The sequence below is a fragment of the Cetorhinus maximus genome, chromosome 14, assembly GCF_964194155.1.
Source record: "Cetorhinus maximus chromosome 14, sCetMax3.hap1.1, whole genome shotgun sequence".
Taxonomy (NCBI): Eukaryota; Metazoa; Chordata; class Chondrichthyes; order Lamniformes; family Cetorhinidae; genus Cetorhinus; species Cetorhinus maximus.
In genome coordinates, this window is record NC_135892.1 from 13,865,694 (window position 1) to 13,926,641 (window position 60,948).

The 60,948-nt window shown below is 41.2% G+C and overlaps 1 protein-coding gene across 8 annotated transcripts; it reads left to right on the forward strand.

The window, feature by feature from the left end:
• Window positions 1-11,245: 11,245 nt before the first annotated feature.
• Window positions 11,246-49,485, forward strand: peli1b (pellino E3 ubiquitin protein ligase 1b). 8 transcript variants are annotated; one of them, XM_078556536.1, is made up of 9 exons: window positions 15,204-15,312; window positions 23,437-23,588; window positions 25,295-25,438; window positions 30,288-30,454; window positions 34,365-34,494; window positions 38,653-38,754; window positions 43,370-43,567; window positions 43,665-43,853; window positions 47,200-49,485. In XM_078556536.1, exons 4-9 carry the CDS (start codon window positions 30,378-30,380, stop codon window positions 47,761-47,763), a joined length of 1,260 nt encoding a protein of 419 aa, XP_078412662.1. In that variant the 5' UTR covers window positions 15,204-15,312; window positions 23,437-23,588; window positions 25,295-25,438; window positions 30,288-30,377; the 3' UTR covers window positions 47,764-49,485. The 8 variants fall into 8 exon arrangements, with proteins under 8 accessions (XP_078412663.1, XP_078412664.1, XP_078412660.1 ...); XM_078556534.1 differs by lacking the exons at window positions 15,204-15,312; window positions 25,295-25,438 and adding an exon at window positions 11,719-11,780; XM_078556531.1 differs by lacking the exon at window positions 25,295-25,438.
• Window positions 49,486-60,948: the final 11,463 nt, after the last annotated feature.

Below are 60,948 nucleotides of genomic sequence, written 5' to 3' on the forward strand. Positions count from 1 at the left end.
CCCCTTCCATCAGTTTGCTGGTGATTTAGAGTAGACTGATAAGGTGGTAATTGGCCAGATAGGATTTGTTCTGCTTTTTGTGGACAGGACATACCTGGGCAATTATCCATTGTCAGTGTTACAACTGTACTGGAAGTAAATCAACTATCCAAACTATCACCCCCCTGGCTAGAGTATAGTGCTTGAGGACAAGGTGTACCTATAACGAAGAATAGATAAAAGAGGGACAACTTTTCTCTTAAAGGTAACTCTAATCAAACTGTGGAGCTAGCTGGTGTTAAAGTCGGGAAACAGAATTTATTTACAAAACCTTTGGAGTTACAGTTGCAAAGAAATTAAGATGATCATGTTTAGTACTTCTTTGTTTAAAAAAACTAATTTCAATAGATTGACATTTTTGATGATTATACTAAAAGTAGCTGAATCATATCTTGAAGATAATTCAATTGCTTTAACCGATAGATTGGAGCAAACTGGATTTACATAAAATTATACCGTTCTTGCACCATCTGTTGTGAAAATATTTAACTGTTTGCAGCAGAAATGGAGAGCTGTACAGTATGCTTTGTAATCTCACACCATCCTCCCACAGATAATGTGACTGAGATTTGCAAACTCCCAGGGGAAACAACTGCTAATCTCATTTGAGGCTGTAATTAGAACACCAGTCTGAGTGGGATTGCCAAGTACCAGTGTTTTCACTGCTAGGACACATCAGTCAGTCTGTTTTAAAAAGTACCTGATCAGTGAAAGCAAAAGGAGCAACACTGTTTTCAGAGAAATGAGGTGTATAGGGAATTATTGTGTTTTATTTTGAAGTATTTTCATTGTGACGTAGGTCTGCCTCTAATGAGGACACATCGGTTGGATTTATATTTTGCCTGTTTAACTATTCAGCAGTAGGAAACATTGATTTAAATTATTAAAACTCTACTTTGTCAAACGTTCAGGATAAAAATTACCATTAAACCAAATTGGAACGCCTTGGGTCTGTCCTCAAGCATGACCCAGACCTTCCTGTCGCTTGCCATTTCAACACCCCATCCTGCTCTCATGCCCACATGTCCATCTTTGGCCTGCTGCAACGTTCCAGTGAAACCTAACACAAACTGGAGGAATAGCACCTCATCTTCTGATTAGGCGCGTTACAGCCTTCTGGATTTAACATTGAGTTCAGCAACTTCAGACCATGAAGCCTCTTCTCCATTTTGATTCTGCTTTTTGCCACATGCTGGTCTGAATCTTGTTTTCTTATGTTTTTGCTTTCCAACAGAGCTGTTTATAGGAGACAGCTTTGTCTCACCGCACAATTTAATAATTATCAACTTGATCCCTTTCTTGGGAATACTGGGAACATTTTGTGCAGGATGTTGACCTAACATCCTTTGTTTATGATGTGACCCTAGAATCCCAGCCTATAATGTTAATCAATTAACCCTATAAACTCTGTCATGTAACGTGGGTTCTGTAAAAAGAAATTGGAATCTTGCTTGCAACAAAACGAACATAGGACATGAAACATTCAACCTAATGATATTGTTGCTGAGCATTGACTATGCTCATCACCAACTACATGGGAATGTGACTATATTTCAGAGAATAGATTACACAATCGGACAGCACAGAAGGAGGCCATTCAACACATCAAGTTCTGCCAGCTCGTTCTAAAAGCAATCTATTTAGTCTCGTTCCCCTGATCTTTCTGCATATCCTTACAATTTTTCTTCTTTATGTATTTATCCAGAATCACATAATTGCTACAGCACAGTAGACGGCCATTCAGCCCATCGTGTCTGCAGCAGCCCTCCAAATGAACAATTCATCTAATGCCATTCCCCTGCCTTCCTCCCACAGCCCTGCACATCCTTCCTTTTCAGATAACTGTCTCGTTCCCTTTTGAGTGCCTCGGTTGAACCTGCCTCAGCAGTGCCTTCCAAACCTAACCACTCCCTCCATGAAAAAGCTTTTTCTAATATTGCTTTTGCTTCTTCTTCCAATTATTTTAAACCTGTGCCCTCTTGTTCTCGATCCTTTCATGAGTGGGAACAGTTTATCCCTATTGACCCTGACCAGACCCCTCAAGATTTTGAATACCTCTATCAAATCCCTTTTCAAACTTCTTTCTCCAAGGTAAACAGTCCCAACCTCTCCAATCTATCCTCATAACTGAAGTTCCTCATCCCTGGAACCATTCTCGTGAATCTTTTCTGCACCCTCTCTAATGCATTCACATTCTGAAGTGCTGCGCCCAGAACTAGACACAATACTCCAGCTGAGGCTGGAATAAGTGTCCTGTACAAGTTCAACATAACCTCCTTGCTTTTGTACCCTATGCCCCTATTAATACAGCCCAGGATACTGTATGCTTTATTAACTGCCCTCTCAACCTGTCCTGCCACCTTCAATGACTTATGCACATATACTACATCCAAGTCCCTCTGTGTTTGCACCTTTAGAATTGTACCCTTTATTTTATATTGCTTCTCCATGTTCTTCCTACAAAATGAATCACTACTTCACATTTCTCTGCATTGAACTCCATCTGCCAACTGTTTGCCCATTCCATCCACCTGTCTGTGTCCTTTTAAACTTCCACACTGTCCTCCTCACAGTTCATATTGCTTCCAAGTTCTGTATCATCCACAAATTTTGGAATTGTGCCCTGTACAATGTCTAAGTCATTAATATGTATCAAGAAGAGCAAGGGTCCCAACACTGACCCCTGGGGAACTCTACTACAAACCTTTCTCCAGTCTGAAAATCATCCATTAACCACTACTCGCTGTTTCCTGTCACTCAGCTAATTTTGTATCCATGTTGCTACCGCCCATTTTATTCCATGAACTATAACTTTGCTCACATGTCTGTTGTGCAGCAACATCTAATTCCCTCTTGAAAGCTACTACTGAAGCTGTTTCCACTGCCCATTCAGGCGGCACTTTCCAGATCACAACCACTTGTTGCACAACAGGTTTTTCCTCATGTTGCATCTGGTTCTTTAATCAATAAATCTGTGCCCTCTGGTTATCAACCCACCAGCCATTGGAAACAGTTTCTTTTTATTTACTCTATCTAAACCACTCATGATTTGAAGTATCTCTAGCAAACCCTCCTCCAAGCCTCCTCTGCTCGAAGGACAACTCCAGCTTCTCCACATAACTGGAATAATCTCATCCCTTGAACCATTCTAGGAAATTTCTTCTGCGCTTTCTCAAAGATCTTCATGTCCTTCCTGGTGTGTGCTGCCCAGAATTACTCCAACTAGGGCTGAACTAATGGCTTGTACAGGTTTAACAAAATTCCTGGGCTTTGTACTCTGTGTCTCTATTTATAAACCCCAGGATCCCAAACACTTTCTTAACTGCTTTATTAACCTGTCCTGCCACCTTTAGAGATTTCTGCTCAAACTCTCCTCAGGTCTCTGTTCTTGAACCCTATTAAAACTGTACTCGTTAGCATGTATTGTCTTATTATTCCTATAACAATGTATCAGACTTTTCTGCATTGAATTTCACCTCCCATGTGTCTGCCCATTCCACTGTTCTGATCCCCAGCTGAGGTTACACCTGGACAATCCTGATCCCAGGGTGCAACCCAGCTTGATAAATCCTAACTTTTATTTGTTTGTTTTGATATGTGGAGGGGGGCTACTGAATAGAGACACTGGAGTCAGCTGATAAACTTTTAACAAAAGCATGAAACATTTATTGAACAAGAAAAAAGGGACTATATTACAATACCTCTTCGCCCACAACTATACCTTTACAGATATATACAGATTTATAAGGGTAACACAAGCTACAAAAGCTATCTTATACTCTAATGTTCACAGTAAGTTAACAGTCCATGTACCCATAGCACACTGTGGTCAGACACACCACACTCTGAAACCAAGTGACAGGTGCTACCTCAACCAGATGTCATGGACCTCTCCGCAACTCCCCTGAGACTCTTGTCACACCATGAGCCAACCAATCTCACTGCACTCCATCTTTCACATGGGGATTTCCAATCTCCACTCTCCAAGACCTCACCTTGGAATCTTCTCCCAAACTGGCGCTTTCTCTCAGATGCCTTCCACAAGAGTTCACCTCCAGGGTTTTGAACTCTCCTTCCAATGTTTATTTTCCCTGGGTCCCCACATACGTTCAGGCTGTCTTCCACACACTGTCTCTGACTCAGCCAACAACAGTACACCACTGCTTCATGTGCTCATAGCAAAGAGCTACAGACCTTCAGTTGTCTCTTTGGAATTTTCTGACTCTTGCAAGCTGTTCTCGCTTTAAATCTTCAGCTTTTGTCTCTTTAAATCAGAAGCTTGGAAATTTGTCTCTGGCCCTCACTCTTAACTTCATTAACAAGACCTTTTCCAGGTTCCTGTCCTACCTTTTACAAGAAGGTCTGCTTGGGACTTTCCCTTGTTCCACTCCCCTGGATGTTGGGGTGTTTTCTTTAGCTTGAGACTGGCTATCTGTCCCATTTGCTCCAGTCTCTCCTAGAGGTACTCTCAAAACCAACTGAACTCAAACAGCTTCCAAAATCAAACTGCTGTTTCTCTTCTTCTGTTTGTGTGTGGGAGGGACCTGCTGCTCTGGACCCCTGTTGATGGGCAACAGCACTGTTTTTTCTACTCTTGTTTGCTTAACTTAGCTTACAGTCGTAAAACTCTCATTAGAAATGCAAGCACCTTTTAAAGTGAAACTAAAACTCAATTTGATCTTTCTTAACATACAAATACAGAAATACAAATCAAACTTAAAGTTTAAAGTTAAAACTCATTCCTAACACCTACAAAATACAAATATATTTTACTTACACTGTCTCTATTTCCTAACACCTTCCCCTTTGAAGGAAAGAAAGCTTCACAACAGTAAAAGTTTCTTTACAATGGCTTTACACGCACCTCACACAAACTCAACATCATAAACCTCTAACAATAGCTTATTACATACTATACAAAATAAATGTTCTATTTTGTTTCACAACTACACATCATATTGTACAATTACAAAGATTTAAGCAAAACAAATTCAATCAATGTCATAAGATTAGTAGAATTTGCACATCATAGTATTATTATAACTCAACCCTTATGTTTCTTTTCCCTCTTATTCCCAGTCTTTAATTGAGCAAAGAATGTTTCATTTAAGTCTACAGCCCAATCATCCTTTTCATTTGTTGTTGGCTTAATTCCATCTTCAAGCTCACTTTCCAAACCCAAGTGTGGTAAATTCTCATTTCAATTTAGCAAAGACAAAATGTCATTTTTGTGCATTAATATCTCATTTCTTCTTTGGCCAAAGTCTCTTTTTGCCGTTTCAAGGATATTATTGAGAGCTTCTTATGTTCATACAAAAGCATTTCATACTCCTGCTTGGTTTGATCTTTAAACTTTTTATGACATTGTTGTTTTTCCAGATCTCATTTCGAACAGGTCTTTTCCATGTTTTGAGCAGTGTCAGTTACGTTCTCCCTGTGGAGTTTCATAGTTCGTTCCAATCCTTAAATTCTTTTGCATAATCCACAAACTATATCATTTCACTCTTTTCTAGGTTTTGGATGGTCTTTTGCAAACTGTCTACTTGCCTGGATTCCAACTGCTATATTTTGTATATTATCACTGGCAATCACTTGTAAATCAGTGTCTCTGGTCATTGTCCTTTCCAGGCCCTTTTGCTCTTTCAGTCCTTTTTGTTGGCAATTCTTGATTTCCAATTCTGCAGGCACTTTGATTGTTTTCATATTGTCCATTACTGAGGTTGATATATCAATAATTTTACTTGGGTCAGTTCCTTGCTTAACTGGACCACAATTCAGCAACGAGTTTTTATTCACAGGAACAACTTTCGAACCATGACACCCCATATCACACATCTTCCCCTTCATCTTCTCCAGTTTGCATTGAAGTTTGAGAATCTCATTGCATTTTCCACGATGAAATTCTAACAGTTCGTTAGCTCTGGTTTTTAATTCTGCATTCAACCAATTATTCTGATTTACCAACCATTCCTTTTCTTATTTAAGGCATTTTCCACAATGTTGCATAGCAGCTTCTGATGCTTGAAGTTTATCAAGTTTCAACTGAAGATTGACCTTTGTGAAGATTGCTTCTGCAAGTTTATCATTTAGACATTTCAAGCCCTCAGTCAAGTGTTCTACTTTCCATAATAAGGTAAAAGCAAAATATTGCAGATGCTGGAAATCTGCAACAAAAACAGAAAATGCTGGAAAAACTCAGCAGGCCTGACAGCATCTGTGAAGAGAAAAAAAACAGAGTTAACGTTTTGAGTCCTTATGACTCCTCTTCAGAGCTAAAGAGAAGTAAAAATGTAGTGAAATTTATACTGTTTAAGGGGGAGGTGGAGCAGGTGAAGCTGGATAGAAGGCCAGGTGGAGGCAAATGAGAGATTGCCAGAGATGCCATGGACAAAAGGACAAAGGAGTGTTAATGATAGTGGTACTGACTAAAGGAAGTGCTGATGGTGGCAATAAGGTAAGAAAGCAGAATGTGATAATAGCAGGACAAGGGTAAGCAATCTGGAAAGAACAACATGAACAAGTGCCCTTGTTGGGGTGGGGTGAGGGGAGGTGGGGAAAAATATTGAAAATAGGTTAAAAGGTGGGGATAAAACAATGAATAAAAATGAAAATAAATTTAAAATATAAAAAAGTGGATAAAAAATAAAAATTAAAAAATTAAAATGAATGTTAAAAAAAGGATAAAAAAGGGGTGAGGATGGAGGAGAGAGTTCATGATCTGAAGTTGTTGAACTCAATGTTAAATCCAGAAGGCTGTAACATGCCTAATCAGAAGATGAGGTGCTGTTCCTCCAGTTTGCGTTGGGCTTCACTGGAACATTGCAGCAGGCCAAGGATGGACATGTGGGCATGAGAGCACATGAAATCATCCTATTTTCAATCTTTTTTCTCACCACTGTCCCCTCCCCTCACCCCACTCCCACAAGGGCCATCTGTTCTTTCCAGAGTGCTTACCCTTGTCCTGCTACTATCACATTCTGCTTTCCGACCTTAATGCCACCATCAGCACCTCCTTTAGCCAGTACCACTATCATTAACACCTCCTTTTGTCCACAATATCTCTGGCAATCTCTCCTTTGCTCCACCTATCACTGGCCTTCTATCCAGCTTTACCTGCTCCACCCCCTTTAAACAGTATAAATTTCATTCCATTTTCATTTCTCCTTATCTCTGAAGGAGAGTCATAAGGACTCGAAACGTTAACTCTGTTTTTTTTCTCTCCACAGATGCTGTTAAACCTGCTGAGTTTTTCCATCATTTTCTGATTCTACTTTCCATGACTAATTCTCAATTGTTCTCACAAATTTTCTTCTTTAATTAGCGAACTCTTCTTTCATATATGAAAGTTGATTTTCTATGTTAATCAGGTTTTCCTTCAATTGTTTGTTGTCGGCAGTAAGCATCTCATTTTTGGTCACAGTAGTTTTCTGAAGTTGGTGAAGATCAGCATGATGAGCCACCTGCTGCAGTACAGTCATTGCCACATTACTGTCTCCACTAGCCAAATCATTACCCAGAATAAAATCCACCCCTTCAATAGGTGATTTAGGAATAATTCCCACCACAACAATTCCATTTACAAAGTGACTTTGTAAATTAACTTCGCACAAAGAAACAGGTTCATAAATTCTATTAATACCTCTTATCAATAATTTTTCCTTCATAAGACTACCTGGAACACAAATTGCATCATCAGCCACTATCAATGATTGACCTGCCCCTGTATCTCTCAAAACTTTAATCTGTTTACTTATTTCGTTGGAGGAGTAAGGGAACACTTCTCCTTTTGACACAAAACATCCAGAACCTCTGTTAGCCTGACATCCTTCCCCAGTAATCAAAGAAGAATTCTCTGGACTATCCTGAACCATATCCCCTTTTCCTGTATGTTCTGAGGGAACACGTTTCACCTGTACTACTGCTACAGTTTTAACAACCATTTCCTTTTCTGATGGTACCTTTCCTGAGGATTCCTTTGGCGTCCCCAGTACTGGATTAGGTCTACCACTTAACCTACAGCAATCTGCCCTAACATGTCCCAACTTGTTACAATGAAAGCACTTAGGCATTCGAATGTCCCTTCCACCTTCAGTTCCTTCCTTTCTGGTCTGAGGAGACATTTCCTGAGAATTCCCAACTGCCCCTTCTCTTCCCTGACTACTTGCCTTCCTTTCACCTTCCCATCTTCTATCCTTCTCAGGTTTATGGGGATGACAGAAAAAGGATTTAGATTTATGGACTGGTTCATAATCATCAGCCATTTCTGCTGCCTGTCTAGCTGTTTTACCCTACTGGTCTTCAACATGGGTTCTAACTACAAGATGAAGTGAATCTTTAAATTCTTCCGAGAGAATTATTTCCCTGAGAGCTTCATACATCATCATTGTGTAAAGCAGGAAGGATCACTAAGGTGGGAATCCCATGTGAATCTGCTAAATTCCTTTGGGACCTAAAGTTGACTTCAATCCTAGATTATCCCTGGGTCTCCAGGAATGAAAGATTAATCTCTGGGACACTGCTGCAAGCAACACCGAGAGTAAACCACAGAGGTATCAAACAGATTTTGTGGGAGAGAAGCCTGTTTGACTGAGACAAGAATCTCCCTGACTGGCAATCAGAGTCTGTTCACTGTCCAATGAGTGAGAGGATGACCATGTTGGGTGACCAATGGTGGGGTCATGGAGTTGGGTAGTTTGAGTGTGATCATGTGATAAAATCTTCTGCAATATGTCTAACCAGAGTTGACAACCAAGAGAGAGAGAGAGACATTTCAACAATATAAATGTAGTTTATAGGGAAAAAGAGAGACAGAGAAATAGAAAGAGGAAATGCTGGAAAAGCTTAGTAGGTCTGGCAGCATCTGTGGGGAGAGAAGCAGTTAACGTTTCAAATTTGTATGACTCTTCTTCAGAGCTTATGCTTTTATTATGAGAGAGAGGGATAGATTGGCTCACTGACAAACCCTAATGAACTGTTGGATGTGTTAAGGGTTTGTAGAAGATTTGAAGGTGAAGTTTGCACCTCACTTATTGTTCCAGGCACATGTGTTCTGCATATGAACTCCACCAACTCCAACATGTGGTTTAGAATAACCAACCCCCATTGCAATCTCCAGCCCCCTGAACTGGGACCAACCACATTGCAGCCTTGATCTCAAAGCACCTGGTACAGTTTAGAAGCTGAAGCATCGAATCGCTGTTCATGTCAGGAAACTATTAAAGATGAAAATTGTATGATCACAAGTGTGGGACTTGACAAACATCTTCATATATGGAGCACTGTTTATCCTCTGGAATGAGATACATTATAGATGCGGTTTTCTAATAAATTACCTTTTCACACAAAGTATTTGAAACTCACTCTAAATAAGTAAAACTGAACAGGTATGTTAAACAGATGTTTGGATTCCATTCTCTAAACGTTTCGTTACCATGGCTCCCTGCTCCCATTCATTTTGTTCTGCATCATTTCATTGGATTCCTTAGGAGAACAGAACCTCTCTCTAAATCACAATGAGAGAGTCATAAATCAAAGAGGGAGGCTATTTGGCCAGTGTGCCTTGTTGGCTCTTTGAAGGAGCTGTCTAATTAATCTATTCTACTGCTCTATCCCCTATAGCCCTACCTATTCCTCCTTTTCAAGAATCAATCCAATTTCAGAGTGCATAGCAAGGTGGAATAGGGCAGGATAAAAACATGGACCATCAATGAGATGGAATTTTGGACAGTTTTTGAACTAGGAAGGCAAAGTGGTTTGGGACCAGAATTCCAGAAGATAGGATGTAGTGAGTCAAGGTAGAAGAAACATTTCTGTTTTGGAAAATCTAAAACTAGGGAACATCAATATAAGATAGTCACTAATAAATCCAGTAGGGAATTCAAGAGAAACTTCTTTACCCAGAGAGTGGGGAGATGTTTTTATTCATTTATGGGATGGGGGCGTCGCTGTCTAGGCCAGCATTTATTGCCCATCCCTAATTGCCCTTGAGAAGGCGGTGGTGAGCTGCCTTCTTGAACCGCTGCAGTCCATATGGTGTAAGTACAATCACAGTGCTGTTAGGGAGGGAGTTCCAGGATTTTGATCCAGCGACAGCGAAGAAACAGTGATGTATTTCCAAATCAGGATGGTGAGTGACTTGGAGGGGAACTTCCAGGTGGTAGTGTTCCCATCTATCTGCTGCCCTTGTCCTTCTAACTAGTAGTAGTCGTGGGTTTGGAAGGTGCTGTCTAAGGAGCCTTGGTGAATTCCTACAGTGCATCTTGTAGATGGTACACACTGCTGCAACCGTGTGTCAGTGGTGGAGGGAGTGAATGTTTGTGGATGGGGAATGATTACCACAGGGACTGGTTGAAGTAAAGGAAAAACTAGATAACCACATGAAGGAGAAAGGAATAGATAAGCTGAGATGAAGAAGGGGTGGGAAGAGGCTTCTGTGGATCCCAAACCAGCATGGACCTGTTGGGCCGAATGGCCTGCGTTCTGGACTGTAAGTTTTATTTAATTATTTTTGAATGTTGCTATTGAATCGGCTTCCGCTGCTCTTTCAAAACAGCGCACTCCCAGATCATGTCTCTACTCATAAAACCAGGAATCCTGTGTGCTTTCTCTGAACCCTTTTTCTCTGTTATATTTGCTGTTGCGAGTCAGTGCTTCTCTGAACTTCCCTCTTGTAATCTCCTCAGCTGCAAATTCATTGTCCCGGCTATCCTTCTGTCCTCCTGACATTGAAATGCACACCGCAATGGCCCTCATTCTATCCCGTTCTTTAGGGTGAGAGAGCCACTGTGATTTTTGTGGAGGATGTTAATAATGAACAGCAGGTCTCCAGAGAGCAACCGCGAGTTGCTGCTGTTCATCCTTTTGTGTCTGGAGGCTGACCCCAGTGTTGGTGTTTGGAAGGGATTTAGGTAATGGGATGGAGAGGCTGACAATGTAAGAGTCCCATTCTCCTAGTGAAGAGTGTTGGGAGCTGGTGTGTGAACTACACCTCCCAGAATACCGCCTGGAACTGGCTCTGGGGCTGCATAGGGAGGAGTTAGAGAGAGAGTGTGTGTGTGTGTGTGAGAGAGAGAGAGAGGGGGTAGAGAGGACAGAGGTTCCCCTCCCAGTGGACGCGGCTTTAGTTGGCGAGTGGGAGAGCAGCGGATAAGCTGTAGGTTCTGCTGTGAAGGTTGGTCCGGATTTGTCTAACCACCACCCCCCACCAACACAGGGACAGAAAGCTAACCGGGTGAGTGAGAGCTGCGTTATATCTTGTGAAGAATAAGGGAAATAGAAGATTGCAGAAGAGACTGGGTGGGTTTTTAGCGATTGTTAATGATTGTATTTGAATTAATCCTTGCAGCTGGCGCATGCATTCCCCCCCCACCCCCAAACCCCCGGGTTTGAGTCTAAAGGTTGCGAGCGAAGCGGTCCTTTATTCCCCAGATTTATTGTTCAGGGGTTTATCTGCATCGTGCATGTTTATTTGGTTTTGGAGTGATTGATTGAATGCAGCCACTCGGTGGGGAGGCAGCTCCGGCTGATGTTCTGTACGCGAGGGAGTAGATTACAGCTGAACAAAGAATCTCACTCCGGGCAGTGACAGGCTGGAATTAGAAACACGATTGATTTTGTCTGTGATCCGAGGGCGCCTCGGCTGCACACCGAGACTGGTGTTGGGTGAATCACTGAGAATCTGTGGGGCAAATTTAAAAATACCAAGTCGATACCAAGAGTGATTGAAATGCTGATGATTCACGGTGAGAAGCAGAAATCAAAAGACTTACATTTACATAGCACCTTACACGAGCACAGGACGTGTCTCAGTTTTACAGCCATTGAAGAATTTTGAATGCAGTCACTGGTGTAACCGTCAATTTGCGAACAGCAAGCCCCCCCACACAAACAGCAATGTGATAACGACCAGATAATTTGTCTTGGTAATGTTGAGATAAATATTGGCAGAGATAACTCTCTGCTCTTCTTTGAATAGTGCCATTAATATTCACCTGAACAGGCAGATGGGGCCTCAATTTACCTGAAAGAAGGCACCTCCAACAGTGCAGCACCTCCTCAGTACTGTGCTAGAGTCAGGCTGGATTTAACTCAACTCCCGCCTGGAGTGGAACTTGAACCAGGAAGCTTGTGACTCAGAGACAAGCATGTTGCCACAACCAACAGACTAAATTGTTTTCATTCCTGTGCTTGAGTCATTGGACTGGGGTCACAAGGCTTGGCCCTCCTGCCTCAGAATCATGGCCTGGGAAATGTAAATAAGAACAGACGGAGACTAATTGAGTTTTGCTGCTAACTCAAGCTTTGTGTAACTAACACCATCTTTCAGAACAAGCCATGCCACGAGGTGTCCTGGAGACATCCAAGACCAGAGTATTGGCACCAACTGGATCTGATCATCACCAGACCTGAATCCTAACACATGCAACTACCACAGCCCTGACAGTGATACAGGTCACTCCCTGGTGTGCGCTAGGGTGAGGATGAAACCCTTGAAGTTTTTTTCATTCAAAGCACAAATGTCATCCTCATCAACATCAGCCATACTGTCTATCCAGATAAAAACCAACAGTTCCTTCACGCGACAGGACAGGTGTTCTCCAGCATTCCCACAGAGTGCAGAAAAGAAATGGAATATATTTTGAGACACCATCTACAATACCACACTCTCAACACATGGGAAGCAAGAGGGGGAAAATGCTGACTGGTTTGAGGCTAACATCACTGCAACAGTACCTGTCTTTGAAGCCAAGCAGTCCACTCTCATTAATTGCATTGGAGATCTGAGCGATAGGATACTGGATACACTAAGAGTTGCTCGAAATAAAATCTACCTTGAGTTGTACTCTAGGGAGAACAGGGTCACCGAGGAAGCTGTAGACACCATAGAGAGCCTGTCTGTCATGGGAGAGCTGGATATCAAACCCACAGTGAAGGAGCTTAGCAAAGCTATTGGCTCATTTGCCATCGGCAAAGCTCCAGGTAATGCTGCTGTACCACTTGAACTTACCAAGCATGGAAAACAGGTACTGCAGCGTCTGCACAAAGATCTGTCTCTGCGGAGGTCAATGCCCCAGGGTATGTATGATACAAAGGTTGTGACCCTGTATGAGAACACGGCCGAAGGCAACGATTGCAACAACTATCGATGTAGCTCCCTGCTGTGGATCATGGGAAAAGTATTGGCCTGTGTTGCCCTTGTCAGACTGCAGATCCTGGCTGAACACGTCCATCCTGAATCCCTGTGTGGTTCCAGAACTGGAAAATCTACAACTCACATGATCTTCCCAGTTCGGCAGCTGGAAGAGAAATGCCATGGACAAAGGGACCACCGTGTATTCCCTTCATCGATCTCACCAAGGCGTTTGACCATGTGAACAGAGGTGATCCATTTAATCTGCTGGAGAAAATTGGCTGAGCAGCTTCGATGGGCAATGTGATCTCCTGTTTCCATGCCAACATGATGGGTAAGGTCAGCTATGATGAGACAACATCAGAGCCCTTTAAGATCTGCAGTGGGTTCAAACAGGGTTGTGTTCTGGCGCCAAAACTCTTTGGCATATACACAGGAACATAAGAAATAAGAGTAGGGGGAGGCCATTTGCCCTTCAAGCCTTCTCCACCATTCGATAAAATCATGGCTGACCTGTTTGTGGCCTCAACTCCACTTTCCTGTCTGCCCCTCATAACCCTGCACGCCTTGCTGATCAAAAATCTATTCTTCTCTTTGCTGCTGTCATATGCCTTCAGGTGTTCTGCAGAGGATGTCTATTTGCATACCAGAACTGACAGAAAATTGTTCAACCTTGCGCCTGAGATTCAGGACAAGGGTAGTCCCAAGTCCTCATCAGAGAGTTATTCAACGCTGACAATGCCACACTAGTACTGACAATGGCGCATTAATATTCCATTCTGAGGAACACCTCTAGGGGCAAATGGACAGATTCTCTCACACCTGTAAAGAGGTTGGTTTGACCATCAGTGTCAGGAAGACAAATGTCATGGTCCAGGATGTTGCCATACCATCACCTATCAGTATGATTTGGGATGAAAGACAATGAGCCAAGGACTTGCCTTTGGGCGGAGCACACATCACACACTTACTCATACATTACAGTTAGCTGGATGGTCAACTATGCTGTCAATCTCAATAGTGCTATTGTATTGTGGGATCCTATTTTAGCTGAGATGCTGCTAGCTGTCCTACATTTACTGCTGTGGAAACTCTATGCCCAGAGGTTTTAAAGCTGCTTTCACATTTCTGGAAATTATTTGCTATTGATCATTTTACTTTGCTTTAATATTGACACTTCAAGGAGCTCTGTGGGAGAACCAGCTCCCTAATCATAAAGAGAAAGTACTGCAGATGCTTGAGGGGCCTGGCAAAGTGTCATTGACCTGAAACTTTAACTCTGTCTCTCTCTCCACAGATGCTTCCAGAGCTGCTGAGTATTTCCGGCATTTTCTTTTTATTCCTAGTGTTAAAACCTGCCTGGTTAAATCCTGTAGACTGATGCAGAATTGTAGACCCAAATAACATTTCTGTCGACTTTCCCCATTCGACTGTTAGTGATGTGATAGGATTTCTTATTTCAAAAAGTGCAGTTGTATTATTTAATTGGTGAACACATGCCCATTCCTGTTTATTTAAGGGAAATACAAGTGCAGTATATACATTGCATGTTTGTAATATTTCCTCCAATGTGGATCTGGGGTTATCTCGCTGTGCCTGCGAATTGTATTTGGATGAATTTATTACAATACATACTATAAAAACAGCTGAGTTATATTATATATTAGTAAATGATATATTAGTTATTTATTTTGCAGCCAAAAGTAATTTAGTTAAAAAGCGGTGTGCAGTTTGGAGATGCACTGAAGGGCTGGTTACAATTGGAGGGGGAAAGGGGCGGGGCCTCTGTCCTGACGTCATACGCCGCCCTGTCAGCCAGCATCAGGGAGAAGTGGGCGGGAGAAACGTCCTGACGCCATAAGCCGCCCTGTCAGCCAGCGTCAGGGAGAAGTGGGCGGGAGAGACGTCCTGACGCCATAAGCCGCCCTGTCAGCCAGCGTCAGGGAGAATTGGGCGGGATCGACGTCCTGACGCCATAGGCCGCCCCGCCAGCCAGCGTCAGGGAGAAGTGGGCGGGGCCCGCGCGTTGACGTCACTCGCCCGCCGTCTTCGAGTCGCTTTAAACAAAATGGCGGATCGGGCTGGGGTCCTCGCCGAGTGGCTTTAAATTTAACTTTAAAATTGAAGCACCAGGTGAGGAAACTGTGAGTAAGGCCCTTTCATTTCGATTGTTCTGCTTAGAGTGCGCGTGTTGAAACATAAGCCTCACGTAAAATAATTGCCGATCAATCGATGCTGAGGCTCCGCTTTGTCTGAGGAGGGGAATCCGCCGCCGATGCCGATCCCGCTCCCGCCGGCCCCCCACGGCCCGCCACCCCGGGGCTGGCTCCCCACACTCTTCCCCCGAGAGCTGTGCCTGGCTGTCCGCGCCCCTGAACTCAGCCTCCTGTGGCTGGAGGGAAATATTCCAGCCTCCCGAGAAGCCGGCTTTACCGTCCTCCCGTCTCACTTAACAGTTGTTCCAAGAATCCTTTCCGCTGACCGCTTTACTTCCCCATGTAAAACGCTGAATTCATAGCTCATGGAGTCTGATGTCCAGTTCTCTGCGATGATCTCGGATAAGGTGGAGCGTTGTGCAGTGGTGGTACTGAACTGAGGATCTTTGTAAGGGAAAGAAAGGAAAACAGGAGAAAGTATCTCCGATTAAACACCACCGCCCAATCAATCTGCCCCTTTTTATCTTTGGAGCTGCAATATCAGCTCCTCAAATCTAAAATTTCCAGCCAGCGCCGTATGAAATCGGAAAAATGCTAGGAATGTCTTGGATTGGATATATGGACAGAGCCTGCCCGTGTTCACTTGGGTTCTTCCCACTGGCAGAACATGTCTGCAATTCTCGTATTTATGTAATGAATCTAAATACAGTTAGGTAGTTGGGGGATTAATAAAACACTAAAAATGAGAAGCAAAAAGCAGTATTTCGGAACGTAGAAATCATGATTTAATTACCAGGATCTGTGTGGAAAGATGTGAATAATCTGGATTGTTGTTATAAACTAACGACCTTTCTTGTAGCAGTTATTAATCATGGAACGTTATAGCACAGAAACCAGCAATGAGGCACACCAAATTTTTAATAATCTTCCTGTACTTAAGGCAGCTCATCTGCTCAGTCCTCGTACCCTTTCATTTTTTTTTCCAGGAATTATCTAATTCCCCAGCAAAGTAATTTATTAATTGTATTTCCACAGCAGCTTATGGCAAAACATTCCACCATCAAACCACCCTCCATGAAAATAAATCTTTTTCTAACTTCTTTATTTTTGGGAGCTTTATCTTAAATATTTGCCGCCTTGTCTGCATCTCTAAGATCCAGTACAAACTTTTCACAGCCCTTCACAATCTTGAATGCCTCAATCAAACTTCTCATCTCCAGCGTAAAAACCCTAATTTTAATTAATTATAATTAATAACTAACTCCTCAAGCCTGGTAACATCCTAGTGATTCTATGATAAATCTTTTCCCACCAACATAGCCCAAAATTACACTAACTACCCCCAACTCAGGTCTTTGAATTCAAATTTACTCCTTGCTTTTGTACTCTGTGTCTCTAGATACTCAGCCAAGGATTTTAGTCTATCTTTTTATGGCCAACTGCCTACTTATTGCCTAACGTATCCACAAACCAAGGTTTCTCTGCTCCATTTTAACATCTTATAATTTAAGGTATATTTACTTTTCTCCCTGATTTAGTTTACGAAGGATTCCAACCTCAGACTTCTTGCTAGCATGAGTTCATTGAATTTTATTATGCCCAGTCAAAGAATTGAATAATTCTGTGATTATTATCTGTTGGAGGTGTTGTCTTGTGTAGTGTAACTCCTATGGTATACATGTTGCTGTTTCCATCGTTTCTGATAATCTGCCATAATGCCAAATATGAAGAAACTTTAAAATGTTGTAGCCAGCAAAATGGCCAGGTCTAGGAGCAATTTTGCTTTTGCCCCCATTTCTGCTTTAAAATGATGATTGAAGACACTGAAGCATGTTTAGTTCTGATGCAGATGATTTATTCTGTACTATTTTAAATGGAACAAAACTTATGGAACTAACAACCTGATGGAAATTTATTCCAAATGATTTTTGAACTCTGCAACTGTAAATTATTGTTTCTGGATTAAATGATTACTGAAGTCTACACATTTGAGTAATTCACACGCTTAACTGATCATAAATCTCAATTAAACTTGATGGCATAGACTCTACTGAATATTCTGTGCTGCTAACTAGAAAATAAAATCCCTACAAATCTTGAATTGAAGCAGTAGGTAGGTGTGTAATATGTGATGCCGAATTGGAGTGATCTTCGTAGGTTATATCTCAGAATCTCACAGTGCAGAAGAGGCCCTTTGGCCCATCGAGTCTGCACCAACACGTGAGAAACACTTGACCGACCTACCTAATTCCATTTACCAGCATTTGGCCCATAGCCTTGAATGTTATGACATGCCAAGTGCTCATCCAGGTACTTTTTAAAGGATGTGAGGCAACCCGCCTCCACCACCCTCCCAGGCAGCGCATTCCAGACCGTCACCATCCTCTGGATAAAAAAGTTTTTCCTCACATCCCCACTAAACCTCCTGCCCCTCACCTTGAACTTATGTCCCCTTGTGACTGACCCTTCAACTAAGGGGAACAACTGCTCCCTATCCACCCTGTCCATGCCCCTCATAATCTTGTACACCTCGATCAGGTCGCCCCCCCCCCAGTCTTCTCTGCTCCAACGAAAACAACCCAAGTCTATCCAACCTCTCTTCATAACTTAAATGTTTCATCCCAGGCAACATCCTGGTGAATCTCCTCTGCACCCCCTCCAGTGCAATCACATCCTTCCTATAATGTGGCGACCAGAACTGCACACAGTACTCCAGCTGTGGCCTCACCAAGGTTCTATACAACTCCAACATGATCTCCCTACTTTTGTAATCTATGCCTCGATTGATAAAGGCGAGTGTCCCATATGCCTTTTTCACCACCCCTCTAACATGCCCCTCCGCCTTCAGAGATCTATGGACACGCACGCCAAGGTCCCTTTGTTCCTCAGAACTTCCTAGTGTCATGCCGTTCATTGAATACTTCCTTGTCAAATTACTCCTTCCAAAGTGTATCACCTCACACTTTTCAGGGTTAAATTCCATCTGCCACTTATCTGCCCATTTGACCATCCCATCTATATCTTCCCGTAGTCCAAGACACTCAACCTCACTGTTAACCATCCATCCAATCTTTGTGTCATCCGCATACTTACTAATCCTACCCTCCGCATAGTCATCTATGTCGTTTATATAAATGACGAATAATAGGGGACCCAGCACAGATCCCTGTGGTACGCCACTGGACACTGGCTTCCAATCACTAAAGCATCCTTCTGTCACCACCCTCTGTCTCCTACAACTAAGCCAATTTTGAATCCACCTTATCAAATTACCCTGTATCCCATGTGCATTTGCCTTCTTTATAAGTCTCCCATGTGGGACCTTGTCAAAGGCTTTGCTGAAATCCATATAAACTATATCAACTGCACTACCCTCATCTACACACCTGGTCACCTCCTCAAAAAATTCAATTAAATGTATGCCTTATTTGCTTTATTCGGCTAGTGTGAAATATGGGATGCAAATTCCCTTAAATGTAAAAACATGAAATTGGACCATTTTTCTAACCATGACCTTGTACTCCCAAGATCAGAGCTTTTGAAAAATATGACACCCCTTTTCATGGTAGCAAGACCCAAATATGTGGGTTTATAAATAGAAATTAATTTTTCCAGCATTATTTCAGGTAGCTGAGATTATTCCCAAAAATCACTTCAGACCTCTGGCAATGACTCAGGGTTGACAGCTTGTTTTGCTTCCATCCAAAAACAATTAAGTTTTCTTTACCGTCAGTCAGTGTTTAGCAGTACTATTCTCAGGTTTTGTATTTGTTTTCTAAAATTTTTGAAGGGATGCAATATCTTTATACCAAAATGTTTTAGTGAAAATATTGGACTCCTTTTCAACATTTAAATTATTTGATGGATAAACATGTTTAAGTGTGAATTGTACAAAATACATAAGTTTGCAAATTGAAACATTTAATATCATAATGCAGTAGTTTAGAGCTACCGGCTAGCAGTTATCCCGTGTTGTCAAGTCTCTTATACTTATATAAAACCACTTGTTGAACGCAGGCTTGTTAGGGATACCTTACCAAAAGTCTGGGAGCTCTTTTTGATGAAATAATGGTGCATCACTGACAAATATAATAGAGTGGTGTGTTTCTAGAAAGTCAAAAATGGAGGTCTACACCATATCATTTTTACAGAAGTTCCTGTATCAGGCCAGGAGTAATGTAATAAATCTATAGTCGATACTGCTCACCAGTTGGTTTAATCAGGAAAGGTTTTCAGTGTCTCTCAATAATTGCTTCAGTAGGCATTACCTTATATTGTGACTTGCTGGAGGAATATTTACTTAACTAACCTGAATTATTTCCACAAATGTGCAATTACCTTTGAGGTTCACTTTGAAAATTTAAATAAAATGGTCTTATAGTTTTGTCAATAATGGAAAAAAATTTTTCTCTCTTTACAAAGTTAGCTAAGTCCCCACATAGTGTATATCCAAGGCTGCTGACCATGACTGGAGCGTTACAATTAGCCTCCATGCTGCTAACCAGCTTGGAAGGGGAGTCGGAGCTGTGGAGGGTGGGTTGCAGGGTTTGATATGAGGAATCAGCCAGAATTCTGTAGCTGAAAGCTATCCTTTCATCCCAGTTGTAGGAAAATTGCTGAAGTTTAGTGTCTGAGCTTCCACAAAATGAAGAATCTCCTTGTACGATGTTAGCCCAATCATCCACTTGTGCAGTTATAATCTGTCTCGGAATCTATTTAACCCCAAATGTTAGCATTCATTGTGAAGATGTGTGTGACGTGGATTAAAATATGTCTTGCTCGGGTGGTTTTTACTTCCTGTGAGCCCAGAGACTGGAGGGTTGTTTGCATTCGAGCCCACCAAGGAAGATGTTGATAAAAGCAAAATACTGCGGATGCTGGAAATCCAAAACAAAAATACCTGGAAAAACTCAGCAGGTCTGGCAGCATCTGCGGAGAGGAACACAGTTAACGTTTCGAGTCCACTTGACTCTTCAACAGAACTAAGGGAAAATAGAAAAGATGTGAAATATAAGCTGGTTTAGGTTGGGGGGGGGACACACACAAGAAGAGTTGGATAGAGGGCCAGTGATAGATGGAGATAACCAAAAGATGTCACAGACAAAAGGACAAAGAGGTGTTGAAGGTAGTGATATTATCTAAAGGAATGTGCTAATTAAGGGTAGAAAACAGGACGAGCAAGGTACAGATAGCCCTAGTGGGGGTGGGGTGGGGTGAAGGAATCAAAAAAGGCTAAAAGGTAGAGATAAAACAATGGATGGAAATACATTTAAAAATAATGGAAATAGGTGGGAAAAGAAAAATCTATATAAATTATTGGAAAAAACAAAAAGGAGGGGGATAATCGGAAAGGGGGTGGGGATGGAGGAGAGAGCTCATGATCTAAAATTGTTGAACTCAATATTCAGTCCGGAAGGCTGTAAAGTGCCAAGTCAGAAGATGAGGTGCTGTTCCTCCAGTTTGCGTTGAGCTTCACTGGAACAATGTAGCAAGCCAAGGACGGACATGTGGGCATGAGAGCTGGGTGGAGTGTTGAAATGGCTAGCGACAGGGAGGTCTGGGTAATGCTTGCGGACAGACTGGTTTTGATCCTGTCCTTTTGGTGTCTACACTTGCACTTAAAGTAGACATTATTGATAGTAAATGGGGACAGGATACCTTCCTTTCTCCTATCTTCTCATCCCTCTCAATTCACAATTATAATAACTTTATAGAATGATACAATAATGCCGTATGGGTGACCTTCCAGTCCTTTTGAGTAAGTGCCAGCTCCCTCAAAGAGCTATTCCCATTTCCCCACTCCGTCCCGATATCCTTGTAATTCTCTCTTCCTCTAAGCATTAATCCAATTCCCTCCCAAACAGTATCACTAAATCTGTATCTACTACCCTATCAAGCAGTGCACTCCAAATCCCAACTACTCATTGTGCTAAAAAGCTATTTCTCATGTAGCCACTGGTTCTCTTGCCAATCACCTCAAATCTATGCCCTATGTTTCTCCATCCTTCAGCTCTTTGAACCAGCCTCTCCATATCAACTTTATCTGAACCTCTCAAACAGCATTGTTAAATCTCTTCCCAGCCCTCTCTCTAGGGAGAAAAAATCTTTGCTTTTCCAGTCTATCAATGTAACTGTAATCCCTCAATTCTGGAACCATTCTAGTAAATCTTTTTTGAACCCGCTCCAAAGCCTTCACTTACTTCCTAAAGTGCAATGCCCAGAATTGGATGCAATACTCCAGCTGGGGCTGAACTAGCATTTTACAGATGTCTAGCATGACTTCTTGTCTTTTGTTCTCTGTCTCTATTCCTAAAGTCCAGGATTTGTATCCTATATTAACTGCTTTGTTAACACGTCCTGCTCCCTTCAGAGATTTGTGTCCAAACCGCTGCAGGCCTCTTGCACTCTCTCGTGTGCTCTCCACACCCCTTTTACTACTGGGCCAGGTGAAATTTTGGATATCTGTCATTACCTTCACACCAGCAGATTGGGTTTTTGCCCATTGACTAGTTGGAGCTTCCTAAATGCTGGCTATTTTGAGCCCTAAATATGCTGGTGGGATTTTGTTCTGCACTTCCCAGAAAGTGGAAATGAAGAACAAAAACTGGGGTCAAATGGACAATTTGCTCGTACCCTACACCAATATTTTGGCAAGCACCGTGAGAAAAGTAGATCTACCCTGGATCTATATTTGAATCTGAGTCAAAATGGACAGCCTGTGGCTTCCCCAGTGATTCATCTGATTTGAGGCAGCGAGTAGCTGAGCTGTAGTCTGGGAAGGTCCAAATCCAGTGTTCCTGTGTGAGTGAACTCTTTTCAGCTGGGATAAGAGCGATATGGCAGTGGGCCTTACTAACTCCAATAAGGAGAAAAGAAAATTAGTTGACATTCCTGTCCCTGTTCGGAATTCATTGACGCCTGCAGGAAATAGATAATGTGCGTGCTCACATTTGACTGTTCCAGTTCCTGTTTTTTTGAAAAAGGGCACTTATGAAGGAAAGGAAGGGATGAGAAAGTGGTGGAAAAAGGGAGAAGGCACCATATTTACAGAGGCCATGCCTTTATTCACAGATGTTGTCATTTTTATTTCTTCTGTGATTTTCATTGTCCTTCAAATTTTTTTTAGTGTATACCTGAACTCTGATTCTGGTGTATCCTATGCATGAAATTAGATTTGAACTAGACTGCTTAGGATGCCCTTAATTTGTATTTAGCCTAGGTTTCTGCATTAATTAATAAGCATAGCACTAATTTCAAAGTCTCATCATGAATACTAAAAATGGGAAATACTGGAAGTTTTAATATTCAAACACTGTTGGTTCTGCTTCCTGGGGATTTTGAAATTAAAAATAAGTACTGTGCATATTGATTGAATTTGAGTAGATCCAAATTATAAATTTGCCAAATAAAAATCACTTTAGGTACAGCCTAAGGATTTGCAACAAGCAAACAGACAATTACACCAGGAATGTATATATCAGGCACGCAGCCTAACTCCTGCATCTGCCACACCTTTCCTAAACTGAGACTCCGAGGGTACTAATGAGCTTTGTTTCCAACTGTTTATCGTCTCTTTTTCCTACCCTGTGAGACATTAGTACCAAATGCAATGCTGATTGTTGTTTTGTTTTTTCATTAAGATTTTCATTACTTTTGTTGCTTTGATCATGGCTGTCACTATAGCTCTAAGTGTTTAAACAACGGTCTGTTTGATGAAACAGAAATACAAAATGACAAACTTGAACTACATACATTTTTAACTCTTCAAAAATGTCTTCTAGCCCTGACTAGTCTTGTTTATAATTTATAGATAACAACCAAGTTCACAATACCTAAAAACAAGGTAGTGCATTATGAAATTTCATTACTAAAATTGAATATTCACCAATGGTGCTTAACAAACGTCAGATGTGTTATACTAGAGGTGCCAATCTCCAACCAGTACACGTAGAAAATGATGGACAATTTGGCAGCCTTGAATTGCATTGCGTTGCATTCTGCTCACCGACAAGGGAGCTGTGCACATGCATACAAGTGTGTGCACTGAACTTTAATGTTGGTGAATGTGGCCTTTTTCTTGACGTTTAAACTTTTCTTTTGAATGTTTTCAAGGTTCCCAGCCCAACTTGCAGTGGGGAGACATTGCCTCCTGAAGTTGATCACGTATCTCCTGCCTTTTGTTCAGCTGAGTTACATTATTGCTTTTGTGTTAATACAAACTCAGAACCAGTTTGCATTAATAGAAAATTGATTGGTGTAGCTTGGTAAGTGGTTTACTCCATCCTGGCATGAAATTATAAATGATTTTCCTTTTGGGTAATAAAACAGTCTGTGGAAATATGTGATTTTTATTTTGCTCTATATTTTAAAAATTCATGTTAAGTTTTGGTTGGGTTATGATTGTTTCCTGTTAAAGTTTTGGTTTTGTAGGTGGTTTCAGTATCATAACCTTGCAGCTATACATGTGTAACTCTTGCATTTTTGAGTAAGCTCAGATAGTAAATCTACAGTGACAGTGAGTTTTTGGCTTTGGTATGGAATGATAATGTTCAGGCTTGATGTCGATTTGTATTATGTAGCACAACGTTGGTGTAGACTGTCAAACATGCCTTTTCTTACCATTGTTGTTCATATTGGAACTGTTAACAATTGGAGAAAATTTCAGAAATATTCATATCCTCCTTTATCCATGTAACAGGTTCAGTTTTTTGAAAGGAGTATTTTGTAAATCAGGTATGTCTAATTCATCACAAGAATTATTCTGAGTGAGATTGACTCTGTTAACATTAGCTAGTGGTGAAATTGCTGTGAATTTAGTGATCATCCTCCAGGGGAGGAATGCGTATTAAATAAATTATCCAATGTTCTTCTTAAAATGTACATTCTAGGCTGGTTTTTTTAATTAGACTTAGTCTACACACACTGCGCATTTCTGTGAATACTGCCATTAAATCTACCATACAGAAATGACAGCACGAAGTGCAAGCACTTCCCATGCCTCTTAATGAATGAGGAAAGCCATTTCATTTTCTCCCTTTCCCACTCTCCTGTTACAAGTGTTGACTTGTGGCTGAACAATTTTTGGATGTAACGCCAGAGGGTAAACGCCAAAGTGGCCAGTCTTTATGTCAGATAAAAGCAAAAAACTGCGGATGCTGGAAATCCAAAACAAAAATAAAAATGCCTGGAAAAACTCAGCAGGTCTGACAGTATCTGCGGAGAGGAACACAGTTAACGTTTCGAGTCCATATGACTCTTCAATAGAAGTAAGGAAAAATAGAAAAGAGGTGAAATATAAGCTTTATGTCAGTATGGACGTTGTGTGTTGGCAATATCCACGTGTATACATTTCCAGCAGGTTGAGAGTAGGAATTGTTTATTGTCTTCTCCTTTTTCTTCCCCTATCCCCCACTTCTCCCTCCCACTCATGGAATGGTTGAGTTCAATCACAGTGTTCCAGCTGCAGCCTGGACTAAGTTCAGTTAATTCAGCAGAATCTAACTAATTCAGAGAATCTAACTCTCCAATCTTCTGGTTTCCAGAGTTACATGTGTTTCTACAAACTGAGGCCTCAAGATTTCCATTTTTAGCTGAGGTATATGGATTAATCCATGCTTTACACCAAGAGTGCTCCCATTCCAAGAGCTGAACCTGTATAACTAAAACTGATTCCTGTTTAGTTTGGGAGTGGCTTGATACTTGGCTTTTGTATATAGGAATTAACAGACTAATGAATTGGGTCATAATCTCCTCACAAAGCAAAAAGAAGCATACTTTGAATCATGATTTGTCTTTTGTCTTTGCACCTAGTGTCAGCTTGTCCACAGTGACAAACTATGAACTTTATTCGTTCCTAAATCCTGTGTTTCATAATTGAGAGATACTGTGCATGTTTATTCCTGTGCCAAATATTTTACATTTATATATCCTCTTCAGTTCTCCAATTATCAATTGAATCCTTTTTCATTAGGCTGCTGTGAATGGGTTTATCTGTCGATGGTTATCTGGTATTGTTTGAAATAACCAACAGTTGCTGTCTTCACCTATCAATGTACTTTGAATAAATGCCAAAAAACTACATTGGGTCCATGAAACCAAACCTCAATTCACAGTAGTAAGACGCCTTCTGAGATTTTTAATACTGTAACGTTTTAAAGAATGGACCTATTTAAATACAAGCAGCTTTCCAATGATAAAATGGCACGTATTGCTCTGTATTTTCGTGCCCTCGAATAAACTTACTGTTCTTGCTATTTGTAGTGCTGCTCAGACTTTTATTGTGAGTAAATAGTCATTTAGCTTTTCCTTTTTGACAGGTGGTTGGGCAAACACATCTCTTTATACTGCGAATTTTAAAGAAGGTGTCTCCACATAATTCATGCTGTCTATTCCTTTAATGGCTGCTGGCTTATGCTTCAATCAACCTGCACTGTCAATTTAGCATCTGGGCACATAATTGTAGGTCATTATAACTCATAACCACCAAACATATACGCAGTATAATTGAAACCACCCATCCTCAGGACCTCAAACCTGTTGCCTGTCTTCCTTGTGGATTGTGCTCTTGGCATACAAAGCATATTTGCCTATTCAATAACCTTTTGCCTTCTCCCTCTTTTTATAACCACCAGATTTATTCTCTACACTTCCACCACTCAACCCCTTTTAAATTAATTTCTGTTTATCTTTTTTTTTTGCTTTCCATAAGATGATCCAGAAGGAATTTTGCTGTAATTTGGATTTATTTCAGTGATACATATGCTTTCCATTTAATTTTCCCAGTTTTAAAGCAGTCCTCCACCTAGCCCCCAGCCCCTGCCGCACACCCTACATTTGTGTGTTTCTGCAGATTCTACTGTCTGCATTGGTTTGATGGTTATGAACTGCTTCCTTCATTCTCTATTTGAAGTCATCAGTATGGGTTGATTGAATTTCTGCTTTATAATCACACTTGGTTGTTCTTATTAATTCCACTCACAGTTGTTGCTCCTTTGTGGCCTTTTTAATAAAAGACGCCTTGTCTATTGTGGGCCATAGAGGTCACTATTATCAGCAGGAGTGCATTCTTGATGTATGTGTTTATTAAGTACATGGTTACATTCAAATTTGAATGAAGTATTTTTTAGCTTAATGCTCAATATGGATCATTCTTCCCGTCCCAGCCACTTTAACAAAAGGTGAATTGCATTTTCCTTGCCTACTATGGTGTACGTTCCTAATGCCTTGTTACCCTATTGTACGGTGAGCTGTCTTTAAAATGTATTGGGCACTCAGAACAAATTCTTCCTTTACAGCTGCTATTCGACTTTGGAATATGTGGTAGTTTTTTTTAAAAATGCTTCAATAAAGTTGAGGCATTTTAAGCCACTAAAGTAAAAATTCAAACTTCGTACAGTCATTGGGACCTGGTTGCTACAGCCTCTAATTTGAGGTTTGATCTTAATCTGTGGCTGTTGATATTTAACAAGGGGTGTTGGAGCTCTTGGCATATTTAAACTGTTGGAAAACTTCAGTTTTTGCTTTCCTCTTTGTGGTTTCTTATGTCTACTTCTGACTCATTAACTTTGACTTTGAATGTATCCTTGGCTGGAAAAATGTCATTTCTGATCCAGTGATCCACTGGCTCTTCTTGTGTTACTGCTGGTAATTATGGTTAACAAAAACTTCCTTGGAGAAAATCAGAGGAGCTGGTATCCAATTTATAAGCTTTTAATTTGCTAGTGTGCCATCTGGGTTGGAAAATAAAGGATAACATTTCTAATCTGAGCTCTCTAAAACTTGGTGTACTTGACATAAGGGATTGATGGGAAATCTAATGGGAAAACTACATTTTGACACTCATTGCCAAGGTCAGTGAATTTGCAACTCTGACTGCGAAACTGAGGTCTTTTAATGCATGAAAAATATCCTATTAAAATGTATAAATGATGCTTCCAAATACTAAATACCTAAGTAGAATAAGTTATGATATTGCAGTCATTAGGAGAGGTGTCCTGAGAGCATTGGAGGGTGGAGGATGGGGGAGTGGGACAGCCTCAAGTTCTGATAAGGTGAAAAGGGAGCTAGCTATGATAAACTGAAAAGAAAGTTTGCTAGATAAGACTGTGCACTAACAATTGGAAACTTTTAAATGGGAGATTATTTGGGTACAGGCTAGACAGTTCCCACTGGGAGTTATGATGATTCTGCAGAAGTTGCTGATTGTTGGATGAGTAGAGAAACGACCCTTGACAAATCTAGAGCTAATAATACACACCATTATGGAACTGAATACAGAAGAGAAGCAAGAAATATATATACTGCAAGAGGAATATGAATAAGACTGGCAAATAATATAAAAGGAGATGGTAAAGGAATTCATAAAAATAGAGAGTAATAGAATAGTTTGAGGCTAAGGCCTATCAGTAATGCTAAATGAATATTTTGCCTTGGTTTTCAGAGCTTAGAGGAATAATCGCTAACTTCTGGGTGCAAAAAGAGAAATTAGGGCCTTGAGTTAAGATAACTACATAGGTATGGGGGAATTGGTAAAACTAAGTGAAATGACATCTGAGAAGTGGTCGCTGAATTAGTAAATCAACAAAAAAAACTTGAATTTATATGGCCTCTCTTGTGTCCTCAAGACGTCGCATAGCATTTCACCGCCAGTGAATTACTTGTGAAGTGCACTCCTTGTTATACAGGCATGCACATAAACTAAATACATATAACAAGGTCTGAGAAAGAACATGAGTTACATGGCCTGATAGTTTGGTGATGGCGATGGTTGAGAGAGAAATGTTGGTCAGTAAGCTGTCTTCAAATAATGGCATGGGTTCTTTTAAATCCACTTGAGCAGACAAATGGAACCTTGGTTTAATGTTCCAATTGAAAGGTGCTGCCTCAAATGATGTGGCAGTTGCTAAGTACTGCACTGAAGTGGAAATCTAGATTATATATCCTCAAACTCTACAGTGTGGCTTGTGGAGAGACAGGAATCAAATCACTGAGTCAAGATGACACTTGGGAGCAGATCAGCAAAAGGCCAACAAGAGAGGTTAGAATCTTTTTATACAGATGGTGATGACATGGAATATCCCACCAGGAATAGTGGTGGAAGCAGAATTCATGATCTCTTTTGAAAGAGAATTGGATAGATTGTTGGAAAAGAATTTAAAAAGGTATAAGAACATTTAAATGGATACTGGGACTTTGGGGGCAAGTGCCAACTCATGGTCTGGATTTCACTGGTTTACGAATTGTAGTGAAACTTTTTGTCCACTCAAACTGGAAAAAAAATACCCAGCACTATATATTTGATAGACTTTAGTTCCAAATGTGGGTATGAGGAGCCCACTTTCAGTTGTGCTGGGATAGATTGCAGCAACTGGTAATTAATGGAAAAAATTTGAGGTGACTAGATTAAAAGTATCACAATAGTATATAATGTGTAATTGTATTACTGCCTTTATGTGTTAAATCTGTAGCCTCCTGGTGCCAATGTGTCTAGTGGCAAAATTGCTGCTGCATATAAGCCTTGTACTGTGCTAAGTGTGGGGTTGTTTTCTATATAGCAACACTTAATAAATTTCAATTTATTTTTCTAGACTGGAAGCTGAAACTCCATGTTAACTCTGACTTGTTATGAATTGGATTTGTTGTCTGTTAAAGCTCCCAGGCCCTCATGGTAATTGGTGACCCCCCTGGGATTAGAAGAAAAATAGTTCAGTCTCTGAAGCTGAAAAATTATGGCATTGCTAATGTGGAAATATGAAAACTATTTCCACAGTTCCTAGACCACGTACATGTGTTACAAATTTAACTGGTGCCAATTTCTGGATTAGTAAGGAAGGGTTTTGTTGAAAATAAGTTGATAGAAAATTTAAAGAGTAATTTCTGCAAAAACTATCTTTGATGCGATCTTTTGGATTGGTAGCAGAAGAAGGAAAGAATGTTTTTTTATTAAACAAAACTTCTAACAATGAAGCTGGATGTCAGTTTTGAATATTTTAAAGATCCTGCTAACTGTGTACTTGACCAGAGAGCACAGCTGTACTCCCTTAACTCTCTCCTCCATATTAGGGTTGTTTGTATTGTGAACTGGAAATGTGCTGAGAGCACACAAACACAATTTAGTTCTGAGAGGTTACCATAAATGTGTAGGCTTTTTCTTGATTAACAGTCAAATTACATTGTAGTATAATGCACTTGTAAAAATGAAGTGCTTTCAGCACACTTTTTATTTACTAACTATATACTATAAAGCAGCTGTATTTAATATGCACATTTCATCAGGTCTGGCAGCATCGGCGGAGAAGAAATCAGATAACGTTTCTTCTCCGCTGATGCTGCCAGACCTGCTGAGTTTTTCCAGGTAATTCTGTTTTTGTTTTGGATTTCCAGCATCCGCAGTAGCTTTTAGCTTTTTGTTTTTATGCACATTTCATCATTGTTTCTGTAAAGGAGGGTTCCCCATTTTACACAGTTCAGGAAAATAGTAACTAATGGGTGAAGTCTATGTAGGCAAGATGAAGCTTTAATGGGCTGCTTAACCATTTGGATGGTCACCAGACCAGAAAAGTGGTTTTTAAGTAAAAGTGAATCCAGCTCCATATCATTCAGTTGGCTCTATCGTTAAAAATGGAATCCTGTATAATTTGTAATCCATGAGAAGAGTTTGGCGAGGATGCAGAAGTCAGATGTTTCACATTTTGCCTTTGCTGTAGCAAAAGGCATCTACAATTCCATTGAGGGGCCTTCTCGACTGTTACATAAAAAACTCCTCCAATTGATTTCCATGTGAATTTGCCCTGGGTTTTGATCTGCTTATACTAGTAACTTATTATCAAAGACACATGAAACTCAAAGTACACCAAGCATCGGTGAATTTTCAAAACTTTTATCTATTAGAATTTTCTGTTGTACAATGCAAAATATTATAAACTTGTCTGAATTGTATTAAACTATGTTGTATTTATTTGCAGAAACTTTGAAAACAAATAATGAAAAAACTGTGTAAAGATTGCAAACTCTGAAGAAAAGTACTAAGTGTGCTAAACCACCTCGTCCAGCTCATGTTTTCTCCTGATCAAGAAAATCTTTCTTCATCCACCAAAGCACCCATTAAATATGGAGAAATCATTGTGTTAGGGTAAGCATTTGTGTGTGTGTTTTAAGGTTGGGTGGGAGGGTTGCGGGGAGTTAAAGGGAATTATTGGCTATTAGAGTTTTTGCCACAAACACTGAACCCTACCCTTTTGCTGTGCATTTAAGCAATTTTTTATTTGTAAAATAGGACTGTCTAATCCCTTTTTTAAGACTTTACTTAAAATCCACCACTTTGACCAAGCTTTTCATCACCCAAGCTACTATCTACTCCTTCAGCCCAGCACCCCTTTCTAAAATGGCATCTCTGTAAAGCATGGAGTATTTTTTGGTGTTACAAATGCAGATTGTTGATAGATGAGGTGATCTGTTCTCGTTTTGGTTTTATAGAAGCTCAGCATATTTGCAGATTTATTCTTTTCCTATGACTGTCTGCCTTTTTAAATTGTAATTTGAAACTGGGAGGTTTCCAAATCAGAAATGCTCTTGATTGATGCGACCATTCAGGATCTCTTCGCCTATGATAAATTGTCCTCTTATTCTGCATATTTCTTGGTTATTAAATTTAAAGAGAAGTGCATATACTTTTTAAAAATCTGCTATGCTAGTTACTTTATGAATTGTCCAAAAAAAGTGTCATTGAAATTATCACAATGAAGACCATTAGGAGGTTTTCTTTTTTAATTGGAGATTTAGTTTAAAAAAGCAGCAGTTGACAATACAGGAAGAACCTGTGTTAGTTGACATGAAGAAAACTTTCACCTGCATTGCCTGATAAATTTAAACGGCAATGCAGGCTCTTGTCCCTGTTATTTATATCACCCATATTCCTGGGGTGCAATCATTAAACTTGGTAGCAGTGGTGAGATGAGTAGGATTAAAAGTTGGTACATCTTTAGCAACCTTCTGTCTTGTGAGACAATGGTTTGTGCCTTGGTGGTCAACTCTAATATTGCCTGGTGTGATTCAGAAGGTTCACTCTACCATATTTGCTGCAGATAAAGACATATTTGGTTGAAAGTGGCAGGACTCGTGGCCTCTGTTTTCTCTGGGCTCTCTGTTTGACCAGCAAAGCTTACCATTTCTGTTTGCCTCTTCCCATGCCCTTCCAGACAGTTAGCCTCCAGCGATCACTGCCATTGGCAACTGTCTCCCAGCTGTCTGTGTCAATGTCGACCATCTTCATATCTCACTTGCATGTGTCCTTGTAGCAGAGGTATGGACGTCCAGCAGGTCATGATCCAGTAGCCAGTTCACTATACAGAAGGCCTTTGGGTATACGGCTGTCATCCATTCGATGAACGTGGTTGAGGCAGCACAGACGCTGTTGGCTTAGCAATGGGTGTATGCTGATGGAATTAGCTTGCTCCAGGACCTCTGAGTTAACGACTTTGTCCTGCCAAGAGATGCTGAGCATACGTCTGAGACAACGAAGGTGTTCAGCCTTTTCTCCTGCCTAGTACATGTTGTCCAGGCCTCACCACCGTAAAGGAATGCACTGAGGATGCAGGCTTGGCGGACTCAGGGTTTGGTGTTCTCGGTCAGGTTGCTGTTGTTCCACACTCTCTTACTCAGCTTGGACATAACAACTGCAGCTTTTTCAATGCATGTGTTGATTTCAGCATCAAGTGACAGCTGGTGATTGTAGGGCCTTTATATGTGAATCTATCAACAATCTCCAGTGTCACGTTGTCAATGCTGATAAATAGCGGCATGGCAACACCCTGGACCATGACATTTGTCTTCCTGGTGTAGATGATCATTCCAAACTGTACAGGCATGAAAGAGTCTGTCCATTTGCAGCTGAAGGTGTTCTCAATATGGAACGCTAGTGTGGCATCATCAGCGTAGGATAACTCTCTGATGAAGACCTGGCCTTCCTCTGTCTTGGACCTCAGACGAGCAAGGTTGAACAGCTTTCTGTCAGTACTGGTTTATAAGTGGACTTTCTCTGTAGATGACCTGAACGCGCATGACAGCAGAAAAGAGAAGAATTTGCCAACAGTGACAGTGCCAGAACACAACCCTGTTTGAACCCACTGTGGATCTTGGAGTTCTGATGTTGCCCTGTCATAGCTGACCTTACCCATCATGTTGTCATGGAAAGAGGAGATCACATTGAGCAGCTGCGGTGGGCAGCCAATTTTCTCCAGCAGCTTAAATGAACCACCTCAGCTCACATGGTCAAATGTCTTGGTGAGATCGATGAAGGCAATACATGGTGGTCCCTTTGTTCATAGCATTTCTCTTACAGCTGCTGAACTGAGAAGATCATGACAGTTGTAGATTTTTCAGTTCTGGAATCACACGGGGATTCAGGATGGATGCATTCAGCCAGGATGTGCAGTCTGACAAGTGAAACACAGGCCAATACTTTTCCCACATTGCTCAGCAGGGAGATGACTCGATAGCTGTTGCAATCGCTGCAGTCGCCCTTGTTCTTGTACAGGACCACAATCTTTGCATCATGCGTATCCTGGGGCATTGCCTCCCCAGCAAAGGTCAAGAACTTTGTGCAGATGCTGCAGGAATGCTGGTTTCCTGTGCTTGATGAGTTCAAACAGTATAGCATCATCACCTGGAGCTTTGCCAATGGCAAGCAAATCAATAGCTTTGCTAAGCTCCTCCACTGTGGCTAGATGGTACTTAAATTTCATATTGCTGAAAATAATACCTGTTTTTTCTGTGAGGCTAATACTTTTTTTTAAGCTCAGAAACTTGGACCATGGACTGAGTTGTATCCTTCAATGTATAGATTTCCTAATTTCAACACCTAAAATTATTTGAATTATTAGTGGAAATCTGTTTAATAACAGACTAAACAGGATAAGTTTTCGCTTTCAAGCAGATGGAATGGTATTACTCCCCTTGATGCCAACTCTCCATTTCGGCCTGTTTCTCATCTTACCCTCACCCTCCTGCCCCTCCACCCCTGTTGGTAACGGAAAGCTTGGAGGAAGGGATGCAGAGGGTTTTACAACTGAGCACTTCATCCTTTTGCACTTCTTCATCACAGTGCATTTTTATGGTTGCCATCTCTTACTTTTTCTTATAGAGTTCTCTGAGTAGAGAGTAATGGGACAGAGATCTCTTTGGGGATTGAAATATTTTTGTAAGTAAAGATTGGAAAATCCCTAGGTAGGGTAGCACTTGTATCTGGTGCTATGCAGCTGAAGTAAGATCAGAGAGAATCAATGGCTTGGTTCCACACCTATCTGGAAAATGGCGACGTATCCAAAAAGTAAGTAGTTTTTTCCTACCTGTCCCATTCTTTTCACTCAACCAAAAATGCTTGCCATTTCCCAGCATTTTGGGAAAATAGCCCCTATGTTCAGTTCATTCCCATTTGTGTTTCTGGTTTCTGGATTGAATGTGAAGTGAAGATTTTAATAATGCAGGCACATTGGTCCAGCTTCACTTCTTGTCACAATAAGTGATGCTTAATCCAATGACTGAGTCACAAATCATACTTCTGCAGTGCCGTTGGTTTTTTTATATTTGAGTGTCATTGATAAGTGGAAAACATTAAACGCCTGCTGTTGACTTGTAAATCAGTCATGCAAAAGATCTGTTCTGATTTTTGAGACATGTGGGGGATGAGGGTTGGCTTGACTTCTGACCTTTGCTCTGGAAACAGTATAGTATTTGATAGTATTTTCAGTTAAATAACTTGTAAGTTGACATTCATAGTAATAGATAAGCTGCTCAACTGTGTCCACGCACTATATTGCTGATAGAAATTGTAACAACTTTCGGTTTAAAATTTGCTCAAATCATCGTATAAAACAGAAGCATCAGGTATCATGAACGTTTGGCATTCGGAGAGTTAATGGAAGTCGCCTTAAAGCAGCAGAGTGTTTAATTATTTAAAGTAACCAGAGTTTAGGACTTAGCTAGAATTATAAATATTTAATTACGATATTTTCAGTATTGGATTTCTCCTTCTATTCTATAAGGTACAACGGATCTCTACCAAATGGAGACCGAGGACGAAGAAAAAGCAGATTTGCTTTATTTAAAAGACCAAAGCCAAATGGTGTGAAACCCAGCACAGTGCATGTAACCTGTACTCCTCAAGCAGAGAAGGTATGTCTTTGAAAATTGCAATTACCAGTTAATAAATAGACGGGAACCTAGTTTACCCTGAACCCTTTTAAAGGCTGCATGCACTAGAAAGACAAAGTGGATTAGAATAAAAATGTTCATTCTTTGTATATATGAATTAGGAGTAGGAGTAGGCCATTCAGCCCCTTGAGCCTGCTCCGCCATTCAATAAGATCATGGCTGATCTGATTGTGGCCTCAACTTCACTTTCCTTCCTACCCTCTATACCATTTGACTCCCTTGTCAATCAAGATTCTATCTAACTCAGCCTTAAAAATGTTAAATGATCCTGCCTCCACCACTCTCTGGGGAAGAGAGTTCCACAGACTAATGACCATCTGAGAAGAAGAAAATTCTCCTCATCTCTGTCTTAAATGGGAGACCCTTATTTTTAAACTGTGTTCTGTAGTTCCAGTCTCTCCCATAAGGGGAAACATCCTTTCAAGTCCCCTCAGGATCTTATATGTTTCAATAAATCGTCTCTCGTTCTTCTAAACTCCAATGGATACAGGTCCAACCTGTCAAACCTTTCCTCATAAGAAAAGCCCCCCATCCCATGAATCAGTCACGTGAACCTTCTCTGAACTGCTTCTAATGCATTTATGTCCTTTCTTAAATAAGGAGACCAAAACTGTACACAGTACTTTAGATGTGGTGTCACAAATACCTTATAAAACTGTAGCAGAACATCCCTACTTATATATTCCATTCCCCTTGCAATAAACAGCAACATTCCATTTGCTTCCTATTGACTCGCTGTACTTGCTTACTAACTTTTGTGATCATGTATCAGGACACCCAGATCCCTCTGTACCTCAGGGTCCTGCAATCTCTCTCCATTTAAACAGTGTGCTGCCAAAATGGACAAGTTCACATTTTCCCACATTATACTCCAAATATCAAATTTTTGCTCACTCACCCAAACTATCTAAATCCCTCTGCCAGACTCCTTATGTCCTCTTCACAACTTACTTACCTCCCTATCTTGGTGTCATGTTTGTGGGTGTGGTTGCTTTGTCTTTTGTTAGAGTTTTGGTTTAGTGAGCAAGAGAACGGGGCTTGTGGCAGTCTCAGCTAAACAGATATCTCTAGCTCTGTAATGTGAGGTGAGGGCAGAGGAATGGAGGTTTCTAGCGGAGAAAAGAAGCTGGGTATAGTGATCCTGGAATGATGTTAGCAGAAGAGAACGGTGCTTGATGTGATCCAGCCACAGCTGGTGATAGATGGCTAAGCTACTTGTGTGCCAAATGTGTTCAAGTCTGTGTCACGTGGACAAGGGAACATAGCAAGGGGAACAACCAGAAATGGAGAGTGATGGGCAAGGTACAAAGGTGAACATCTGATGGAGCAGGTTTGCAGCTTTGGAGTATCATGGTGAACAGAAGGACAAAAGCTAGGAAGTTGGCACCTTCTAAATGCAATTTTCAGCGAATTGGGGAGAACATCTTTTTCAGGCATGATGCAAAAGAAAGTGTGGAAGTAGGGAGTAGGGTGTGTGACTAGTGAATGCTTCAAAGAAGTGGTTGGAGGTGGCCTTGTCTGTGATTGAGACTATTGGAGTAAAGAGACCACCCATAAGTTAGCATGGTTGAGAGGAATGAGAAGACAACTGAAATCACCAAGCAGTGTAGAGGCTAAGGGAAAAACCCCAAGAAGGGTACTACGAGAAACTGGATGGGACTGTGGTTGGAGAGGATTTTAAAGGACAAGCAAGAGGGATTGAATAAGACGAAATGCTAGAAGGAAGTGAGGAAGAGATCTGCGTGTGATTTGGTGATGGGGGGCACACTGCTAGTGTGGTGCTGTGCCTTGGAGTGGCAATGCTGATTACCAACATTCCTGACCTGATGGCAGAGGGAAGATCTTTGATTGTTGAACCAAGAACCCTGCGATGATGCACGATGAGACATCTGGGGCTGTGGTAATTGGCTGGCTATAATGTCTGCCGTCTTCCTGGGTGTCAGGAGCCACAGCCACTGCCGCTGGAAAATTTACACATCCTGTTCAGTCACAGGAAACCTTGACATTGTCAGCTATTCTCAGTTCCCTTCTGGCATACAGCTCTTTGGGCATCTTCCACAGCATACCTCTTGATGGTGCTATTCACAATTTTTTTTCATCACCTTACTGATGATTGGGATGAGTTTAATTGATTGGACAGTTAATTGGATTAGTGAACCGCTAATTGGTTTTTTTTACAACAATTGACAACGGCTTCATGGTCATCATTAGACATTTACTTCCAGACTTTTATTGAACTCAAATTCTGCTGTGGTGGGATTCAAACCCAGGTCCCCAGAGCATTGCCCTGGGTCTCTGGAATACTAGTCCAGCGATAATACCACTATGCCATCGCCTCCGCCCCTGTTCATCCTGTTATCATGGTTAGGACCACTGTAATGTTCCTTCCATGATACAGAATTGAACTGGTTGCTGTTATTGCCAAATCACTCCACTCCATTTATATTGTGGAGGGGGAACAGCAACAATTAAGCTTCAGGTGGAACTCCTGAAGTCACTAATGCTTTGTGGAAGGAAGAAACATTAATTTCTGCACAACATTAAAGTCTCATTTCATATTCATTCCAATACTACATTTGTAGTATTCACATGTACATCATTTTCAATAATAGAAAATTAGTAGCAATTTCTAGACCTAGGGCAAAGTTTCTGGAGTAATTACTATCTCTGGTAGAAGAAAAGCAGATCAGAGCCAGGAAAAAGAGATGAGGAAAAAAATGACAAATTCAAAATATGAAGATCCAAATGTCACAGTAAAGTTCATGTCAAGGAATTTAGTGGGTTATGGGGGAAGCTGTTTGGAGTCAGCTCCCATGGTTATACATTACTGAGAGAAACCTTGTATATTAAACTATTTTTGCTTCTCAATTTGCACACTAGGTTAGAAAATGTGTTGTAAATTTCATTTTTCTTTACTTGTTTTTAAATTTGGGTTGAAAGCATGCTCACAGAAGAACATCTGTCACTTATTACAGATCAGTGATCAGCAATTCTTTTCCTAGTTTAATTAGTGATGCTGACTTGATAGTGAAAAGAGCTGATGTTTTTTGGCAAGTTCTGTACTCTGTGTGGTGCCGCATAAATTGAATGTGGATGGATTTCAAAGAAGATGAGTGATGTGCTTTTTATAGATGCTACTCAAACCTTTCAGCTTTTCTTACATCAGCGTATTTCAGAGAGTGGAAAATGATGCAGTAAACTAATGGACCTAAGTCTTATCTTCTCCCCTTTTCCACATGTAACTGGTGATGCTTGGGATTCCCTGCTGGTTCAAAGGGTATATGTTCAATCTTTTGTGCTAATTGACTTTACAGATTTGCAATGTCCCTGGCGCATGCCAGGATTGTGGATTGCGACAAAGAACCTAGCATTTTCTGAGCTGAGAAGGGGAAACAATCCAGTTATCCTGGCTGGAGTGTGTGTAAGCATGTCAGATAAGCACAAGTTCAAGATTGGCTGTCATGCCTTTTCATGATTAAATTGCTGATTGATACTTATTGACTAGATGCAATTATTTCCTCAACATCTCAGTCCTGTGCACAGTAGCAATGCCTAAAGCTCAAGTTTGGGAAAGGGACGAGTTGCTCGAGCTATACTTAAGTAGTTTTGGAAACTGGTCCTTCCAGACGCTAAGCATTTTCACATAGTTCAAAACGATCCAGAGCAAATGGAATCCAAACATGAAGGCTCAATTCAGGACTATTGGCACCAGGGTGTTTGTGCCTCAGGTTTCCCCACTCAATCCCCCAAAAAAAACAAGAAAACTTTCATTAACATTTTCAAAAACTCTCTTCAAAGGTAAGGAGTGAGCACAAATTTGTGAGGAAGAGACTGATAATTAATTTGCTATGATATTTGGCAGTTGTTGACTGGTTGAAGTTAATGGGTGATAAAATTGCGGCTCCCGTCCATTTCTACAGTGAAGGTGAGGGAGATGATGGAAGTGACAAGGTAGTGGTGATGTTCTTGGGCCTGTATGGGGATATGATCCCACAGCAGGGATGGTTTGGTATTGTGAATATTTAGAAACCTGAGCTGTTTTTTAAAGGTTGCTGGGAATGTACTCCTTTAGTTTCATGATCTTTCTTTCATTTAACTGACTCTTTTTTTTATATATAGGCAATAAGCAACAAGGACCAACACAGTATTTCATATACACTGTCACGTGCTCAGACAGTGGTGGTAGAATATACACATGACAACAATACAGATATGTTCCAGGTAACTTGTGTTCCTTTTTAAAAAGCTTTAATGTTTAGTTCATGTAAAACAGCGCAGGCACTTAAATGTGACTTTGGCCTATAGTTTAAAACCCCATAAACAAGTATAATCCAAATAAGTGAAGTCCCAGCTCACTTTTGCACACTTATTCATCACACTAGCAATATAAATCGGGTGATCTCTCTCTTCTATCTCACACTGAGTGGAAATTAATTTTGGGCTGACACCCAATTCATCCTTGTATCAACAACAGCAATTCTGTTGCTCACACTTAGGGTTTTTAGCTTATTTATCGGACAATTCTCTCTCCACGTTGTCCTTATTGTTATTAAAAAGATAGAAAAACATGCATTTTTATAAAGTTTACATCACTTAACATACTGCAATCTTGGCAACGCACCATTTATTATAAGAATAAAGTCTTTTTTACCAAATTGGACTTTGACTACAGCTAAAATTGTTGGTCAGGTTTTAAAATTACATATCCTGCCACTGACTTTTCATACATTGACTGACACCCTACAATGCTACTTGCATTGTCTTCCAACATTATGTAATTACATGTAGTAAGTGACCAGTTCCAAACTCTCAAAAGTTCGAAGATACCAAAGTGTAGTTATTGTGTGTGACATTCCTGAACCATATTGTAAAATGTACCTGTAATGTATTTTCATAAAATTGCAGCCTAGCTGATTCATAAAATTTTTAATATGGAAGATCCATCTGCTGTTAAGATGAAATCTTAAAATTGTATACAAAATTTAGATTAAAGGCACTACATGTTCATGACACAGAACTTCACTCTGGTCTCTGACATTTGTAAGGGGTGTGGCATGCCAGATGTAACAAACTCGATAGATAGTGAAGGTGGTTATTTCTCTGCCATGCATCCAAAAAATAGGAATAAAAAGTATTGATGACCAAGAAGTTGAGAAGTTTAAGCTCCAGGAAAGATATTTGTCTATCGTGAAAGGCCTGCTTTTGATCAAAGGCGTCGGATCCTGTTAAGACTAGATGTACCTGCTACCTATGTTTTCCATAACCTCAGTTCACGGTTGTCCAAGTCACTGATGGCATGGAATTCCCAGGGGGTGCCAGCAGTATCTGCATGCAGAATCATAAGACTTCGATGAAGAAAACTGAATTTCAAAGAATTTTTAAATATTGCTGAAAAAAAGAGACATCCTGTTGAAGCTTTTTATCTTGCACTCATTAGGGCAGCTATGCAAGAATACCAACTGTAAAGGGAACAAAAATTTCTTCCTGCATGAGAAGCGGGTACTGATTGGTTGGCAAGTGGACTCCTCTTGTAGAGGCATTGCCATGGAGAATGCACCAGGGAATGGCTGTCCCCCAAGCTATTGTTTAGTTGAAAAAGGCGCAATGTGTGGACTTGCTCCTTCTGCAAAAGACCTGCGTGTGAATATATGTAGCTTCTGGCATATGTAAGTGAGCCACACTGCAAGCCCAACCAATAATCCTAAATTGGTTGTCAGTGAAATTCCTAGCACAATAAGGATTGTTTAGCAAGTGTTGTCCAATCGTGGAATCACATCTAATGTTGGACACTGTTTTGAGTTTTGCGAGCTTGGGCTGGTTGGGTATGGCCGGTAGTTTGCCAGTTGCAAACAACCGAAGGGATGTGCTGTTTGAAGTGATCCTCCAGTCATTGGGTCATCCGGCCCACATACCTGGCATCACACTGGCACTGAAATTCATATACCACATTATTCATTTTTGTGATAGGTAGAATGTCTGTTTGGCTTGATGGCAGCGTCCTGTTAGTGGAGAATACCACTCGTGTTGCTACTGCATAGTAGCAGCGTGAAACGGCTAGCTTCACCTGTCGCACAAATTTTTGAGAGACTGTACCCTTGCAGGGTAATGGGACGTAGACTGGGCACTTTTCAGGACCAAAAGTGGCGGCCTTAGGCCCATTCGTAAGTTTGCATGATATAAAGCGAGCAATGATCTGATCAGTGTAGCCATTATCCTGCAGGATGACTTTGATGTGCCCTATTTCAGCATCAAGCTTGTACAGCAAGCAAATGGCTCGGGCCCTATTTACGAGGTTGTCGATAAGGCCAATCTTATAGTGCGTGGAACTGTAGGAATCCCAATGCATATATTGACTAGTGAAGGTAGGCTTGCAGTAGATAGTAGTGGAGAACCCATTGGCATATTTCTCAACAGCACGTCAAAGAAAGGGTGTTCATTTGACTGCTCTATTTCAAAGGCGAATTTGAGGGTAAGATGGAACCCATTAAGGTATGTAAGGAAATTCTTACATGCGGCTGTGGGTTCAAATATAGCAAATGTATCATTTTTGTATCGGAAGTATGCAAGGGGTAAGAGATTAGGTGTCATTCCATCAAAAACACGTTTCTCGTGGAAACTGACAAAGATGGTTGTGAGAGCTGGGCCTAGAGGGGAACCCATGATAACACCATCTATTTGGGCATACATGGTGTTGTTAAAACTGAACTCCACTGTAGGGCCCTGTCCTTTGCTGACAGAAGGAGCATGTCCATGCATTGCATCTTTTTCAACAGAACAAAAGCTTGGGGGAACAGCCATTCCCTGGTTCATTGGTCAAGACCAATCAGTGTTGACCTACCTGGTTTGAATTTGAACAAAAACTTGGCAGTTAACTGTTCCCTGATGCACTCTCCATGGCAATGTCTCTACCAGAGGAGTCCACTTGCCAACCACTCAGTACCCTCTTCTCATGCAGTCCTTTTATGATTGGTATTCTTGTGTATCTGTCCTGATGAGTGCGAGACGAAAAGCTTTGACAGTATGTCTCTCTTTTTTCCAGCAATATTCAAGTTCTGTACATCAATTTCAAAATGGTTTGCTACTCTGGTGTTCTACCATCTTGCAATAAATGTGTTTTGTACTTATAAATGCATAGCCTGTTAGCATTTGTTTTCAAATCTGTAGGGATGTTAAAGAGCCATAATGGCTATCTGATATAGTTTTCACTTAATAACCTGAGGAAAAGTTAATTGTTAATTCTACAATAAGTTATTTAGTGCATGCATGGTGTACAAGTTTCAATTCACTCGAGGCATGCAGCATTGGCTGCACTATTTCTGTGAGCACAAATAGGAGTGAGGAAACTCAATTTTTTTTCTTCAGGCAGTACCATATTACAATTTAAGAGTGTTGTTTGATCTTTTGTATGCCACCAATGAGATCAGGTTTAGTTTGATTTTGATGCACAAGGTCAATGGAAATATAGCTCCAATACTCACATGGCTACAGGTGAAAACCATGACAGTTGAAGTACATAAAGTTGGTCTTCCTGAAAATAAGCTGTGAAAGATTCCAGAAAGTTGTATCAGCAGAACATTATCCCGATTAAGATATTGGTTTATGAAGTCAACCAATAGGTTCATCTGAACTGTTGCAAAATAATGGCTTGATGAGAAAGTTCCATGCATCGAGTGTTTTCATCCACCAGGAAAAGTTCCAAATGGATTGCATTTTATTCAAGTGTTGTATTCAGAAATCTGGCAATCTGTCACAGCCTTTGGGATGCACACTTTCAAAAGTACTTATAATTCAGTGCCCAGAGAGTAAGTAATCAGTATGCAGTACACACATTGGGCTTGATGCAGCTGCTCATAAGCACGCTTATCAACAATGGGTTCCTTTGACTTCTGTACCTTTTATGCCTACCATTAGATGATTGGTCCAGTGATGCTCCCTCTCAACTCTGCAAAACCCAGAATGTTCTGGAATTGATTGCCAATCACAAAATTCCAGTCAAAGCATGACATCTGTCCTTGGTCATTAGTTCCAAAACCCTCCTTGAGTGTAGGCTTGACATAGTTATTTTGGCACCTTGGAATCGATGTGGCAGCGATCTTTGCAGTACCAAATATTAAAATTATCATGACAATTTTGCAGTTTCTCATGGAGTAACTCCTGAATTCTAATCTGTTCTTCCATGTGGCTGATCCCAGTTGGAATTCCCTAATAGGCCCTCCACTGTTAGCAGGAAATTCTGGATATGCTCAGCTGAGTAAAACCAGTGTTGTGTCTCCATGGGATGCATGGTTGGAGCAGAGTATGCCACAGCTCTGCTTGAGTCATTTTGTTCTGCAGCGGTTTCTGGAGGAAAATTTAGTCAAAATGAAGAATAAGTGTATTCATCGCAGAAAAGGAAATAGAAATAGAAGGCAATTGGGTGCTGCCTTCTCCCAGATATTCCAAATAAAATGTAACCTGATTTTCTTTCAGATATTGTGCCCCCTGCTGTATATTTTCAGTCCTGTTTTAAGTTCCAGTATTTGTATGCATATTTTAAAAAAATATCAATTTAAGTTCTATACGGGCCTGTGCTCTAACTTTCTGACTTTATATTGCGCCTCCCCAATACTCCCAAGTATGATTTTCCCCCACTCAAACCTTTAAGGAAAACTGTCTACTCAACTAAGTTTGAGTTCCACCACTCCCTACATTAGCTGAATAGAAATAATGTAGTGGCCTCCCCTGATCAGTTCAACACCCGAAAGCAAGTTTGCAAAATAATATTAGAAATGACTGTGGTGATGGAGAGAATTACATTTAACAAAAATGTTTTTTCTGTTGTTGTCCCTTTTTTAAGATTGGCCGTTCAACCGAGAGCCCGATTGATTTTGTGGTGACGGACACTGTACCAGGAAGTCAGAGTAATGCTGATACTCAATCCGCTCAGAGCACCATATCCCGATTTGCATGTCGTATTATATGCGAAAGGAATCTTCCCTACACTGCCAGGATATATGCAGCTGGATTTGACTCATTTAAGAATATTTTCCTTGGAGTAAGTCAAATGGAAAGTAAGCTGTTGACTGCATTATGTTTGGGTTTGAAATATTTTTGCCCCAATGGAAGCTCATGTTTGTTTCTTCCTCTTTCAGGAGAAGGCTGCCAAATGGAAAACTTCTGATGGTCAGATGGATGGCTTAACCACAAATGGCGTCCTTGTTATGCATCCAAGACTTGGTTTTACAGAGGATTCCAAGCCAGGAGTCTGGAGAGAAATATCTGTCTGTGGCAATGTTTTTACCCTGAGAGAAACGAGATCAGCACAACAGCGAGGAAGAATGGTAAGACCCTAGGAACAAGATTGTAAAAATATATTGAGATAATAAGAAGGATTTCTTGAATTTTGAGGCTTTTTAAGATAGAATCTTCAACCTAATGAAATATTCAATTAAAGGAGCAGTATTTTAAACTTGATACCGTAGTATTTTAAAATCAAAGTTAGGAAATCAGATCCATTGGGAACTATAGGAGTCATTCTGCTGATATTTGCTTCTAATTACTTTATAAGCTGTTTAACTAGACATAAGCCATTGTACATTGGAATGATTGTACACTTATTCCCTATTGAAACAAAATTGGTACAATTCTCTTTATTGCCTTATTTGAATGGTTCAGTTTATATGCTAACCTGAAACTGATAATTTGCCACTTTCAACACTTGCATGCTTGTAAAATGTTACTGCTGTTTTTGAACTATTACACTCTTAATTTTAATTCATCACACACGTTTATAGATTGGTTGGTTGCAGAATTACTCCAAATTAAATTGCCTTAGTCTTTTTTTAATTCTTTCAAGGGATATGTGCATCACTGGGTAGGCCAGCATTTGTTGCCCTTCCCTAATTGCCCCTAAGAAGGTGGTGGTGAGCCACCTTCTTGAACCGCTGCAGTCCATGTGGTGTTTGCATACCCACAGTGCTGTTAGGGAGGGAGTTCCAGGATTTTGATCAAGTGACAGTGAAGGAACAGCAATATAGTTCTAGGTTGGGATTGGTGTGTGGTTTGGAGAGGAGCTTGAACGTGGTGGTATTCCCACGCATCTGCTGCCCTTCTCCTTCTCGATGGTAAGAGGTCACGGGTTTGGAAGGTGCTGTCGAAGGAGGCTTGGTGAGTTCCTGCGTCTTGTAGATGGTACACACTGCTGCCACTGTGTTTCGGTGATGGAGAGAATGGATGTTAAAGTAGTGGATGGGGTGCCAATCAAGCAGGCTTCTTTGTCTTAGATGGTGTCGAGCTTCTTTAGTGTTTTTGGAGCTTCATTCATCCAGGCGTAGACTTTGATTTATGACTCTGTAATGCGGGAGTTATTGAGGCACAGCCAACGTTTTCTCACATTGCTGCAGCGTCTGTTGACCAGCTGGAGATCTCTACTGACAGTTTGGTGACCGTTCATCTTGTGTCACTATCGCCCACTGCATGACCTGACGGACAGGTCATGATGACGGAAATTGGGCTGTCTTTTACAGGTAATGGATGAACATGGAGGTTGTCCTGAGCACTTTCTTACTTCAGTATTGGGTATAGATTCCCTCCAGTGTGCCTAGAATTCTTCAAAGACATCTGGTATCGAAGGTGTCCAGCTTCCTTTCTTGGCAATTTTTCAGGTTCCAAGTTTCACAAACATATAGAAGAGTGGAGAACATATTTGCGTCGTAGAACCTAAGTTTTGTTTTCATGGAAAGCTTTTCACTGTTCCAAATCTTTTTTTCAGTTGGTTGAAAGCTGTTGCTTTACCAATTCTTGCATTGAGCTCTTTGACTATGGCTCACTGGATATTAATGGAACTGCCCGGATAAGTGATGTCCACTGTGATGTCAACTTTGTTTTGATTGACATAAACACCTGATGGTTGTTGGTGGTTTCCTAAATTCATATTTTTTGTTTTCTTGGCATTTATGAGTCCCATTCTCTCAGCCAGTTTGCATATTGCTGATTGAGTTAATGAGCTGTTGAAACCCTGTTATGCTGTCTGACAGGGCAGCGATATCATCAGCAAAGTCCAAATCTGTAAGTTAACCATCATTGATCCATTTCAATCCAAAGATTAGCCTTGATTGACTTCCTTAATATCTAGTCAATGACAACAACAAAAAGAAGAGGGGAAAGGATACAACTTTGCCTGACCCAGCACATGAAATCAGTCAATGTAATCATCTCTGTCCTAACACAGCATCTGGACTTCTCATAGACTTTCTCAATAGCTGGAACCATCCTTGCTGGGATGCTGTATGGAGAGATTTTCCAGAGTGAAGGTCAATATAGGCTATCAAAGGCCTTGCTGAAATCAAAAAAAGCTGCCGGCAAGGGGACTTGATGCTCTTGTTCGTCCAGGCAAGTGGAAAGTCTTCCATCACACTCCTGACCTGTGCCTTGTAGATGGTGGACAGGCTTTGGGGAGTCAGGAGGTGAGTTACTGTCCAGGAATTCCCAGCCTCTGACCTCTTGTTGGTATTTATATGGCTGATTCAGTTTCTAATCAATAGTAACCCCCCAGGATGTTGATGGTGGGGGTTTCAGTGATGGTAATGTCATTGAATGTCATAGGGAGACAGTTGGTTCCTCTGTTGGAAATGGTCAATGCCTGACATTTGTGTGACCTGAATATCACTGGCGCTTGCTGGGTCTGTACAGTTAAGATTGAGATGTCACTTACTCTAGCATCAGAGGGAAACGTGAACACTAAATTCTCCTGTTTGGTGTCCCAAACCGGACAGCATATCTCAGCACTGCTTTGATTTAAGTTTTATTTTTGTTCTATTAATAACAATTCTGTTAAACTTTACATGGTGCTGTGGTAGCTCATCCCTATTTGAATGATAAAAGGAAGCACTGTAATCAGGTTCAGCAATGAATTGGAATGGGGAAATTGCACACGAGGCTCCTATTCCAGAGTTGTATCCAGTCACAATTGTTGGAATTGCACACACATGGATGTCAGGTCAGACTTCAATTGAGCTTGGTTGTGATTTTCCCCTGACAGCCAAACAGCGATCAAAACTTACCCTTAAAGGCTTACCACTGAATAATGGCTATTTGGGCAAGGTATCTGCAGGTGCTTACCATCCATGGAGTCACACGTTAGCAAGAGTTGGTGTTTTCAGGGCAGAAAATTCTTGAAGGAGAAAAAAATATATGAAATTCCTTTAAAACCAGTCACTGCACCTTGTATCATAAAAAAAATTTCCCTCACAAGTTTTTCTCTAAGAACCTTAAACCATATCAGTTGTACACAATTCTCTTTCTGAAGCAATGGCAGATTACCTCTTTTGGAGCTCTTTGAAGAACGATTGTGAACCAGTGGGGTAGGGTGAGGGACTGCAGTTCAACTTTCCTCATATTTTGGTCTCTTTTACTCCCCTGTCCCACGCTTTTCCCTAGTAGATCTGGAATTCAAAAAGCCTAACCCGTGTCCTACCACTTGTTTGCCAACACACTACCAGCTAGGGAACCATTGCGTGTTTCTTAATACTGAAGTTGTCCACTAATCTAGATGACTTTTTCAGTCTTTAATTTCAGACAATTGCTGTCTTAAAGTTACAAACAGAATTTTTGTATCTTGATGTGATGAGCAAAAGTAATTTGCCATAGTACTTACTGATTTTTTTGTTTATTGTTTTTTCCCCTCAGGTTGAAAATGAAACCAATGTACTGCAGGATGGTTCTTTAATAGATCTCTGTGGAGCAACTCTACTGTGGCGCACTGCAGAGGGACTCGCTCACACTCCGACTGTTAAGCACCTGGAAGCCCTTCGTCAGGAGATAAATGCAGCCAGACCGCAATGTCCAGTTGGGTTTAATACACTTGCCTTCCCCAGTATGAAAAGGAAAGATGTGGATGAAAAACAACCATGGGTGTACCTTAACTGTGGACATGTACATGGCTATCATAACTGGGGAAACAAAGATGAGAGAGATGGAAAAGAGAGGGAATGCCCCATGTGCCGATCACTTGGCCCATACGTTCCTCTGTGGTTGGGGAGTGAGGCTGGATTTTATGTTGACGCAGGACCTCCAACTCATGCGTTCAGCCCTTGTGGACATGTGTGCTCAGAAAAGACTACCACTTACTGGTCTCAAATCCCTCTTCCTCATGGCACTCACACTTTCCATGCAGCCTGTCCTTTCTGCTCCACTCAGCTCACTGGGGAACAAGGATATGTTAGACTTATTTTCCAGGGACCTCTTGATTAAGGACGTGATTTTATTAACTGCAGGGGAAAACAGATAGTAGAAAGACATTTGATATCTTTGAGAATTATAAGCTAGTTTTCTATACTGAATTCCATGGGTTTGTTCTGTTCTGGAACATAACCTGAATTGTGTAGCTCTTCTTGAGGAAAGAGACCTCATTGTTTTGTGATGTTGCCTACAAGAACAGTTTTGATATGTTTGCATTTGTTAAACATAAGTATTTTGAAATACAGAAACTTCTTGCCCAAATATTTAAAAAAAAATTGACTCTCGTGTTGGAGCTCTTCACAAATGCAATACCAATTACAGATTTGAAGATTGTGTTGTTTTAATAAAATATGGAAGCATTTTTAGCTGATTCAACCTAATTTGTAATGGGCTGAATAAATCTAATGCAACTTGATGAGATACTCTATTAGTCATAAAAGCTGCAGTATGATCCAGTAAAATATACCTTGTTTCAACACCATTTGAAAAAAAGAATTGAATCCTAAAATTTAGGAACAATAGGTTTGGTGATTTATTACTTTGTTTTATCATTAAAAAGGTATTGCAAAGCACTTCCAGTATCTCTGTAAGGGGAGGCAGTAGTTTTTCTGTCTTGAGCAAAATAATCTCTGGCTTCCAAAGGAATATCAGCAGAGTTCAATTACTGGTAACAGTAAAGGATCTTCGATCAGTTAATTACAGTTGAGACCCAAGGTAGATGCATTTTCGCAAAGCCTCACATGTTTTCTTGTTCAGTATCAACAGGTTGGAGGTAAGAAATGATGTGAATTGGGCACATTGAATATTTTGCAGCTGTTTACTACAAAATAATAGGCCACTGTAATTTAATAACATAAAGCTAGCTCTGTGCAACTGTCTGCGTTTAACATCTCAGTAAAGGCAAGTGCTCCATGCCGTTGTGCCAAATTAACGTCTGACGTGCAGCACCACCTTGAATATCATTAATTGTTTACACAAGCTCACCTGCTAAACCCCTATCTCCCACCAATAACTGAGGATGTGTGAAGCTGGCTTATTTTACTGTATTGCAGCTTTCAAGTTCTTTAGGGTCTTTTGTACTAAATTATTGCCTGAAATGTATGTAGCTTTAGGTGTTTGTAGGGGATGCTTAGCATATGTGGAATGCTAACTTATAAAGTCTTGATTTTGTGGAGTAATATATAGGGATGTGCAAACTGCTCTCTGATTCTGGTCAACTAAATTGTACCTTGAGCAATTATATCTTGTCCCTTTAACTTTTTAGTATTATTGCTGGCTTTTAATTCAGTTTACTGTATATAATAAACCTTTCTTGTTACAAAACAAATTCTGGAAGAAAGAAGCTGGATATTGGTGTTAACGAACTAAATACTAATTAGCTCCTTGTTATCATGGTTGAGAGCCATTAGATATCTCTCAAAAACATGAGCTGATTTATTTGGTTAGTTTTATTTTTGTGTTCTCTACCTTTGACTCCTCATCCATTTCCCCACCCTCTCAATTTGCACCCACTGCAAAAAAAAAGGGACAAATGTGTAAATGTGGCCACTACATTGCCAGTTAATTGTAATGCAACATTTGATAGCTCTGGTGAATGACACTGACAGTGAGTGCATTAAACTGTCTCAGGGTTTAAGATGTGGATTCAGTACTAATTCATGAATTCTATTTGAGCAGATATTTGGTAAGTGATTCTATTCTATGTTGCATAAATATATGGATTTAAAAAAACAACATTGCAGTCATGCTTTTTTGTTCCTGTTGGAATCTTAAACTTTGACAGTACTATTAGGTAAATACATCTAGTTTTGGAGCTGCTGCTGGCTTGACAAAGTTCAACAAGCTGGTGGTCTCTTGCAGTTATATTATAATTGAACTCCACAATGCCGGTCTGTGGAGGGCAGCCTTGAGATGGCAAACATCAGCTTGCAAGTCAATCTGTGCTGCTTAAGTGAATCTTCTCGTAGCTGGTTTGACAAAGCATTAAATAGTGGAAATGGCTGCTACTGTGAATGGAGGGTGGTAATCCATGGAACTAGCTGCACTTGAAACAATACTCACCTTGTGACTTGGACACCAAGTTGGAAATATTGGATGTTGTCCAGTTGTAAGCAGGGATTGGCTGAGAGTACAATTGTCAAGTTTTGTATACAGGGGTCAGTGAATGTGAAGGAACCTTGGTACAGGAGGCTAATGGGCTGTGCTCGATGGCTGTTGGTTGACTCGTTTAAGGAAGATGTGGATTAGATTTCTTTTTACCACCCAAGTACACACACCATACAAGGAGATTACCACTCCCTGCACTCTTCCAACAAATTAGAGACTGTCAACTATTAAACAATTAGACTAGCTATGTTCCAGATATTGCATGTCTTTTATTCTTTGATAAGGGTAAGCTGAAGATTTTTACAAATGATGGGTGAATATTACTGAAATGCAATTTGGGGGATTTTGTTTGCCATTCAGCTTCATAAAATGAGTCTTTGGTAGATTTATTGTCTGTGAATTTGGGGTGATGATTTGATATCTTGCCGGTTAATCTGTGGTAAAGATTTTAATAAGTTCCCATCTGGATTTCATGACACCAAACTCTTTGCTTAACCAAAATCCTCTTCATTTTGATAGTTTTCAGACTGTTTGGCAGCCCTCTTCCCACAGCTTCAAACTCCTTCCACGTAAGTAAATAACGTGTATTTCCTCAGTCTGGTCCTACTCAACCACTTATTGCTTATGATGCAGCCTTCACATTGGAGAGATGATAGACACAATAAGGCTTTTCCAAATGCTTTTGTTCTGCCAGCAAATGTGATTCTGATCTCTCTGTGGCTGGCCATTTGGACTCCTTGTCCCTTACTCCATTCTACCCTGACCCTGCCAACTTTGACCTTTTACATGGTTTCAATCAAGCTTAAAACAGGCTTCAGAAATAGTGCCTCATTTTTCTCCTGGCTGCATGTAAATCTTTGGTATGAGTATTGACTTTAACAACTAAAGATCCTCACCATTTGAGTTCAAGCAGTGTTGTCCAATAGCCATATGTAGCTAATTGGAAATCCTGATTTGGATATTTACATTATTGATTTATGATTAGACACTGTACTTAGCCAGCAACGTCGACATCCCACGAATGAATAAAAAAGATCTCCTGTGTGGTGTTCTCCGCAATCACTCTGAAGTCAAAGATATTACTGCTTGCAACTGTTGAAGTGCCCTGGAGCTGCTTGACGACGTTCTGTGTCTGATAAATACATGTCTGAATTCCAAATGCCAGCGGAAGTTTTGCACTGAATGGTGATAAACATTTATTAAGTAAATTTACATTTACCTGTATTGTGTGTATGGTATCTTTCAATTAAAATTAATGCACAAGTTAAAACAGTGTCACTGTTGTAGCCATGCATCTGACCAGTCAGCAGTTTAGTGCTTCTACTATTCAGTTTAGCCGCAAAAGTCCAATTTTATTGCTTCTCACCAAAAAAATCCAAGATGCCACTGAATGTATTCCTGCAAAATACACACGAACTGACCAGACCAGTGAAGGGGCTGTGTTTCCCATTTTTTAACCAATATCTTGATTTTCATATTGCTATAGTTGTACTTGTTAGAGAGATGGGTCTGCATCGCAGCAACTCTTACTCTCTCTACTACTTGAAATGTTCCATCTTCAGTTGTTTGTATTTTGTTATAAAGTCCTTATTTGTTTTTTTTTTACATGATAGAGTATTTTTGGGCGTAGTGCATTTGCCAATTGAAGATGCTTTCGGGTGGAAATAAAAGTTACCAAATATAATCTTACAGTCCAACAACCACAACAACTTGTATCTATATAGCGCCTTTAATGTAATGAAACAATCCACGGTGCTTTACAGGAATGTTATAAAACAAAGTATGACACAGAGTCAGTTAAGGAGATATTAGGTCAGATGACCAAAAGTTTGGTCAAAGAGTTACCAGTAGGTTGTAAGAAATGTCTTAAAGGAGGAAATGAGATGGAGAGGTTCCAGAATTTTGGGCCTATGCATTTGAAGGTGTGTCCACCAATGGTGGAGCAATTAAAATTGGGGATGCACAAGAGGCCAGAATTAGAGGACCGCAGAGATCTCAAGGGCTATGGGGTTAGAGAGGAAGGGAGGTGCAAGACCACGGAGGGACTTGAAAGCAAGGATGAGAATTTTAAAAATCATGATGTTGCTTAACTGGGAGCCAATGTAGGTCACCGAGCACTAAGGCGAAAGGGGAACGGGACATGGTGTGAGTTAATACATGGGCAGCAGAGTTTTGACGATCTCATGTTTTGGGAGGATAGAATGTGGGAGACCAACAGGAGTGCATTGGAATAGTCAAGTTGAGTCTAAAGGTAATGAAGACATGAATGGCCAATTGCGATTACCTGAAGATTTACGGTTTGTAGCACAGAAACCCACTTGTATGTTTGTTTAAACTAAAAGAAAGCTCTTAACCCCCAAAGTGTTTACGGTTTTTTGTATAGTATCGAAACCCAACTCAATACCTTGCACTTAAATTTAAAAACGTGGAATTTTTTTTTATATGCAGCTACAACGATTATTCACAATGCTTCCAACAATTGACCATTTGAAACACATAGTTATTTTAACAGCTCTTGCATGATTTAAAACAATTCTGAAATTGGTGTAGGATACCGGGGACTCTTTAAGGACTAATAAAATTTGTGAAAAATTTGCAGAGCTACAGGGAAAAAGGCTGGGGAGCAGGACTTGGCGAGTTGCTCTTCCAGAGGGCTGGCATGGTGTCAGGAAGATATAATAATTTTCATAATGTTATTGGAATTTATTGTAGAGTAATAGTGGGATCTGCGTCTATGGCTGTGTGTGTGTGACTTAATTGAATTAAAGGCAGCTGGTCTGAAGGCTGTGATGTATCAGAAGATAAGTTAGGTTTGAAATGTTAAGTAGGTAAACATGGGTGAAGTTTTAGGATGTGAGGAACATTTGCATTTTTAAATAAACCAGACTAGCTAGAATTCAAAAGAGGGGGTGAATTGTTTCACCTAGCCAGGAGAAGTTCAGAAACAGTGTGTTTATTTTTTCCAAAGATTACTAATAAAATTGGTAGTATGATAGATTTTGACTATTAGGTAAAGTCCAAAGACATAATGAGACAATGGGAATTTGCATTCAAAGCAGAATTCTGTATAACAGAGATGAGGTGTGTAGGAAAAAGGGCATTCTAAGATCTGACAAGCGTGAAAAGCCTTCAGCATCTAAGCCTCAGGCTGCTGTCCAAAGAAACTGAGGTTAAAAAAACTCACTTTGAATTCAACTGTTCAGGGTATCATGTTACTTTGCTGAGGTCTTTAAAATCTGTGTTTTACTGTTGCCTTATCGGAGGTGTAACTGGGAATTAGATTAACTAGGGGAGTTAGGAGTTAACATAGTAGTAATTTGTAAACCGATGTAAGTGTAAAATCATTTTTAAAAATTTAATTTAATTTAGTTTTGTAAGATACCTATAAGACTTGGTAATCTTATTACTACTGAATTCAAGGCATGCATCTCAAAATATATACAAATTGCAAAACAGTTGTGGCAGTTGTTTCAAGTTTCCCTTTGGGATTTGAGCAGCTCAGCATTTACCATCCACCTGGGATGACACATGGACATGATGGGCCAAATGATTTCCATCCTGTAACCATCCTATGATTCTCTAAACCCAGATTTGCACTGTTTGAGATACAGTTGATTCTCTTATGGAGAAGTTTTTAAATTAGAGTTGACCAATGATGCTGGTTTGTTTGGGGATATTCATGTATTTTTTTTTAATTGAAATTGATCAATGTCAAATGACTGCATTTGAAGAAATGTAAAAATAAAAATATCCCATTGTCATACTGCTCTTTCCAAATGTTTGATCAAGTTTTATAAATAAACATTTAAAAAGCCCAGAACTCATCCATTGATTCTGGAACGAGCAATGGATAGAAAAATTGCTACTGTGATGTAACTGAAGGCTTAATATTAGGTGAAATACTCTTAGAATTGTAAATTGAGGATGACTTGGTTAAAGAGTGAAGGAAAAACCAATTGAGGTTTATAGAGAAAACCAGGAGAGCTTCTGAAAGAATGGAAGAAGCAGAGTATATACAGGTCACATAAGAAGGTTACAAGATTGTAAGGGGAAAAGGCCAAAAGTAGTGGAGGCAAATAGCTGAGATTCTTTCGGAAGGAAATCAGACACAGGGGAAAAGGGAATAGAAAGAAAAGCTGAAAGGCTAGGATGAGGCAGATGGAATGGGAGGAGGCCCATGTGGAGCATAAGCACCAGTACAGATTAGTTGAGCTGAATGGCTCATTTCTATGCTGTGCATTCTATGTAAAAGGAAAGGCTGACAGGAAAAATATTTTTCAAGGATCAGGAGAGCTTAAGACAAATACCACATTTTTCTGATGTATGCTGTCAGCATACGAGAACATGGAAGCAGAAAATCTTCTAAAGTTACATGTAGTGTTAAAAACTTTTTGAATTTGGTAGGAAATGTTATTGTAGTTTTTTTTTTGTCTTTTGTCTTTCAGTATCAATTTGTGCAATATTTCTAAAGTGCCTGTCAGGTGTTGCTTCAGTAAACCTGCTGTATTACAGTGTTGTGTAAGTCACTCATGTTTAGGCTTCTGTGGAACTGCAATAATAATCAGGAACCACTGCACAAACCACAGCAACTCTCCTCGTCAAATAAATTGCACTCCAGAAATGATGAGGGTGCATTTAAACTCAAGTGACAAAGGGTCATCGACCTCAAACGTTAACTCTGTTCCTCTCTACAAATGTTGCCTGACCTGCAGAGTAGTTCCAGCATTTTCTGTTTTCAAAATGGTTTGCCAAGAACTGTAATAGTTCCTAATTATCTGACTAGGCAATTTTTTTTTTTTTTTGCGTAATGCATCACGTGACAGTTTGAAATATATTTAGAAATAATTGCAGATGAATCATCGTTACTCAACTTTTTCAATAATCATCACTACTGCATTATAGTAGATTTATCAGCTTGCTGTTCTGAAAGATATCAAATTAGTGACTTCAGTCTGCTTGCTGTGCACACAGGGATCAGGCAAGTCCCTGTATGAAACATCAACAATTCATTATCTTCTCCATGAAAGCTGATAAACAGGCAGAAGGAGAAGTGGGATTTATCCACATTGCTGGATTCCTGCAGACGTAGTGCACCATGGACTACACGTGCACGTTAGCCCTGTGATCCTAGTCAGGAACCTGCTCTGTTTCCCAACAGGAACATTCAATGTTCAGCTTGTTTGTATCCACAGGCAGAGGTCACACAAGTTTGTACCCAGTTCCCTGTTAGTAGCCATGTTGCATGTATACTGCATCCAAGCCCTTGGTACCCTCCCTGTTTCACCCAGGTACTTGGCTGGTAGGCTGGCTCAGGAACCTAGACAGGAATCTGGGTACTGGTTCAGAGCAGCAATAAAGCCAGAGCCATACAACAATCAGAGTTCTCAGAGCAAAGGATTAGCACCTTGAAACAAATTCTACTGTCTAGTTAGGCCAGGAGGAGTCCTTCAGTACAGCCCAGAGAAAGTGTCCACATTTGTTCGCATTTGCTGCACACTGTACAATCCTGCAATATAACAGAGGTGGAAGAAATGAAGGAAGATGATGAAGGGGTAGAGGAAGAGGAGGATGTTGTGGAAGTATATTTTGGAGCAGTAAGCTAAACTATTTTTTTCGATTGTTGTTGCTCTTCATAATCTTCGCAGTAGTACAGGAACACCCAACAAGGTTATAGTGTTATGAAGTCATTGAAATGGTGCATGTAAGAATTGGGACATGTTGATGGAGGGAGCCTTGGTCCTTTAGGGAGGGGAGGGATAGGTACAGCAATAATGCAAGCTGCCAGAGCTGTGAGGCAGCAAATTATTGAGAACATTCTCTGAAACTATCCCCCCCTCCCTAAGGGACCAGCTCGGGCAATTGGGAACTGTAAGTCTAGTTCTGGAGGTTTCTGAGTGAGCACGTATGATCTAGTGCTCTGCCCTATGTCTCAATCAACCATCAATGTTTATTCTTACATCAGTCTCTCCCCATTATTGATTGCAAGCAGCAATTAAGAACATAGGAAGGCATGCAGTTAGAGTTTGATTGGCCAACAAACTCATTTACCCAAGACATAAAGGTGGCGACGAGGATAAACAACAAAAGTAAATAAATTTCAAGACGGGTGAGCAAAGTATTGGAAAGAGCACCTTGTACCTTGTAAAATAGGCAACAGCCGGCAATCAGAGTAGAAAGCAGTGCTGCAGTTAAAAAAATTTTTAAAACCCTGCAGAATCGCAATTGTGGGGATCCCACCAAAACGTAAAGAGCGTGAAACCCAGCAGAGAAAAGCCGACAGCTGCAGAGACAGTTTAAAAAAAAAAAGGTGACTGCTCTTATAGCAGCAATGCATTTAAACTGGTAAATACATGAAAAATGGCTCTGGGCAGAAAATTATAAGAGACCCCAGAGAGAGGGTGACTCTGTGGTAAGCCAAACACCTAAATTTGTCATTTACCTGGAAAGCCTATCGGAAGTGCAGTCCCCTTGCAGTCATTCACGATGTCGCAGTTCGGGCGTGTCGATCATAAGACCATAAGACATAGGAGCAGAAATTAGGCCATTTGGCCCATCGAGTCTGCTCCGCCATACAATCATGGCTGATAAGTTTCTCAACCCCATTCTCCTGCCTTCTCCCTGTAACCTTTGATCTCCTTACCAATCAAGAACCTATCTATCTCGGTCTTAAATACACTCAATGACCTGGCGTCCACAGCCTTCTGTGGCAATGAATTCCATAGATTCACCACTCTCTGGCTAAAGAAGTTTCTCCTCATCTCTGTTCTAAAAGGTCTTCCCTTTAATCTGAGGCTGTGCCCTCGGGTCCTAGTCTCTCCTACTAATGGAAACATCTTCCCCACGTCCATTCTATCCAGGCCTTTCAGTATTCTGTACGTTTCAATCAAATCCCCCCTCATCCTTCTAAACTCCATCAAGTATAGACCCAGAGTCCTCAAACATTCCTCATATGTTAAGCCTTTCATTCCTGGGATCCATTCGACCCCATTTCAGATGACTGGTCTCAGTATGTCAAATGCCTAGTGTTTTATTTTACCGCTAGCGACATCTCAGGGAGGAGAAGAAGAGGGAGATTCTTTTGCCCTTATGCAGGAGTAAAACATACGGGCTGATCCGCAGCCTCACATCACCTAGCGCCCCAGACTCAAAGACTTTCGACAAGCTAATAAAAATTGTACAGAGCCACCTGAGGCCAAAGCCCTCAGTTACTATGCAGCGCTTCAAGTTCAGTCCAAGGAACAGGCTTCCAGAGGAGACAATCGCTAACTATGTGACTATTTTAAAGGCATTAACTGAGCATTGCGAATTCGGAACATCCATTAGTGATATGTTGAGAGACCGGCTGATTTGCGGGATTGGAGATGATACTATCCAAAGGTGTTTGCTAGCCAAACCTAGCCTAGACTTCAATTAGACATTAGAATTAGCTACCGCGATGGAGAGTGCAGTTAAAAATTCCGAAGTTATAAAAGATACACAAAATGGCGCCATCCATCTGTTCGAGCGGGATAATCCAGCAACTAAAGGCGTGAAAACTTCGGACCCGAGACCCAAGATTGAGGAATTGTTTTCAAAGTTGGCAGGAGGCACCACATATTGGAAATTAGACATGAACCATGCCTACCAGCAGGTAGAGTCAGAAAAGGACTCTAGGGAATTCGTCACCGTTAATACACACCGAGGATTGTATCAATACACACATCTACCCTTCGGGGTCTCCTCGGCGTGCACTATTTCCCAAGGAATGATGGAAAACTTGCTCCAAGGATTGCCCCAGGTTAATGTTTACTTGGATGACGTATTGGTCACGGGGCTGACCGACGATGAACACTTAGCAAATCTAGAAGAGGTGTTCAAACGCTTCGCACAAGCAGGGGTACGTTTAAAATGAGAGAGGTGCCTGTTCCAAGCTAAGGAGGTAGTTTACTTGGGCCACAAGGGGGTGAAGGCCGTTATTAGCTGAGCTACAAAGCGCTCACCTGGGCATTAGCAGAATGAAGATGCTCGCACGCAGCTATTTGTGGTGGCCAGGCATGGACTTGGATACAGAAACCTTGGTCAAGAGCTGTCCTCAATGTCAGCAAAAGCTCCCTCCCCCCTTAGCTCCATTGCACCCATGGGAATGGCCAGGGCGACCATGGGTGCGTCTCCACGTCGATTACATGGGACCCTTCTTGGGCACAATGTTCCTTTTACTGATTGACTCCCGCTCCAAATGGATGGACGTCTATGAAGTCCAGACACACACATCGGCTGCCACCATAGACTGTTTGCGGCAGAGTTTTTCGGTGCATGGGTTGCCAGAGATCCCTGTGTCTGACAACGGGACCGTTTTTACCAGCGGGGAGTTCCGCAGGTTCACAATCCTTAACGGCATTACCCATATCAAAACCTCACCCTACCACCCAGCGTCGAACGGCATAGCTGAGCAGGCAGGCCAAACCTTTAAATCCGGGGTGAAAAAAAATGGAAGGGGATTCCATCAGCATGAGATTGTCCCGGTTCTTGTTTGCATACCGGACCACGTCACACATGACTGGCATTGCCCTGCAGAACTACTAATGAAGAGACATCTCTGCACCCACCTGACCCTTATCTGGGCGAATTTAGAGGGGAGGTTGGAGAAAAGCCAAGAGGTGCAGAAGACCAGGCACGATGGTCATGGTCGTGAAAGAACTTTCATGGTGGGAGATGCGGCCCTCGCAAAGGACTTTGGAGATGGGGCCCAATTGGCTGTTAGGCGAGGTGAGTGCAGTAACTGGTCCCCTCTCCTCTAATGTATTGGTAAATGGCCAAATAATTAGACAACGCGTGGAACATCTCCACAAAAGAACGCCAGTCCCACAGAAGAAATGCAGTCTTCACCTACCCTTGAGTCTGTGCTGCATGTAGAGGACAGGTCACACGATTTGGAAGCACCAGTGGGGCCTATGGGAGCTGAGGGGGTCGGGGAGACAAACCTGCCAATTTCCACTGAGGAACCTAGTGGACAATTGTCCCCTGAAAAGGAGGTCTCAGAAAAACCAGCCAAGGTTGTTGAACTGAGATGCTCAACACGTCCGAGAAAGCCTCCTGAGATACTTCACCTGTAAATAGTTACTGTGTAATTAATTGATGTGTTTTAAGCTTGTTAGCTGTACTTTTAAGTAAAGGGGGGTGGGAATGTGGTAAAGTGTGGTACTCTGTTCCTTTAAGAGAATGCAAGTGTGCTGATCATGTGACAGCCCTGACGAATCACTGTACAGCTCGGGCAACTGGGAACTGTAAGTTTTTAGTCTTGGAGGTTTCTGAGTGAGCACATATGATCTGGTGCTCTGCCCCATGTCTCAATAAACCGTTACTGTTTATTCTTATATCAGTCTCTCCCCATTATTGATTGCAAACAGCAATTGAGGAGAACATAGGAAAGTGTGCAATTAAAGTTCAAATGGCCAACGAACTCATTTACCCAAGACATAAAAGTTTTCCTTGGAGAAAAGGCTGAAAGGAGGTTTGGTAAAGTTATTCAAAAGCACGAGGGGTCTGGATGGAGTAGATAGGGAAAAACTGTACCCACTTGTGAAAAAAATGAGAACGAGAGGGCACAGATTTAAAGTACTTGGCAAAAGAAGCAAAAATGATATGAGAAAGCTTTTTCACACAGTGAGTGGTTAGGGCCTGGAATGCACTGCTTGAGAGTGTGGTGGAGGCAGCTTCAATCAAAGCATTCACCAGGGAATTACACTGTTATCCGAAAAAGAAGAATGGTCAGGGTTGTGGCGAGAAGGCGGGAGAATAGCACTAAAGGAATTGTTCAGCCGGAGACCCGGTGCAGCAATGGTGGGCCTTCTGTACTGTAACAATTCCGTGATTCTGCGATGGGCACCTTTCAGAACCTCAGGGAGTCACCAAGTGCTTTGCAATGTAGTCACTGTGATAATGTGGGAAACGCGGCAGCCAATTCGCACAGAGCAAGATTGCTGTTTGTGATCAATGTGATAATGACCAGGGCATTATCCATGATCTTAATTGAAAGATATATATTGTTTGGAACAGTGGGGAAAGAGCTCCCCTTAAAATAGTGCCGTAGGACCTTTGGCATCCACCTGAGAGAACAGAAAGGGCCCCAGTTAAACACCTCCAGATGGCAGTGCAGCACTCCCTCAGTAATTCAGTGGGAGTGTCAGTGGTCAAGTCTCTGGACAACCCTCTGACCCAGGGCAGACACTGCCAGGAACTGAACTACACCTGACACCAAATGGTCATTGTGAGTCAGATTTGATACAAGTTTAACATTATCCCTGCTTTTCGGTTCTATCCCTGCAGAAGTGAGCCTCGATGGTTTGAGTTTCTTTATTTTTATGTTCTTATTCACCCGCCTTTGTTGATGATTTGTGAATGTACCTTCCCCATGCTCAGCAGACACAGGCCTGCGCCTCTCTGATTGGCCGGCTCCGGCTGTCCGTCAGGCTGAGTCACGTGGTGATCACACTCCGCCCCGCCGCCCCCCCCATCGCGCGGTGTGTGCCGGGCCAGGCCGGGAGGCTGGGAGGACTGATGGTGGCTCCAGGCGGCAGCGCCGGTGTTGAAGCGGCGGCGGCGGCGGCAGCGGGTGAGGCGCTCGGTGTCTCCGGGGGGTGAGAGAGTGAGGGGAGCCGGGAGCCGAGCGGGGTTGCAGGGGCAGCCGGGCTGTGACGGCGGTTTAGTTGCCGCTCCTAGGGGAAGCTGGAGCCCGGGCTCCGGGTCGGCCTAGGCCGGGGTTTGTGTTGCTGCGGCTCCGGGGGCAATGTCAGCGGGGCCGGCTTCCAGATTCCGGCGGCCTGAGGCAGTGCCCTTTACCGTGACACAATAACCAAGCGGCTGCTGAATGTTAGACACGCACCAGGGTCACAGAATCAACAGAGAGCGGCCACTCGGCCCACCTAGTCTGTACTAGCCCCCTCCCCCCGCTGACTGGCTCCTGTGTATGATTCTCCATGTCGTGGCTCCAGCAAAGGTATCCCATACCATGGGGAGGTGTCACTATGATCTGCCTGAGTCGGTCATTCTTTGTTGCTGATTTATGGTGACTTTTATTTTGGCTGATCATCTTAGCAATTCACAGACTGCCAC

Bases quoted from the DNA above. Each gene is read 5' to 3' on its own strand.
- peli1b (XM_078556537.1), top strand. From the start codon at position 30,378: ATGTTTTCTCCTGATCAAGAAAATCTTTCTTCATCCACCAAAGCACCC. The intron at 38,755-43,369 runs GTAACTTGTGTT...CCCTTTTTTAAG, and splicing joins ACAATACAGATATGTTCCAG to ATTGGCCGTTCAACCGAGAG. The intron at 43,854-47,199 runs GTAAGACCCTAG...TTTTCCCCTCAG, and splicing joins CACAACAGCGAGGAAGAATG to GTTGAAAATGAAACCAATGT.